Source organism: Magnolia sinica, chromosome 1 (genome assembly GCF_029962835.1).
Source record: "Magnolia sinica isolate HGM2019 chromosome 1, MsV1, whole genome shotgun sequence".
NCBI classification, from domain to species: Eukaryota; Viridiplantae; Streptophyta; class Magnoliopsida; order Magnoliales; family Magnoliaceae; genus Magnolia; species Magnolia sinica.
Genome location: NC_080573.1, coordinates 116,946,700 through 117,018,788, shown reverse-complemented (window position 1 = coordinate 117,018,788; position 72,089 = coordinate 116,946,700). Strand labels below are relative to the sequence as shown.

General features: G+C 38.8%; 1 protein-coding gene and 1 long non-coding RNA gene across 2 annotated transcripts; both read left to right on the top strand.

The window, feature by feature from the left end:
* The first annotated feature begins 31,571 nt into the window (after positions 1 to 31,571).
* On the top strand, positions 31,572 to 32,041 carry LOC131257724 (uncharacterized). Its single transcript, XR_009177615.1, has 3 exons — positions 31,572 to 31,676; positions 31,759 to 31,851; positions 31,934 to 32,041. It is a non-coding gene; the product is annotated as an uncharacterized LOC131257724 (long non-coding RNA).
* Positions 32,042 to 54,449: 22,408 nt separating this feature from the next.
* Positions 54,450 to 58,076, top strand: LOC131255355 (probable indole-3-pyruvate monooxygenase YUCCA4). Its single transcript, XM_058256054.1, has 4 exons — positions 54,450 to 55,454; positions 56,086 to 56,334; positions 56,510 to 56,632; positions 57,697 to 58,076. The coding sequence occupies exons 1-4, from the start codon at positions 54,822 to 54,824 to the stop codon at positions 57,931 to 57,933; spliced, it is 1,242 nt and encodes a 413-aa protein (XP_058112037.1). The 5' UTR covers positions 54,450 to 54,821; the 3' UTR covers positions 57,934 to 58,076.
* The last annotated feature ends 14,013 nt before the right edge of the window (positions 58,077 to 72,089 follow it).

Below are 72,089 nucleotides of genomic sequence, written 5' to 3'. Positions count from 1 at the left end.
ATTTAGGGCCACCCCCTCCCCTCCGTGGGGACGCTCTCCATCCCGACTACACTGTCAGAGGGCCGTTTTAGTCATTTTCCCTACCCCATCCGTACAGTCCCTAGAATATAACACAGCGAGATTCTTTTGGCTGGCGCGTCCTGTCAGTGACACGTGACCCTCCGGCGTGACGAAGGCTGCCGTCACGTGACCTAACCCCTTCGTCCGTTGGGGTTTGCGTGACGTCAACGGGGCTATCAGGCAGAGCCGACCGTACAGCCCCCAGTTCAACGCTTCCATCACTTCAAATCGAGGGGCAGTCTCGTCATTTTCTGATTTGTTCTTTTGCTCGGGTTTTTCGCAAAATCTCGTGATAGATGGTTGTCACATATCGGGGCTCGTTTTACGAGAAGATCTGTTCTTTTGCGTCCAAGATCTCTCTCGCGGCAAATCGGCATTTAATCTGCCAGCTGAAAATCCATCCCCACGATATACGAGAATATAGCGTCCAAGATCTCTCTCCCGGCAAATTGGGTTTTCATCTGGACTAGATTCAATTTTAAAATAAAGGGTGGGCCATTGATCAAGTGGACAACATACATCTGGTTAAGTACTTTTGGTCATCCAATCACGACTGGCAAATAAATAAAAAAAATCATGTGGGCCACAACAACATAGCCTACTATTAGGTGGGCGTACAACATGGAAAAAACACTAGCCATTGATGAATAACAAAATATAAATGTGGTACACTCGGTAAGCTTATATGGATGATTTTTAAGTAATTTGATTTTTATTGTATTTATAACCTACTGGACCGATTTGATTTCTAAAATAAATGAAAGATCAGAAGTTATCCATAGTTCTACCGTAGCTATATTGTCCAGCTGGTTGGACTGGAGACGTTCTCTCATAAAAGAATGGAATCAGAAAGTCTATCCGCTTGTGTTAGATACACCCGTTGCTTCGCGTAACTTGGGACATCTGTGAAAATCTTCTCATGATCTGGACCGTCAGTTCTTTTCTTGTACAAGTACCGATTTCTTGATAGGTGGACCAGCATCGATTTCATCCAGATCATACGGACAGTGATCTCTACGTATTGCATGGCTGGGATTTTAACCTGTCTCCTCTGATTAAGGACCACGTTCTGAGATGGGCAGACGATTTGCACCGTCCATGTTCTGGACTCCGTTCTCTTGTAGGGCATTAAAAAAATTACACGCTGATCGGGTGGCTCTGATCATCGGTATCTGTGGGTGAACTTGAAAGACTGAGAAGAATTTTAAATGGGACAAACTAGACTCCAAAAATCAAAGGTCAGGATCATCGTTGAGGAGTGACCTTTTGGGATGAGCACATGTTATGTTAATTGTGAATAATCTGGGCCGTTCAAATCATGGGGTGATCTCAGCTTGTGGGTCCCAGTGGAAGGGGGCACATGGGAGATCCTTAAGTCGCGATGGAGGCAGAGCGAGAACTTCTTCATGCGCAAGATAACGACGGTTTGTATGTTCTGATGGTAAGTACTCCGCTAACAAAGCGACGTTTTGTAAGCAACACATGGGAATATTGCGGTGGTCCCCACTCAACGTCGGGCGCAGCTGGATCCTCCTTTGTGGGTGCATCTTGTCTGTATGGACCAGCGTGATGTATGTTCCGTAAATCCACGCCGTCCATCCCTTTTGATAGCTCATTTTAGGGTATGATAAAAAAATAAAGAAGCTAAAATTCCCACGTGGACCATACCACAAGAAGCATTGTTGATTGAGCATACGAACTATAGAATGAGCGGTTCTGATCTGATGGTCACGTGTGCAACAATGACACGAAGACATGGGAGCTTCTAATTCTCGAGAGGCACTGCATCCCGGACGCGGATTGCGTCCTACCCCGCCTGTGTCCGGCTGGGAACGGGCAGGAGCTTTGAGTGGCCACTGTGATGTATGGGTCTTATCCACACCGTCCATCCATTTTTTTCGTATCATTTTAGGATATAGAACGAAAAATTAGGTAGATCCAAGGCTCAAGTTGACTAGAAAATGGGGATTAAAATTTTACCGTTGAAAAATTCTTGGGGGCCACAGAAGTTTTGGATGGAATTGATATTTGTGTTTTCTCTTCATTCATGTATAACTAACTTTATGGCAAATAAACATCACAATGGGCCCTAAAAAGGTTTCAACGGTTAGAATCATTATCACCCCTGCTGCCTCTGGTGTGGTCCATTTGAGTCTTGGATCTATCTAATATTAAACAATAAACTAAAATGATACGAAAAAATCGATGGACGGTGTGGATAAGATTCATACATCACGGTGGCCACTCAAAACTCCAGCCCGTTCCCACCTGGAAACGGGTGGGGGTAGGACGCAATCCGCGTCCCTGGATACCCGTCCAATTCTCTTTTGCGAAAGACTATAATGATGATCAACCAGCAGTTTTTATCTTGTGGTGTCTCATATACTGTAAATACGGAATGCATGTACTGGAATCTGTACGGTCGGAATTTCTGACCCAATCTTGGATGGAGTATTGCCTGAAATACAAAAATCTGGTCAAGCTGGTAAATTTTGACCTTAAAACCTTTCAGATCAACCGTCCATTCAATTACCACCAATTGATGGCTGGGATTGTTCAATAAAGTTCGAATTTCATGGTAAGCTCCATCAAAGAAAGGTTCTTAGGCCATCGGGATTGGCGTAAAGGTATGCCACATGGAATTACTAAAATGGATGAGGACCAACAACTCAGAAAATGGTGGTTAACAATCACCCTGGTTGTTCAATGGTGATTTCTCGGGACGCGTATTGCGTACTACCCCCGCCCGTCCCTAGCTCCGAACGGGCAGTTCTGTTGTCTGGCCCACCGTGATTTATCTGTACATCCAAGCCGTCAATCCCTTTTCTCAGAATGTTTTAAGATATTAAAACAAAAATGAAGCAGATCCAACCGTCAAATAAACCACACCACAGATGACTCTTGCATTTAATGCAAATGACATTTAATGCTTTGTGCATTTAATGCAACTAAACTTATTATTTGGTGTGGTCCACTTGAGCGTTGGATCTGCCTCATTTTTGTGTTATGCCTTTAAATGATATGAGAGAAGGGATTGAAGGCTTGGATACATAACGGTGGGCCCGCCCACAGAACTGCCCGTTCGGAGCTAGAGACGGGCGGGGTAGGACGCAATCCGCGTCCGACTTCTCGCGATTCCTTCACTATGTACGCAAAATGACGGATTTACCCATAAAAGCGGCTGCGAGTAACGTTGTGACGCTAATGTCCACGAAACATACCTGTTTGGGAACGTGGCTTTGAAACCCTGGACTTGGAACCCCTCGATTTGGAACACGTGGATTTGATTTGGCACCCTGGATTCGTAATCCTCTTGTAATCTAAAAGTACAAGTAGGTATTCATATTATATTTACATGAGTTTAAATGTAATTATTAAATTAATTTTAATATCTCTAATTAGTCTAATTATGTAACTTTTGACACGATGATTGTAATAAAGCTGTTGAAATATATACTTTTAGGGCCTGTTTGGATTCGCGTATGTATTGTCTTATATTATATTTGGGTACTGATCATGTATATATTGGATGGTTTTTATAATACATCCAAATTAATCAGATACTAATCAATGTTTGGATAGGAGGTATTGTTTGACATAGTATACAATACGTTATATAGATTAATGTTTGGATAGGACGTATTATGTCTACGTATTGTTCAATCTTAATTGGGTCGGGTGGCCTGTTTGACATATAGAACTTTTTGATTTCTAGCCCAAATGATTTTCACATTGAAATGTACCAAATGAACGGTCCTGATCTTACACCGCATAGGTACCAAATATCTTGTAATTGTACAAATTCCAAACTTTCATCCGCTATCGAATACAGTGCAATTTCGTCTGCTATCGAATACAGCGCAATGAATACGAAGTATTGACGGCAACAGAACCCACTGACAATACTTTACCGTCGGTTCGAAAATTTGGTTGGAGTTTGTATTCGCACGCATGGGATTCGACTCCTATTCACTCTAATATTCCAAACATGGTAAACCTCAAATCATAACTTATAATACGATACAATACATCCTAAAATGCATATCCAAACAGGCCCTTATACTTTCCCTGAAAATGATGAAATTTCAAGTCTTGAACGGGCCACCAGCACAAAATCACATCCAAGTCACTGACCAACAATTTTTAACATGGATAATGTTTAGAGGGGGCATTCCATCGTATTAAAGTAATTATAGTGAAATAATTGATAATATGATTGTTTTGAGATATCATCATTGGGTCATGTGCCCAATAAATTAATAGCCTAGTGACACACATGTTGCAAGTGCAATTCTTGGAAGGAGGTTGGATGTAATCAAATCTTTCACCTTAGATTTAAAACCCCTTCTTTGAGGAGATTTGAAACCCCTAGTTATTTTATGGTGCCAAATTTACCAAGGTATTTGAAATTCCCTCAAAGCCTCCTAGTCATTGAGTTGTACATGAGTCAAGTAGCTTGGTGAGTAGGTTGCTTGACTCAACTTGGAAAAGCTCCACTCACCTTGGCTTGAAACTGCATTCAGACCGAGTCGCGCTGGTTTTTGGAGCTCAAAAAAATTTTGAGTCAAGCTCGACTCAGCTCGAACCCTGACTTGAATCGACTCGGATCAAATCAGCTTGGTGACTTAGTCATTTTGATCTTGATGCTTCTCACCGAGTGTTTGATGAAATACCTCAACAGAGTATTATTTCTTAGATTGCCATCGTATCATGGTATTCTCGAAATGGGTATTCGAGGGAAGATTGAATAAATAAATCTTCACAAAAAACTTTATATTATAGGACTACTCTCATATATTAATCTTGATGATGTTGGCTGAGTGTTTGATGAAATGCACTCTTATTGGCTTGCATTCGAATTGTGGGAGATTGAAGATGCAATGTAGGTGTTTGAGAAAATGTCGCACACACTCAAACTCAACTCAAGTTGGCCCGAGTTGCTGACCAAACTGTGCTAAGCTAGCCAGTCAATCTCAATGACTAAGCCGAGCCAAGTTTGAGCTAAGGTTGGCTCCTGGCCGAGTCGATCCGAACTGTGCCAAGCTCAACTCAGTTCGACTTGTGTACATCTCTAATGCTAGAAAACAACCCAGCGTATGTACCAGTGGGTCCCACTATCGATAGGTATGAGATAGGAAGCACCAGTCATGAAATTTGTATACCGTAACCCTAGGACTTATCATCAATTTATCATGGATGAGGTCTCAAGTCCAACCGTTTGGACCATTAATTGCGTTCCAATAACAAATATCTTCCAACGGTTCATGTCCATGAAACATCCAATACCTCCAATAGGTTGTCCGTATCATAAGATCACCTAATGTAACAAGTAAGCCCTATCTACTTATCAAGTGGGGTACACCATAGAAGAACGTTTTCTTGCCATTGATAAATAGAAAAAATAGCATGGTCCACTCGATGAGTGGATGTTGCTGATTTTTTTTTTTTTTTTTTCCCATAAGGCAATCCTCGTAGTGGGCCAATGAATTAGATGTCTCATGCACATGAAAGGTAAGAAAATAACCACTAGGTGGATCATAACATATAGTCCCACAAATTGAACCAAAGACCTCATTTATATAATACAGGGGAATTAATGTTTTAGATTTTTATGCAAGTACACCTAAGGTTTCGTAGAGCACGGAATTAACACCACATTTAGCAAAATGCACACACGCACGCGCGCGCACACACACATATATTTCAATTTTTTATGTACCATATCTTATTTTATCATTATACTATGATAAACTCATCTTTTACTCCTGCACTCATATAATCTTTTATGCATTTCAACTACTCTCTCAATAGAAACTCTCACCTAAGAAAATGAGTTCTTTTTCTTTTTACCTGTTATATTGAACTATGTTATTTGAGCAAAAATTAGATGAAAAAAGTAATAAAATATTTAATTTTTTTTTTTTTTTTTTAAAAGGGATTCTTCTTTTGTTTAAAATTTCTACTTAAAAAGGATCTTTTGCCAAGAAACAAATAAAAAGAAAGAAAAAAATATAATAAAAACTCCACTATTACAAAATAAGTTCTTCTTTTTATAAAACTTGTGATCAGACGGGAATGCTTGAGAGGAAATTGATATAATGAAAAAGTTATGACTGTTTTCTTAATATCACACGATGTTGGAAATAAGAGCAAACACGAGATGGACTTTAAGTCCGCTTTTAAAACGTTAAATAGTCTCCAAATAAAATGATTCCTTAGCCATCTAAAATTTTATCGAATTATCTTTCTAATGAGCATAAGATCATCCCCATCCAATCTATAATGAGATAGTTATAACTATTTTACTAAGACTGCATGATGCATTGTCCAAATCACGATATGGGCATTATCTAAATTGTGGTTGTTATTTTGGCCTTACTTCCAAAAAATGAAACAATATCCAAATGAGATAATTCCAAAGGCATTTGAAAGATCGTCGAATTATCTTTCCAAAGAGTATAAAATCACTCTGACCCAACCTTTAATGATAGAGTTATGACTAGTTCCATGGAACCGTGTAATGGATAGTCCAAATCACGATCTTGGCAATAGCCAAATCACAATATGAATTTTGGACCCACTTTTGAAAAGTCAAATGATCTTTAAATGAAATAATTTAAAAACCATTTAAAAGTTCGTAGAATTATTTTTCCAACAAGTACAAGATCACTCTTCGACCTATAACGAGAGAGTTATGATTGCTTCCACAGGACCCACGTTGCATAGTCCAAACAACGATATGGAAAATGTCCAAATCATGATCTAAACTTTGGCCCCACTTTTGAATGGTCAAACGGTGTTTAAATGAGATGATTCTAGAGCTATTTAAAAGTTTGTCGAATTATCTTTCCAACGAGCATAAGATCACCCTAATTCAACTTGTAACAAGGGTGTTATGATTGTTTTTGTGGGACCGCGCTTGCATTATCCAAACCTCGATTATTAATTATTTTGTCCAAATTACAATATAGAATTTGGGCTCACTTTTAAAAGTTCCAATGATTCCCCAATAAGATGATTCTAAAGCCATTTAAACGTTTATCGAATTATCTTTTTAACAAGCAAAAGATCATCCTAATCTCACATGTAACAAGGGAGTTATGATAATTTTTGTGGGATCGTGCAATGAGTAGTTTAGATCATGATCTGTGCATTTTTTAAATCATAATTTGGATTTTGGGCTCAATTTTGAAACATCAAACCGTCTGCAAATGAAATAATTTTAAAGCCATTTAAAAATTTATCGAATTATCTTTCTTACATACCTAAGATCACCTCGATCTGACCTATAACGAGGGAGTAATGACCATTTCGTGCAACTGCGCAATGAACATATTTGAAAAGTAACCTACAAACGCATTATGCCCAATCATTTCAAATAACATTTGCTTCATAAGGTCTTTTTGTCCATATGCAAGTACTTTACATCTTCACAAACATGATTATTTCACTTAACCTCTCACTGGGATGATGCCCAAATTGTTATGCATTTCATGTAGGTCGAAAAGAAAGAAGATTTTCAATGCCAAATATAAAAACATCTCTCTTATTAGGATGCCTCACCTCTCTCTGACACGATGCCCAAATTGTTATGCATTTCATGCAGGTCGAAAATAAAGAGGATTTTCAATGCCAAATATAAAAACATCCCTCTTATTAGGATGCCTCAACTGCATCCATCATTCACTTCCACTTGACACCTACTGTAATGATAAATGATGGTGATTTAAATGGATACATTCTAGGAGAATGAAATGCTTTCATAATGTAAGCTATGATTGTGAAAAGGGGAAGAAGGCGACTAACAAGAAAAATTCATGCTTCTACTAAAATAGTCCTTATCTATCATATAATTATTCTTATGACCCCCATCACATGTTAAAAACATACTCTTCATTTGGACAACTCTCATATGTCCATAGTTGGTATATAAATACATGGTTAAGTAGAAATACAACAACAATTCACCTTCAATGGAGAAAAGACCAAAACCAATTGGTTGGTTGAGATTTGTTGTGAAGTGGGTGTGTGGATAAAATAAAGATTACCATTTTCTCTTAAAAATGACCCTAAAATCCATAAAGTAAGAGAAATTTCTAAAAAAATAAGAAATAAAAGTGATATTATTAATAAAATTGAATAAAATCTATTACAAATCCCTTTCATATGACTTCTAAAAGTCTATTTATTGATTAAATTGAATAAAAATCTATTATAAATCCCTTTCATATGACTTCTAAAAGTCTTAAACCTTAAATTTGTTACTTTTTTGAATTTGTAAAATCGGTTAATAGTAAATTTAGTAATAATAGCAAATAACTTCTAAACTAATTTAAATTCTCTCACATGACTCCCAAGGACTTTGAAATATCCATGACTCTCCAAGCCTTAAAATACCCTTAAAATATTACCTGTAATTTATTAAAAATAGAAAATTTTAACTAAAAACTCAAATTTAAAATTTAAAATGACCTATTTTTGAAATATGGTTCGAAGGCCAACTATCTTTGGCATTGGCCTGCACATAAAGCTTGTTGATAACTCTCCAAAGATATTATATGATTGAAATAGATAACCATTTGTAAAAATATGGCCATCAAAACCTATAATGTATGTTAGATTCTTAGATTGACTTTTTAGCCTGATTTCCCTTGATCCTAACTATACATGTGATTGTCTTTGACTTTGTCCTACGTCATACCCCTCCACTTAAAAATTAACTATGTTCCCAAGTTTAGAATGTTGTAACTCATCATGATGACATACCTTTATAGGTCTTCTTTATCTTCGGTAAGATTATATGGTGAATGCCTACATGTCAGATTGAAATTTTATACTTATAATGAAATGATAGAAAATAAACTCTTATATTCTGTTTCTTTACATTCCTTCGTATTTGGTGCATTTATTTCATTGCTTTTGTACAAGTGGGTTTCAATCATGGATTTCCTAAATGTCAATTGTTGCATTTCTTTTGCACGAATGGGCTTCAATCATGGATTTCCTAAATGTCAATTGTTGCTTTATTCATTGCTCTTGATTAACATCCATTAACTACAATATTGGTGTCGTCACTACGGACCTTTGATGTTGCACTCCATGATGATCTTAAAAGTATCTATCTACTTAGCCATCAAGTTATCTTTTACGGTTAATCCATCGATTTGTTTCATTAATCTGTCCATCAACTAATGCTTTAGTTTAATTAAAACTTTTCTACATCATGTATCAATTCATTAGTTAATTTGTCAATTGATTCATCAAGTAATTTGATAGTGAATCCATTAATAGGTACTCCTTCATTCGTATAGGTTTACTCTTTTTTATCATATGATTCCTCAAGCAATACTACTTAATTAATCTGCATAATTCCACTTTTTTCTCTTTAATATTTAATTAGTTGAAAAGTATCTAGCCACAAATTGACTGACAACAAGCCCCTTCGATGGTTGTGGATTGTTTGTTGGCAAGAATATCTTTGTGATCCATGGCCTTAATCATTTGACCAATACTTGGTTGCATTTACTGCATTCAATATTGGACTCCTTAATGAAAGGCGCGCCTCAAACTTTACCTCAATCATATAGGTATTATCTGGAACACCATTCATAGGATTCTATTGGATGGCATTACATAAGAAAAGACATTGTTCTAATATCAACTGGCATAGCGGATGCATAGATAAATGAGGAGATTACCGTAGTTTTTCTAAAAAATAAACTTTGAATCTATAAGGAAAGAGAAATCTCTAAAAAACAAGAAATGAAACCAATATTATTGATAAAATTTAAGTATAGTTTATTTACAAAGTCCTTTAGTATAACTTATATAAGTCTTAGACCACAAATTCATAACTTTCTTGAAATAATAAAATTTTCTAAAGTGGTAAGTTTATAAAAAGTAGTAGACAACATCTATTTTAATTTAAACATTCTCACATTAGGTTATGAATAGTAAAAACCAAAGTTTACTATAAAAAAATTGACTATAAACTAAAAATAGTCTGTTAAACAACCTATTTTTGGAAAACATTTGGGGTCAATTGCATTTGGCGTTGACCAGTACGTAGAGCTCGTCAATAACTTTCCTACAACATATTATATATACACATAACAAGAAAATTCGGTTGCAAAGTTATAGCTGTCAAAAGTTTATAGTGCATGCTCAACCCTTGAATCCAACTTTCTAACCTGATTTCTTTCTATCCTAGTAGTCCATGTGATTGTCCTTCAACTTTGTCCCACATCAATCTTCCAATTTTAGAAAATCTTTGATCATGGTCCACCCATGATGGGAGACATCATATCAATGATTTAGTTAAACCAATTATGGGTCCACATGTTTTGATTAGGTACCAAACAAAAAAGTTCATGTTCACAACGAATTGGCAATTTAGCCTTAAAAAATGACACCAAACATTTTAGGAAGAAATTATAAATAAATAAAATCTACTTGGAAATTAGAGGCAATCGTCGATTAATTACATACCATCTTGCCTTCTTCATCATCTGTTAGTGGATGGTGTTTCATTTGAATGCAAAAACTTCCTCCCTGATACCATATCAAACAACCACATTATTTGAAAACTCAAGCCATTAGTGGATGGTATATCAATGTATAGCAATGGACTTTAACAATTAACTGATAAAGAAGAATGACAGTGGGCCGTGGTACTGCGATAGGTGGGTGGTTAGGGTGCATTCATAGCTATCCATCATGTGAGAAGGATGGGAAAGGAAAATAAAAATAGAAAATAAGAAAAAATAGCCTTTCTTGGGTTACTTTCATTGAAGAAGTTGGTTCCTCTACCAAAGTTTGTTCTACAATGTGGTGTGTGTAGCCTATGGTAAAGTGCGCATGACATCTAATCCATCCATCACCTGTGGCCACTCATGTGCTCCGTAGAATCTAAAAATCAAGCCGATCAAAAATTCAGTGGGCCACACCACATAAAATCATGCATAAAACCTATCAAATCAGATGGAGTTGAGTTTCGAAATGGCCTGATTTTTTGGGCACCCATTCATCCTGATGGGATGCATCTTACGAATGGATTTGATTGTATATAAGAAATATGGTAGGGGCCATGCTTAGGTTGGAATGTAGTAATGGTTCTTGTTCCCATCCCAATTGTTCAATGTGTTGTGACCCACCTGCGTTTTGGATCAGGATGATCTTTTGCACATGGGGTGAAGTCGAAGGGATATAGTATATGGACGAATTGGATTTGAGCCTTAAATCACCGTAGTCCCATACACCACAATATAGAATAAGTCTATTCTACAAACATTGAGGGTGAGAGAGGTAGATTGGAGAGCGGCGAGGAACATACATGCATGAGAGGCCTTCTCTCCATCGCAATAGGAAAGCGAAAAGAGGGTTCGTTGGGGACTGGGGACCGAAATCCTCTATAACCCATGTGGTACACAAGGGGTACAACACAAGCCGTGGGCCCACCATGTTGTACGTAAAGTTTCCATTCCATCCATCATGTGAGGCCCCGGATGTAAGACCTAAAAAAATCAGAGGTTAGCGGTTATTGCCATCCAGCCTCCATTCTTCAGTTAGTTGCGCCTCATCAATGTGAGCACAAAAAAGAAATCAGCCTTATTGAAAACTTGAATGGGTCACACTTGAATTTAGAAAATTCATTTTGGATTTGGTATTGTTCCTGCATTGTGGAACACATGAGTTTCTTTTCTGGAGCTTACTTTTATTCTATACGGTGTATATGAGAAGCCCCACATGATAGATGGATTGGATTTTGCACGCAAAAGATGGTGGGTCCTACATGTCTTAGTTGTTTTACCTTTCCTCAAATAGACTGGATTGAACAAATATCATGTCGCTGGAGTACAAAAACCAATTCCTCCCTCCATATTAGAATTTAATAAAGAGTAAAAGAAAACATGGAAATAAGGGATGAGAGTTGCCATGCAAGCAAGCTTGTTGGAAAATTCTATTTCCTTTCTCATCTTAGATAGATTGCGGTAAGATACAGTAGGCTTTGGCCTTTGAAACTGGGTCATCTTCCAATGATCCAAACCATTTATACAATGATCTCACGTTGTCTAGTGGATAGACCAAAAATAAAAGTTTTCAATTAGATTATTTAAAGCTTCGATCATATATTTGACTCTTTGACATAGGGAAGAGCATGAAATGATGAAGAAGATCACCATTATCCTCAAATATTCACGACCTTGAATCCACAAGGTAAAATTTTGAATCCATAATAAATAAGATAAAAAAACTTAAATATTTTATTGAATAATAATTCAAAGATTTATTATTATTATTATTATTACATCACTTATAAAGATGACCTAAACCCTAATTCAAATAAAAGTGACCTGAAATAGCAAAATCTTCCCAAAGGCTAATTTTGCTAGAAATATAAACGTCAATGAGATTCTACTGGAACATTCCCGACATTATTACAAATAACTTCCAAAAAGATAAAAAAATCATAAAACTCCAGAAATAAAATTTTATGACAATAATGGAAATAATAAAAAAGCAATTTTTTTTCTTTCTAAAATCTCATCTTTAACCCTTAAGCCTTACATTTTCTTGCGAAATGGTCGTCCGTGACTAACACAGCCAGTCGGTTGACCCTGAATGCACTACTACATAAAGATCGATAGGTCATGCGTTTCGTGATGATGACCAGATAAAAATTACAGCTCTTTTACTATCAAAACTTCGAACAACAATTTCGCAATATTTGGAATAAATTTCTTTGAATTAGACATGCCTGGGCCAGTTACATCATGCCCTACATAGGATTGGATTCGGACGGACTACTTCCCGCTTTCGTTCGAGCTTCTTTTGATCCAACAACGCTAGGAATGTATTTGTGGCCCACTCTACATCACTCTTTTGATTTGATTACGGTGGTCACCATAACCTTTTTATGATCAAAGAGTTGAATCATTGATATGAGAGTTTTTTGGACATTTCCCATCCAAGGGGAATCTAGCAAATCATGGTAAACCCAACATTGAAATATAGATGAATAAGTTCCACATCATTTTAATTTGTTTATATGCGTGTTAATAACCATTACATGCAAATGAATATTAATAATCGTAGAAAAAGCTTTTGCAACAAATGTTTGTAGAGATCCAGCCTCTCCTTATTAGCCCCATATTATTTTATGGGGGTTGGGTTTTCAGCCTTTGGTAATTTTTTGGAATAAAAAATAAAAAATAGTAATGTACTAATAGAATAAAGAGAGCTGTTCAGCTACAACCTCGACTCATTCTTTTATATTTAAGGAACTTTTCTTTCATTTTTACCCCTAAAAATGCACTATTGGTTTAAGGAAAATTGCTTGTAAGATGGGTTAAGTAAGCCCAATTAACTTAAAGCTCGTTGTAAATAACAACTTTCCTAGACTAAAATTGACAAGAAAATGATCACCAATAACAAATCGTAGGTTTATTTGTGATGCTAAAAGACGGGGCTCCGAGCCCAGATGGATTCTTGGGAGCTTTCTTCTCCAGCTGCTGGGAACTGGTGGGCCAGGATACATAGGAAATGGTTTAGTTCCTGTTTAGAGGTGGGAAGATTCCTTCTACCTTCACATCTTTGCTAATTTGTCTAGTCTCAAAGTTGTCTGCACCATCTAAGTTTTCAGATTACCTACCTATCAGCTTATGCAACTGTATTTATAAAATAATCACGAAAGTTAATGTTGACAAGCTGAATATACTGCTGCCGAGGATTATCTCGTCGAAGGAAGGAGTTTTTATCTAGGAGCGATCCATAGCAGAGAGTATAGCTTTGATGCAGGAGATTTTTCGAGACATAAATAGGAAAGTTCGTGAGGGGAACATTGTCTTGAAGCCGAATTTGAAAAAGGCATATGACAGGGTGAATTGGGGATTCCTTAAAGTAACCCTTGAGTAGGTTTGGATTCTATCAAGATTGGGTGAATCTAGTTGAAAAGTGTTGGGCCAATTGTTGGTTCTCTATTCTCATCAATGGATAAGCATGTGGTTACTTCAGTTCTTTGAGGGGCCTTAGGAGACTTGATTTCCCCGAGTCTATTTATTATTAAAGCTGAGGTATTTAGTCCTGGATTTAAGAAACCAGTATTGGAAGGAGGTTGTCTACCTTTTAAGGTCCGTTGAGGGTGCCCCACAATATCTCACCTGCTGTTCGTAGATGATACCATTTTGTTTGTTAATGGCAATAGTGAATCCTTGCGGTAAGTTTTTCTCTTCCTTAATAGGTTTGAAAGGATATTTGGCCAAAGAGTCAAGAAACAGAAATGTGGGCTTTTCACATCTGATAGATTGTCGACTAGGCGTATTCAATCGATGGAAGGAATTACCGGTGTCTTCAAAATTGTGGTGCCGATGCAATACCTTGGAGTCCCAATATTATTCAAAGGTTGTTATAGAGTTTCCTACTTTCATCCTTATTAGAAAGGCTTCAACATCGAGTGACTGACTAGAATGGGAGGTAGTTAAACCAAGTTGGTAGTCTGATTCTAATCAAACATGTTCTCAGTAGAATTTTTATTCATTTATTGTCTGTCTGAGGTGCCGAAGCAAGTATTGTGTTTGTTATAAAAGTGTTTTTTTAGAAATTTTATAGGCTAGGACAATGGGAGAAAGAAGCTTCACTGGACGAATTGGTAGCGTATCTTGAGGCCAAAAGAGGAAGGAGATTTGGGAGTTAAGAAGCTGAAGGATGTCGTCAAAAGTTTCAGGATGAAGATGGCTTGGGCAGTAAAATTTGGCAGGGTTGACAGTGTGTGGGCAGCCTTCATGCAAGCGAAATAGGAGAACGATTTCACTAATGGCTTAGGGGGCTCACATTCGCAAACTAGATCACTCTTTTGGAGCAACATTCGCTAGACTTTCCCACTTCCAGACTCTAATTTTCATTGGTTGGTGGGGACGGGGGAGTAACGTTTGGGAGATTGATTGGACTAGGCTTGGGCCCCTATTCGAGTAGGTGTCAGCAGCGATCTAAACCTCTTTGCAGGGATTACAGGTTAAAGACGTCCTGGGCCTGGAAGACCTCCTCCCTTCTTCCCCCTTCCTCTCTTCCTTTCCTAACAGTGGGCTGGATTTTATTCGAGTAGAGGGTTGTTGGTCATCTTGCTGAGATGAAAAATGATTTATCCACTTAATTTCCCCCCTTGAGGGCTTTCAACGTGAAGTCAGTGTGGGGTCTTTGTAGAGATGGGGTTGATTGCAAGAGCTAGGCGAAATGGATATGGTACTCTAAACTATCTCCAAGAGTCTCTGTCTTTGTGTAGAAGATCCGACATGGTGTGGTTCCAATGGATAATAGAGTCAAAGCTAGGGGAGTGCTCCTCTTGTAGCACCGACCGTTGCCCCCCCCCCCCCCCAAATATAATCGTTGGATCATCTTTTTGCAGGTCGGGCACTGGCGTCTAAGGTATGATTAATCTTTAGCTCCTTGTTTGATGTTGCATTTATCGAGGGCCAATCTCTTTTGGGCCGGGGAGAGCCAACTAATGGTGGGTGGCGGCCTCTTTAACCGACTATTTTTCGCAGTTGTGTGGTTTACTCCCATGTCTCATTTTCTAGGAAATACAGTTGGAGAGAAACAGTAGTCATTCGAAGGCTAACATGGTGGTTTTTCAAGGCCAGTATTAGCTGAGGCTTATAAGTCCCACTTTTCCTCAATTTAAGACCCCCCCAAATTCTCACATCAACTGGCTCTCTAATCCTTTGGCATTGTCACGAGCCCCTATAAAAATAAAGTTGTTGGTAGTTAGATGGGCAAAACCGATTGAGGGTTGCATCAAGATAAATGCAGATGGATCGATGCGAGGCAACTCAGGCCAATTAAGGGGAGGTGGGGTACGTAGAGGAAGGCGAGGGGAATTCATCCTCGCTTTCTCGAACCGGTATGGGTTTCGCTCAAATGTTAGGGCAGAAGCTTAACCTCTTATTGAGGGCCCCTCCCTCTATGTGGTTAGAGGTTTCTTGAAAATAATAGTCAAGAGCGATTCTAAGGTAGTTGTCGACATTCTCCACAATGTTTGCAAACCCTCATGGAGTATGTGGTATTGGTGGGCCCGGTTCACCTCTCTGAAGCATAAAGCCAAATTGAGAGTTATATATACTCCTAGAGAAGCTAATGGTGTGGCAGACGGACTTGCTAGATTGGGCAGCAGTTCTTAGTTGCAGTATGTTTTCCTCGACACCTTATGCTTGCCTTCAAGTATCCGAGGTACACTTTTCCTTGATAGGGTAGGGCTTGGGTATATGTAGTTGGGTTAAGGGGCTCCTTGATAGTTTCCTTGGGGGTTTTTTTGGCCATGATGGGAGGTAAGGTGGGTCCCGGCCTTTTTTATTTGCCAGGGTCCCACCCAAAGTGTATGTAGTCTTGTTTATATCAATGAATAAAAATAGGATTGCTCTTAAAAATAACCAACCGTAAATAGGTAAATTTTTTTCTACAACCATTTTGCACAACCATTGTATGCTATAAGCTTCTTTATCATTGTAAACACTTACTTCCTTTTTATAACAATTGTAAACAACTTCCCTCTGTTTTGAAATAGTACATACAATTCATATTCCCTAACACCATTGTCTTTAAGAAATCGGTTTTTTTACCCTTATTTCTATGTAACTAGTCCCTAGATGTGTGGGCATGGCTAAAGGACAAGTTGGGTCCACTTTTTTTTTTTTTTCACACACCCATCTATGCGCACACCCCCCACATGGGCACTCAAACCCATGATATATTAATGTAGAAATGCAGTACATCTACTACTGAGCCATACAAGATCCAATTGGGTTGGGTTAGGTTGGGTTAAGGATTAGCCTGAGTCTAACCTAACCTCAAAAAGTATCCAACCTGCAACCCAACCCAACTTGAGTTTCAGCCTGCCCAATCTAAACCCAACCCAAATATTTTATATACCTGAGACAACTTAACCTGACCCTACCCCTACCAGACTCGATCTTCCCGACCTGACCTAACCCAAACCATATTTGCTCAACCCTATCCCAGATTGATTTCAATCTGGTTAGTGTTTTCCAACCGTAACCCGAGAACCTTGACAACCCAAACCAACCTAACCTGGATTCAGGTTGGAACAATCAAGCTCAAGTTGTCTCAAACCCAAGATGCAACCCTAGGCTTGGGGTAGTGCATGCTTATCATCCAACCCATCAATACCTACTATACTCCAAAGAAAGAAAGCTTTTACAATATTCCAAAACAAGGCGTAGGGCATGCATGTCATCCAATCTGAACGATTCTATTGTCATGTGCTCCAACCGCACTAGCATAACTCAGGTCCGACACACATCATATCACATGATTTTGCAGATTTTAAGAATGATTATAAACTGTTACTCTTGGGCAGCGCACTTGAGTCTTGGATCCACAGATAATCAGACAAATACGTGGTGTCTCACATGAAGGAACGGGTGGGTCTCAGCCACATAAAATCTTTCCCCCCATGTTAGTGGTGGGCACGACACCCTTATATCTAATTTGAGCTACATCATATCATACAGATCGTAAGAGTAGATAGGGAACTTTCTCAATGCACGATGTGGAGCCGCTGGTTAGGTGATCTAGGACATAGATCTGAAAGACCCAATCACTAGCCAAGAACTGTTATGATTTTTTTTTATTCTTTTTATTTTATTTTTAATTTTATTATTATTATTATTATTATTATTATTATTATTATTATTTTTGCATAGGTTATGCAATGTGTTTTGGGGCCTTTAAAAAAAAAAAAATAAAAATAAAAATAAAAAATCACTTGGGTAGTGCATGGGTTGCATGCGTTTGTACATGTACATGCCCACCCATGCATATAATAGGAAGCGCCTTTGCTTTGCTCGGCGTACTTATTGAACCTAGCCATTCAATCTTTTGACTTGGTTGGTTCATGTGGATAATTGATATGTTTGTTCTTAACTATGTATTTGCATGCCAGGAAAGGAAATGCCAGATTTTTAAGGCATGGTCCATTCATGCTAGCTCTCATGGTCATTGGTCCCACCCTAAAAAATTCATGTTTAGTGAGGAAGTATTCTCCTCTTCTTCTTCTTCTTTTCTTTTTATTTTTATTTTAATATGAATTCCCCTTATTTGGATGACGACCACTTCATCCCATGAAACTATAGTTCCACGGAATGAGTAACTCTCCCCCAAGCAAAAACTTCTTATGCAAAATTACAAACATTTTTACGTATGCTGGCAGACGTTCTCATTATATATAAGTTGCGGCCGTACACTATACAACGTGTTTACGGCATAGTATGTCTGTTAGACTACATCAGATTATCTTTTAGATTAGAAATCTTCTCTATTTGTTAAGAGATACCATTGCTAACAACTTTACATATATCCAAGTACTATACATCTATTTTACTTTTAATAAAATAAATATGTTTATACTTTTCATCATGTATTTCATAGGATTTAAACATGGTATTAAAGCTATAGTGAAATTCTAACTCCCAAGTTTAAAACATCTCTTGTTGGGAATGTAACCAGCCCTAACATGACTTGTCCAGTGTATAAGCACCCATTCAATGTACTGACCGTACAGATCATTCTTCTTATCAGGGGGAACGCCTGATTAAAATTTCAGCACGATCAGTTATATAGATTGGAAGATCTTTCAGCTTCAGTTTTTCGTATCATAGAATGGAAACTAAAAGTATGATTGTTTGGACACATGGAGCTGGTTTAACCCATAAATTGAATATAAATTTTGATTCAAGGATGGTTTGAGTTTACTTATATTTAATATCCATGCTTTGTACGGTCCATTTGAAGCATGCCGTTTATACCGTTTCAAGTTGTATGTGTAAGAATTTTATTATTTATGATAGATCTTTTCATGTCTAGTATCTTAGATTGCCTAGATTATTCAGAATCATGATGTAATCATGTAAATCTCAACAAATGAAGATAACCTGCGGACGAACATCAACGGATGCATGCGAACTTGGATCTCATTAGGGAGAAGGCGTGGAGCACGTGGGGCCATGCTAACGTACGTCACGTTCTCCACAGGGATATGCGTCCGTACAGATGTAGGGAAGAGCCGAAGAGGAAAAATGGATGGTGGGCGCGGCTTCGGTGGATCCCCGGATCTGACTGTGGGGCCCACCTTGATGTATGTAACTACATCCACACCGTCCATCTGTATTGAAAACTCATTTTAAGCATCATCGAAAAAATGAAGCAGATCCAAATTTAAGATGAACCATAGTACAGGAAATAGTAAGTAATTCACCATAAAAAAAAACTTCTTGTTGGTTGGAAAAAGCTTTGGATCAAGATGATTTTTATGTGGTCTCTTTATATAGGTCTTTTTGACCTTATCAACAGGTTGGATGGGAAATAAATATTCTGGTGGACTCCATGAAGTTTTTAATGGTGGGGATTCAATCATAACTGTTTCCTGTGGTGTCATCCAATTAAGATTTAGGCTTCATTTTTGGGATCACGTCTTAGAATGAGCTTTGAAAATGGTTGGACGGTGTGGATTTAAGGAAAATACATCATTATGAGCCCCATATGAGGAGCCCCACCCAGTTAGGTGGATCCGGGGTCTCACTCTCTCGTTGTTTGCCTCCTGCTCCCTCTCTCATCCGTTGCTTTCTAAATAAGTTAGCTTTCAATTAGGAAAGTCATAAAAATCTATATTTCATTAAAATAACTCTAGATCTGAAAATTTTGAATTTTATGGAAATTTTCAGATTTGAAAATTTCTAAAAATAAATAGCCCTTGTGTCCGATGTGCGATCATGACCGTTCATTGCGTGAGTTGATGTAGTGGCCCACCAGTATGGGGTTAACATTGGACGTCCATGTGTGGTGGGATGTGTGGGACCCACCCATGTTAGCGTGGTCCCCACTTTGTGGGTGTACCCTCACGATTATTAGATATTAATTGTTGAAAGTTGGATTTTCATTGCTCATATGGTTATAGGCTTAGCTAAAGAAATGTGATTAACGGATGGATGATCCAACGCTGGCAACCATGTTGTATGGACCCTTATTTAATGTTTTGAATAAATATTGCACAGTTGGACGGCTGTGATGTGTCAAAAATGATCAGGTCATATCTTACTTGTTAGAGGTCCTATCCATCCCAAATTTCACATCGAGCCATCACTCAGAGTGATAAAAGAGAGAATGGATGGAGAAGATCTGACATTGGAGGTCTGGACATGTCCTACATTAAATTTCGACAGTTAATCTTGTTTTCGATGGATCTCATTTATTTGAGATCAAATTAGGCTGAAACTTGACGTGCAGCATAATGGTATTCAGACCGTGTAGTAGGAGGCCTGATCTAGTCATTTTGATATGTCAACCCCTTACTATGTATACAACTATGCCCGCACAGTCGCCTTAACCTACAATGTTTAATTCCATGAATGTGCTTCAAGTTGTGCTCTACAACCTTATAAATATTGAAAAGTGTCATGGTCACATTCCTTGAAGTGACTCGACGCAGAGGACGGATAAGACAATTCATGTAAGTCGATTAAATGATTAACGTAGCTATTGTGTATTCACCAATGTTATTATACTTAAATATATGGCATGGTGCACTTATTTTCAAATTTAATTTTTATATAACATGTTTACACTATATGAAATTGGTCTTTCACTGAAGAACTTATTTCGGATGGAATCAGTTTTGTCGGTAAATATGATTTTTTCCGACGAAATATGATTTCGTCGGCAAAATATTCCTGCCACGATCAAATATGTTTCCGCTACCATTTACAATAACGGCCTGAAAACTTTTCCCAAGGTCATTATATATCATCAGTGAAAACTATTTTCCCGACGATTATTTCGTCGGTAAATGTAATTTTTCCCCAACGAACTAAATAGTTCGTCGGCAAAAGAGACTATTTTTACTGATGTTATACAATATTATCAGTAAAGGAATTTTTACCTATAAAAAAAATCGTCGGTAAAGGATTTTTACTGACGAAAAAGATACATTGTCGGAAAAAATGAACGGTGGACATATTATTTCACTTTTTGCGGTTGATCATGGATGTTGAGTTGTAATTTTTATTTTTAGTGTAGCTAATAAGTATATTAAAAAATATATGTACAAAGTGGATGGAGCTGATAGAGCACGAGTGGGCCCAAATATTTTTGAATCCTTTTACCCACAAATTGTGAAAAGTATTATCGACGAAAAGTTTCGTCGGTAATAATGATATGTTTTAACTCAAACTGACTCTAGCGCCCATCTCTCTCTCTCTCTCTCCCCGCTCGCTCTCTGTCTCACTCTCCCTCTCCCTCTCACTCTCTCTATCCCTATCTCTCTCTCTCAAAACCCTGGTCCTCTCTCTCTCTCTCTCTCTCTCTCTCTATCTCCTCGGCCCTTTGCTACAGTTCAGCCTTCTGCTGCTCGTGAATCTCGGATTCTCAGGTATGACGTAAGACTTTTCTGCAATTTAGAATACCTCTTGGGTATATGCATTGACAAATCCCTAATTAGGGATTTGCATTGTCGAATCCCTTTTTAGGGATTGCTGCATCAGGATCATAGCTGAAGGGTGATTATGGGACAGTTCCTGTTAATGGTAGTAAGGAGACTATGGACGGCTCAAATAGTTAGACCATGTTAGCATGTGGGCCCTAGTGAGTGGTGACAGACAGTGGATTTTAGCTGCAATGGAGGAAAAATGAACCGTGGGATTTCAGAAGAGTTGAATTGTCTTTTTGTGGTGCGGTTGAGATGGGGTGTTTATATATATATATATATTATTTTTCATAAAAATCGCTCTGCACTGACTATGTTTGTAATGACAAAAATGCCCCTGAGTAGATCAGATATGGCTTTATTTTTATAAATGGGAGCTTGAAATATTCGACTTTGGGAAAAACAGTTTATGCGATGAGGAAAGCTTTGATACTCTGGAAGAGTGTTGTGGATGATACACTAGCACTATAAATTGTACACTTGGCATGCCGGTAATTCAAATTGAAGTGACCAAATTATGGGGCCCAGCTTGGATGCATGAAAAAAAATTATTTATACTTAATTGATCGCTTGATTATTGGATTGCCAAAATTTCTTGGACGGTTGAAATGAAAAATGCATGCTGTCTTATTTCAGCAAACAAAGTGTCCACAAATCAGAGGTTTTAATTGTTCAACCGATCTAATTTTTGGGTTGCAATCATTTTCACATTTTAAGCCATTTAATTTGAGTTACTTGTAGGCCACATTTAGAAATTTCAAGTGCCCGTGCATCAAGCATTGTACGCTGCCCGATTATCATGTAAGTCGCTTGCTTAATACATGGCCTGCATATTTGCATAGCGTTTTTAATAGGACTATCAACGGGCTGGGCCTGGGTAGGTCTCAGCCCAGATTTTGAACTGTTTCGGGCTGAGTTGTTGGACTGACCTTATTTAAAATTTTGATTTATAGGCCCGAGCCCGGCCCATGACATCCTTAGTTTTAATTGACAAGTGGGGCCAGCTGTTGCATAATCTAACCCATTGCTTTCTATAGTGTCAACTTGTATGGGTAATATGCCTACAATTGGAAATAAGAGAAAAGGGAAAGCAGATTGCATCCCCTTTATCACTCGCAGAGACTTGGCCTATATAAGAGCTCTGTGGGGACCACATGTATTGATTTTATCTATGTCATTCATCTATTTTTTCCTACCATTCCGGTGTGAGTTAAAAATGTGTGTTGGACCTACTTGAAAATCTAGACAGATGGACTATTGAAAATCTACAAATGGATGCTTTCTATCCATCCATTTGTTCTATATGCTTTAGCCCACCTGAGTTTTGAAAGAGCATGACCTACCTGATGGAGCATACCCGGATGTGCGTCAGAACTATCCGGATGTTAAGCGGGGGTCCTTGGAAGGTGGGAACTACTGTTATGACCATGATGAAGCTGTCCATTTTCTATGGACAACAATATGGGTGGCATGGCCATTTGGTTAAGCCCGTGTTTATGTATTAGCTCAGAATTGATGGAGCAGACCCGGATGTGCGTCAGAGCTATTCGGATGTTGAGTCGGGGTCCCTAGAAGGTAGGAACCGCTGTTATGACCATGATGAAGTTGTCCATTTCCTATGAACAGCAATATGGTGTGGTTGGCCATTTGGACAGGCCTGTATTATATATTAGCTCGAAATTGATGGAGCAAACCCCATTATAACCCTAAACCTAAACCTATAACCCTAACCTAAACCTAAACTTAAACTTGAAAACCTAAGCCGAAACCCGATCTCGAACCCGAACCCGAATCCGAATCCCTAAACCCTAAACCTAAACCTATTCTCAAATCCCTAAACCTAAACCTACACCTAAACATAAACCTATAACTTTAACCTAAACCTAAACCTAAACTTAATTCACTTAACTTAATCCTACACCTAAACCCAAACCGATAACCCTAACCTAAACCTATATGTATTTGTGCATGGATGAATGGCTAAAGGAAACAATTTCCTCCCTTAATTTGCCTCTCTTTCTGCAATGGCCTACTAAAGTTTTGAATCAAGTTGAAAGTTGGCTCTCAGGGGTTTCATGGGTGCCACATCACATGGACTAGATTTTGGGCCTATGACATATATATATATAGGGAGATGGTACTATATGGTCAAGCGCATGAAACCCTAACATACGGTCGACTCGTGTCCCGTTTTCCATCGTTGGATGATAAATTTGAAATATATACTGCTTGGATAATAGTTTCCAATGAAAAGGAAACCAGCGAAACTAGTAGAGCATTTTACTCGCCCGCGAAGAAAGAGATCAAGCATTGGATTGCGTGGTGCGACCTTAGCGGTGTGTTGCCATTAGACCTACCATGATGAATGTGTTATATCCAGACCGTCCATCCATTTGCCAAGTTTATTTTAAGCACAATCATGAAAATGAGGCAGATTGAAAGCTCAAGCGGACCACATCACAGGAAGCATAGGGGATTGGATGCTTATCATTAAAAACTGCTAGGGCCCATAGAAGTTTCAAATCATGCTGATATTTGCTTTTTTTCTCTTCATCTATGTTTGGGTGACCCTATCAACAGGTAGGATTGCAAATAAACATCATGGTAGGCCTTAAGAAGGTTTTAAAGGTGGTTGTCACGGTGCCCCACTGCTTTCTATGGTGAGATCCACTTGAACTTTGGATCTTCATAATTTTCAGGCTCATGATCTAAATTGACCTCGCTAAATAAATGGACGGTGTGGATATAACACATAAATTATGGTGGAGCCACAAAATTGGTGACCTCGTCGCAGCAACTAAGTCGGTGGTGCGTGGCACACCGCGCAAGCCGCTTACAAAAAGTAGGGGAGCGGATTAGGTGTTGTCGGGTAACACCTTTGTTACACTTACTGTGTGAGGTCTACTTTGATGACTTTTTTATGTATATCTATTCCCTCCATCATTTTTATTATATATTTTTAGGACGTAATCCCAAAAAAATTAAGCAGATTCAAATGTTAGGTGGACGACACCACTAGAAACAGTGGTGAATGACTATTAAAAGCTTTTTACGGGCAACAAAAGTTTTGGATTAATCTGATCTTTACACTTTCCCTTCATCCATGTCTGGTTGACCTTATCAACGAGTTTGATGGAAACAAAACATTACAATGGACATTACTATGGGCCTTAGGAAGTTTTAATGGTAGGCGTTCAATCACCAATGTTTCTAATAATATGGTCTATCTGAGATTTCAATCTTCTTCATTTTTCGACTCATGCCATAAAATGATGAAAAACAAATGGACATCATGGATATAAAATAAATGGATTAAGTTGGCCCAATAGCTAGGGTCGCACTGTCAATGGTGAGGCCGAGGTTGCATATAATCTGTTCCCACCGTGTTGAAGCAGAATGCCTCGTGTGACAGGGCGTGAATTTCCCGCGAAGCCTTTCGCAGGAAGTTCTTGTGAACTTAGGTGGGGCCATCGTGATGCTTGTGAGAAATTCACCCGGTCATCCATTTTACAAGCTCATTCTAAAACATAAAAACAAAATTGATCCTGATCCAACACTCAAGTGGACCACATAATAGGGAAAACCTGGGGAAAAATACATGCCGTTGAAACCTTCCCGGGTTCGAACTTGATGTTTACATGACATCCAAACCATTTATGAGGTCATTTCCATTGGCATGAACTGAAAACAAAAGGAATTGAGCCTGATACAATTTTTTTGTGGACATATGAATGTTTCAACTGTGACTGTTCAATCCCCGTTGTTTCCTATTGCATGGCCCACTGGAGACTTGGATCCATTTGTTGCATAAACTAAACCAAAGTCGCAAAAAGGATGGACAAGGTGGATTTATCACAAACATCACGGTGGTCCCACCTAGTTCCCAACACAGGAACTTACGGCCAAAGGCTTTTCAGGAAATCTATGCCCGTCCGCGATGTGCAATGACCTCGGTGTTGTTGTGTTGCCGTCGTGGCCCAACCATGAAGTGTTATATTCATACCATCCATCCATTTAGTGAGATTATTTTATGGCATTAGCCCAAACATAAGGCAGATTCAAAGCTCAAGTGGACCACAACACAGAAAACAATGGAGATTGGGTGTCTGCCATTGAAAATATTGAAAACTTCTTAGGGGCCACAAAAGTTTTGGATCAAGCTGGTATTTGTTCTATCCTTTCATCCAGGTCTGTGTAACAGTATGAACAGGTTGGATAACAAATATACATCATGATGCGTCCTAGGAAGTTTTCAACGATGGTCATCATTTTCCCCACTACCCTTTGTGGTGTGATTCATTTGAAAGTTGGATCTGCCTAATTTTTGAGTTCATGGTTTAAAATGATAACTCTAAAATGACAAATGATGTGGATATCACACTGAATCGAGAACTTATCTAATAAGTAGTAAATGGGTAATGCCGGTTCACCAGTTTTACCTTTGTTTATGTAGCTGTCATGCAAACAGTATATTTTTCAAATTTATTATCCAACGATGGAAAATGGGACACGACTGACCGTATGTTAGGGTTTCATACGCTCAACCATATAGTACCATTACTCATATATATATATAATGCTCACACACAACTAGTTGGACATTATATTTTTGTCCAACTAGTTGTGCATTTAATGAAAACTTTCTTCCTAATTAATGTAAATGCTCCCATTGCATGCTAATTGATGTAAACCTGAACCTATTCTCAAATCCCTAAACCTAAACCTACACCTAATCCTAAACATATAACCCTAACCTAATCTTAAACCTATTTTCGTAAACAGACTCTAATCTTTTCATTATGGAGATGAATAAGAGTTGGATGCGAGCTAAGAATAGGTTTGGCCCAGAGTATAAATAAGGGGTTTAAGAGTTCATGGATTTTGCGCGATATCAGGTAGATTCATGCAATAGGATTAGGTGTCCATGTCGAAAATGCAAGAACATAGTTCATAAGACTTGAGACATATTAGAAGACGATATGTTCATAGTTGGAATTGGCTAGGGTTACACTTGATGGATCCATCATGGTGAAGAGTTCCACCAAAGAGTTGAAGCCATTGAAGTCCTTGCTGACCCAATTATGTTAGATGACGAGGATGAAGATGTTGACAGAATGCAAGATATCATAGGAGATGTGTTCATGGGAACAATTGCGGTTACTGATTTTGCAGCGACAAATAGTAGTCAAGATATTCCTCATATGGGTGATGTCGAATCAGAAAAGTTTAGTAGGTTGTTGAGGGATGCGTAACGTCCACTTTATCCGGAGTGTGAGAACTTCTCTAAGTTGAATTTTCTTACAAGGTTACTTCATTTAAAGACAATAAATCGTTAGAGTAACAAATCGTTCGACATATTGCTTGACTTATTGAAAGAAGCATTACCGGACGGTGAGACATTGCCTAAGTCTCATTATGGGGTAAAATTCTTGATGCGAGACTTGGGCCTTGGTTGCATCCCCATACATGCATGTATAAATGATTGTGTATTGTATTGAAAAGAGTATGAAAATATTGAAGAGTGTCCAGAATGTGGAGAATCTAGGTGGAAGTATGACGAAGCCAAGCGTAAGAAAATTCCGCAAAAGGTGTTAAAGTATTTCCCATTGAAACTCAGATTGTAAGAATTGTTTACGTCTCGCAAGATGACTGAAGATATGATATGGGATAAGGAGAAACGCATTCATGATGATAGTACACTGAGACACCCTACAGACTCTAAAACCTGACAAAATTTTGACAAGCAATATAACTGATTTGCAGAGGATTCTCACAATGTTCGACTGGGTCATGCAAGTGATGGTTTTAATCCATTTTGTAATATGAGTAGCTCGTACAGTATGTGGTTAGTGGTACTTATGTCCTATAATTTACCTCCTTGGTTGTATATGAATGAGTCATTTTTCATGATGTCATTGCTTATTCCTGGACCCAGGTCACCCGGGAATGATATTGATTTGTATTTGCGACTATTAGTAGATGAGTTAAATGAGTTGTGGAGTTAAGGTGTACAGACGTATGACACATTTATAGGACATACATTTTGATTGCAAGCAGCGGTCTTGTGGACAATAAATGACTTCCCCATGTATGGGAATTTGTCTGGGTGGAACATGAAGGGAAAGTTGACTTGTCCTACATGTAGTATTGAGACTTGTTCATTTTCATTGAAGCATGGTAAAAAAAATGTGTTATATGGGTCATCGTCGCTTCCTTCCGAGCGATCATAGTTGGCGCAGGAAGACGATGATCTTTGATGGCAAAAAAGATCATAAGCTACCACCGAAGGAGCTACCTAGATAAGATGTGATACAACAACTGAGTAACATTGGAGAAGTTAGATTTGGTAAGGCATCACACTTCAAAAAGAGGAAACGTACAGTATTGGAGTATAACTGGAGGAAGAAGAGCATTTTTTTAGTTGCCCTATTGGAGTGATCTGAAATTGCAACACAACTTGGATGTCATGCATATTGAGAAGAATATATGTGACAATGTCTTCAGAACATTGATGAACATAGAGAAGAAAATAAAAGACAGTTTTAAGGCTCGATTGGATCTACAAGTAATGGGTTTAAGGAAAGAGTTGCACTTACAACCACATGAAAATTCATATAATATACCAGCAGCCTACTACACATTGATAAAACTAGAGAAAAAGTGTTTATGTGAATGGTTGAGATCGGTGAAATTTTTCGATGGGTATACGTCAAATATATCTCGACACGTAAACATTACATACTGTAAGGTAACAAGAATGAAAAGTCATGATTGTCACATCCTTCTGTAACGTCTACTACCGGTTTGCGATTCGTGGATTTCTAAGCAAGGATATCAGTATGGCGCTGATTGAGTTGGGGATATTCTTTAAGAATTTGTGTTTGAAATCGTTGAATGTAGAGGTTATTAAATGACTGGAGAGGGACATTGTCGTAATCTTTTGCAAACTTGAAAGAATATTTTCACCTGCATTTTTCAATATCATGATACAACTAGCGATTCACTTATCGCACGAGGCGAAGCTTGTAGGCCCAATACAATATCGTTGGATGTATCCGATCGAAAGGTGGTAAAACCTATTAAAATTTTTATTCATTCCATAAACTACATATATTCATATTTTCATACATATAACATAGTGATTTTGTGTACAGATACCTTCACATACTAAAACAATTTGTAAGGAATAAGGCACGTTCAGAGGGATCTATTGCTGAGGCGTAAATTGATAATGAGTGTCTGACATTTCGCTTTATGTAACTTCGTGGCATAGAGACTAGATTCAACTGAGAAGATCGAAATGCCGATGAAGGGCAAGAGCATAAACAAGGACTTATATCTGTATTTGCACATAACGTCCGTCCTTTAGGATCCTCGACGTTTCAGGATATGAACCTTGGGGATCAAGCAAAGGTGCGGTGGTATATGTTGCATAATTATGAAAAAATAGAGTTATACTTAGAGTAAGTCTTTCCTTCATAATTATATCTCTACATACGATGATCTTAATGTTTCTTTCTAATGATGTACTAATTATGGTAGCGAACACATCGAGGAGATGAAGTCCCAATACCCGATAAATTATGATCGAATGCATCAGGATCAATTTTCAGAATGGTTCATAAAACGTGTAAGATTTCACCTTATATCTCACCACATTTAGAATTTTGTTGTATTGTATAATATTTAAACCTAAGAAAATTCCTAAACAATTATATTCTGTACGTGATAATAGATGAAAACGTTGCACGCTAGCAACTCTGCGAATGCGTCTGATGCACTTTACTCACTGGCAGTAGCCCTGATAGACATGTATCTAGATATACAGGTTATATTGTAAACGGGATTTAGTTCACACTGAAAAGCATGAGAGGTATAGGACCACACAAAATAGTGTGGTGGTTGTGAAGGGAACGCATGAGGAGGTAGAAATTGACTTTTATAGCATTTCGATGGATATTATTGAGCTGAGTTATTGTATGAGAAAATAGGTGTACTTATTTAAATGTGATTGGTGGGACATTGAAAATAAGAAGTTGAGAATATAGACTGACCACTACTTTACGAGCATAAATTTATCTCGGAAGTGGTTTAAGGACAACCCATTTGTCATCGTCAACCAAGCCGAACAAGTATTTTACCTCACTGACACCAAATTAGGTAGCTCTTGGCACGTGGTGCAAAAAATAAAGCTCAGGAACGTATTCGACGTTCCCGAACTAGACCTTGAAGATAGCGAGGACTGAGGAAATAAAATGTTTATGGTTGAACAAGTATATTAAGAAGACATGCCATCTGGGGATAGAGGGACTGATCCAAATGTTGATATTGATGTTATACAATTGGACAGAGATGATGTGCCACCTGATCATGTTGATGCCTCAATAATACATGACATTATTAGAGATGATAACGGTTTCATTGATGATGACGTTGCAGACGATGAAGAGGAAATACTGATCAGTGATAGTGATGGTGAAGAAGAAATAGTCCTAAGTGATAGTGATACAGACAACAATTATTAAATGTACACATGATTTACATATCATTTTTCAATTCGAATAATTTGATTATTACATGTATACATGTTTTACAAGTCATGATTTATTTCTTTAATTGACTTGTTTATAAGCCACATTTGCAGTTGAGTCAATTTCTGATCATGTCCTACTTAAACCGGAGCGTAGTGGAAGATGTAGCATACTTCATCAGTTGTTGCGGATGGACTTTCCGGCCCTATCTTCTTCTAGTAGGGTCAAAGAGATACCTGGTCTGGTCGTTGAGTATAGGGAGGAATATATTGACGATGACTCAGATGAAAGATTATACAATCTCAAAGAAATTTCGGACCTGATGGAGGAATATAACCGCGAGAAACTTCGTATGGAAGATACAGTTTTGTCACTTGCACATTTGAATGGAGTCCCGAGAGACCAGATTTCTCCTATTGTGACTGACATGTTGGTTGTAACAATGTCGAGTGCTTCACATAGCTTGAGACATACTTCTGTAGCGTACGATAACTTATGCAGGGAGTACTTTGGATAGTTGATCCGAAGTTGTTTCGTATTACAATGAAATAAATGTATTTAATATAGAATGAAAATGTGTAATGAAATTTTCAAACTTTACTAAAATGTTTATGGTTTTATTATATTCTGCTTACATTATAGTATAATGGTCTAATCATATTTTAATCATCTCTCTAAGCATAAGCACAAATTCATTCTACCATCAACACTACTTGTATAATGTTTTAGTATATTCTATATGTACTGTAAAGTTTAATATGTTTATTATATTGATGTTCATACACTTGTACTGACATTCTTTAAATTAATAAGTTCGTAGTTCGCACATATTCAGTCATGGCACCAGGTGGAAGATCAGGTCGTTCGCGCACTAGATCTACCCCTTCCACCCGTGATGCGACGGAGACAGCATCAACGTCACATGCTGCATTACAGGCGTATGATCCCTCAGTTACGCATACACCGGGCACTGCATGTAAGTCTAGACATATATTTCTTTTAGGGACTTCTATTTATGTTTAGACTTATATATTTCTTTTGAGACAGCATTGTCTACCAGCCGATGAGGACGTGGACCCACACGTAGGTTAATTTTAGAGCGACTTACGCGTGAGGGGAGGGTAAAGGTAGAGTTCTCACAGGACTGCCTTAGACCTGTTGGGGACAATGTCGGTTGTTTACGTCAGAGGTCGATGTCCTATGCCGATCTTTGATCCCCACCACCACCCCCCGTTGGGCAGACATGACAGATGATGTGTGGCAGCTCATCCGTCAGCGCCTTACGGTAAATTTTAGTAAATTAAATTTTCTTTTGTGAAAGTTCATTTACGGTTAAGTTATTTTCTTAATAAGTTTATTGCCTTAATTTATTATTTACAAAACTGCAGGATAAATTTGTCTTAGATTTAAGTGTTTCGTACATTTCTCATGCCGTCGATGACATGGTCAAGGAATGGTTCAAGGAGTACCGTAGAAAGTTACACTAGCGGTATAAGCGGTGCAGGACCCACGATGAGGCCGTACTTTCTGCACCACCGCACGTGACTATAGACGACTGGCGGATACTCTGCAAGAGATTTTTGTCTGAGGCTTTTCAGGTAATATTTACATATTTATGATATCTTAAGGTAATAATAAAATTCGCAATTAATAACAATGTATTATGAATAATATGTTCAGAAGATGAGCAAAATTAATTCTGCGAACAGGAAAAAGTTACAAGTGAACCACATAGCTGGTTCAAAGTCATTTGTATGACATCATTATGATATGGTAAGAAATTACTGGTGATTATTAAGTTGATATATTTTTTTCATGCATTTATATTAACTCTATTGTCCTTTCGATTGCGCAGCGAGATTCCGTCACCGGCCAGGAGCTTAGATTAGTAGACCTCTACAGAGGGACTCACTGTCGGCAGGCGATAGGATCTTGGGTTCATCCTAAAGCCAGCGAGAATCGGATAAAAATCCTTACATTGTAAAATTTAATTGCATTGATTTATAATAATGTCATTCATTATGAAAATTCATATATTTTCACTATAGGCGGCGATGGACACCATACGCAATCAGCCCACTCCTAATGGTAGTCAGTGGAGTGAGTCAGATATCCTAAGCGAGGTGCTTAGCACCCGTTCTGGATATATGCGTGGACTTGGCCATGGTGCCAAGCTCATGGCACCCGTTAGAGCTGCCTCCAGCCGATCTTCGCTGGGGAGAGTGCCCTACGCTGAGCTGATATAACAGAGAGAGAGTGAGGTTCAGCAGCTACGAGTCGTCGTCGATGAGATCAAAGAGCAGCTAGAGAGGCCGAGGGAGGAGGAACAAAGGCATAGGGAGGAGGATGAGAGGCGACGGGAGGATTAGGAGAGGAGGATTGAGGATATACGGGTAGAGCATAAGCGACGGATGAAGGAGATGTTTTAAGCTCTCACTGCATGTTTTGCCACTGATGCCCCACCACCTTCGCCTTCATCTTCGTGATTTTTTATATTTTATTTATGATTTATTTTATATACGAATGTTAAACTTATATGTATTTGTGCGTGAATGAATATTGTGGGTTGTATGTGGATGTGGATAGGATTTTTTTAATTTTATTTATGATTTATTTTTTATATACGAATGTTAAACTGACATGTATTTGTGCGTGGATGAATGTGGGTTGTATGTGGATGTGGATAGGATTGTTTGTGTATGGATGGATGTGGTTTGTGTTTGAATAGATGTAATTTGTGTTTAGATGGATGTAGATGTGAATATGATGAAAATGTATTGTAACAGGTGTATTTACAAGTTTATATTAGGAATTTTTTCCTGAATTTTGAAAATAAATGAAATTGGGAAGAAATAGACTATTACCGACGAAATATTTCGTTGGTAATAGTAGGACCAAAACTTATACCGATGAAATCTTTCGTAGGTAAAAATTAACACAAAAATTTATACCAACGATTTGTATGAGATATACTGACGAATTATTTTGTCGGTAATAGCGGGTTTATGCCGACGAACATACTCGTTGATATTATTGTTTTACTGACGAACGTCCTCGTCGGTAATGTCATTAATCCACAGTTTCACCAACGAAGATATTCATCCGTATAAGATGTGTTTACCAACGAAATATATTATTTTTTCCTACCAAAAGTAACATGTTTTGCTAACAATTTTAGTCGTCAGTATTTGTTTTATCATCGTCGACGAAGTCGTATTTCGTTGGAAAAAGCCTTTAGCCATGGTCTTATTGCGACGATCTTTCCAGCGACAGATTTCGTCGGTAATAATCATTATCGATGAAAAAAGATAAAATAATGACGAATTATGTTGTCGGTAAAAGAGCAATTTCTTGTAGTGTTATGTGGGTGAGTTATACCTTCTAATGTTCTTGAATACTCAAAATTAGACACAACGGCTTGCTAACGAAGGAAAAGTTGTGATCTATGGATCACATGCTCTGACCATGACTATATAGGTTTTATAGCATACTTGTAATATGATAGAATGGTCATCTCATGTGAGGGGACTACATTGGTGTCAGGATGGACAGTTTTCACCCAACAGGCTGACTTGGTGTTGATTTGCCTCCTTCCCTACCCCATGTGGGTATGCCAGTGTATCATGGATGGTTCCTTAGATACTTTAGTCAATTGTATCGACAATGACCGCTTATAAGTATTAAGGTTGGGAGACCCATCATTCCTAGACTTGAATATGCTTGCATATGTATTGTCTTCGTCAAAATCCCCAGGACCTAAGGATATGTGGATAGAGAAGTTCTAATTAATCATATGTTACCACTCCTTGTAAGGCTTTTGCATAGTTTTTGGAAGTGGGTGGATTTAGGTTTCTTCATTAAGGTCTTCGAAGTATGCACGATTATTCATGGGATCCACTTTGTTTTTTCTAGACATGAATTGATCTTAAGGTTTGGATAGTCCATCAAGTGTTTAAAAAGGTCGGCCAACACCTCTAGATTTCTAATGGGTTAACCATGATTTTTAAACCATTAACTTTTTATTTTTAAGCATTAATTTATTTTAAATTATGCTTAATGGACATCCAATGATTAAAATTTATTTCTATCAGACCCTAGGTGCCATGAGAATTTCCCAAGGATAACAACTACAAATATTAGAGGGATTTGAACGGTCACAATGTGTAGATAGATAGGTAAACATCTCATAGCTCAAGCCCCACATCTCATGGGTTAGGACCTCGGCCAAACCCCCCTCATGGGCCCCAAATCATATGAGTACCGCCTCACACAAGCTGCCCACCCCGAGTGTGTCCTCGCATCCCACAGGCTACCCGACTCGAGCTCGATATGAAATGCGCACTAATCACCCCCGGTGAGGAATCTCAAACATGAGACCTCCTCTGTGGGCCCCGCCCACCTCGAGTGTGCCCATGCATCCCACAGGCGACCCCACTCGAGCCAAGTGTGAAATGCACATTAATCACCCCCGGTGAGGAGTCTCGAACATGAGACCTCCTCCGTGGGCCGCACCCACCCCAAGTGTGCCCTTGCATCCCACAAGCGACCCCACTCGAGCTTGGTGTGAAAATGCCCCTGCATTAGTATGAAATCCTTCTATTGGCGATTCAGAGCCTAATGGAAACTGATCATCATTATCTTCAAGTTGAGTTTAGGTCGGTGTGAATACTGGAAATCGTGAGGATCGTGCTCAAAGGGGCCTTTTTAAGTTTTTTTTTTTTTTTTTAATGTGATTGGAATATTAAATATTTGACTTATACTTGCCACTTGCTAGTTAACTTAGATTTCCACGGTGGGCTAGATCATGCAGAATCCTTAAATTAGGGAATCTAGGGATTCTCTATTCCAAATGACTCATGTATGCAATGTGGGATTCTAAGTAAGGAATCACGGTAATAGGTAACAGAGAAGGAAGGTGTTAGGTACCTTCTTTGCTTGCACAAATGTAATGTCTCTACCTCACGTAACTCGGTGAATTATAAGGGGTTAAATTGGTCTAGCTTTTAAATACTACAATAGAATATTGGATGTGATAATGCAATCTTCAACTTAGGAATGTGAGTGAGGGATTGGCAAAGGCGATCCAACGGGACCAATTTACATCAAGAAAGACAGTAAAGAAAGTAAAAGGTCTCCGATTGATCTGAATTTTTGGTGTAACAAGATCCAATGAATCAGCGAGTTACCATTTGTAAACTTGAACCAACTAGAGTACCAGGAGGTTAAGAAGTGATATACTAATGCGGATGCTTAGAATGCGGGGATGATGCGAATGTGGAGTACAATGTCTAATTCAGGAGTAGGAGTGAGGAATTGGCTAGGGCAATTCAACAGGACCCAGTTACCTAACAAGGGACAATAAGAAATAGAAAAAATTTCAATCATTTCGAGATTTTGATGGGCAAGATCTGGAAAACCGACGATCTGCAAAGCATACACTTAGATAAACTGGGAAAGTAGGGGGTTGAGAAGGGAGATGATACGGCCTAATGCTGATATGAAGATGAATGCAATTGATTTGTAGCTGGGTAAAAGAGGTGGACATGTTGTCACAAGGATTGATCAAAGTGTGAGTTGGATCAACTTCTAGATGGCTCAGTTGGCTGGAATTTGTGCTTGCCTAGGCTGACCTATGGTTGGAAGGGCCCTCTCCTTGTACTCTCATTCTATCCATGGTAGATGGATGGGTGATAACATGTTTAGGGGTTTTTTGGTGGTTAAGGATTATGTGTGAGTGAAGGAAAATGACTATTTATTGGTATGATGGGTGGCATTTTTGTGACTTTTAGAAAGTTGAGAAGCTTAAGGGGTGTGGATTGGATACTGACAAGGTCAGTAGCCATTTGGCTACTAAAGTGATGTCACCAAGCTCTGTGGACCCCACCATGATGCATGTGTTGTATCCATACCATCCAACCATTTTTAGAGATCGTTTTATGACAATACAAAGAGAATGAGATAGATCTAAAGTTTAAGCGGATCCCACCATAGAAAACAGTGGGGACAGTGACATCCACCGTTCAAAACTTCTTAGGGGCATCTATCTCTATGTTAACTTATGAATAGGTTGGATCTCAAAAATACACCATGGTGGGCCTTATAAATGTTTCAACGGTGGGTGTGACTGGTCCCATGGTTTTCTGTGGTGGGTCCACTTGAATTTTAGATCTATCTCATTCTCTTTGTAATGCCATGAAACGATCTCTAAAAATAGTTGGACGGTATAGATACAATACATGCATCATGGTGGAGTCCACAGAGCTTGATGGCGTCACTTCAGTAGCAATTTGGCCACTGACTTCGTCAGTATCCAATCCACGCCCAAGCTAAAGGAGGCTAGGAGGGTAGTGATTGGCTGTGGGGATAGGTGTGCCACATGCATCTTGCTATGGGTGGTAAATGTTGTAATTTTATTGAAAATTAGTATTCAAGTGGACGCGGATTGCGTACTATCCCCACCTGTCCCTAGCTCCGAATGGGCAGGTCTGTGAGCGGGCCCACCGTGATGTATTTGTACATCCAAACAGTCTATCCATTTTCTCAGATTATTTTAAGGCTTAAAAACAAAAATGAGGCAGATCCAACGATCAAATGGACCACACCACATATGACTCCACATATGACTCTTGCATTTAATGCAACTGACATTTAGGGCCCGTTTGGCCACCTGCATTAGGTGGGATTAAGCTGGATGGAATTGAAAAAGTAGCATTAAATGCATGTGTAAGGTATTGTCTTTGGATTGGGTATATCCCATGCTTTTTAATGGCATGTTTGGAAGATATGGAACTAACTTCTATCTCGCGGGATTGGATCCATATCCTATTTGGGAAAGAGAGGATTGCAAAAATCCGGCCGGTCAACCTATCGCGGTAACAAAGCCAAAGTGGGAGAGAGAGGGAATAGAAATACTCTGAGAGATTATGAATATCTGTATGCATGCACACCGTGATGAATCACCTTCTGTCATAGCTATTCCTTCAATCCAAAATGTCCGAACCTTGTCTACGGCAAGGATGATGGCTCCGACGGAATTTTGAGAATTTGGATTTTGAATTTGGATTGTTGAACTTTTCATTTTTAACCGTTCGTTTGATGGGTGCGATTGGATAGTATTGGAGACTTGTTCTCTGTCATTTTTTGAATTATGCCCCCATTCGACTCGACAGCATGGCCCACCCAATTGGACGGTTTAGGTTAGGGTTAATGCATAGTAGTTCCAAGAGTATAATGGCTTGTGCATGGTTACGGGAGCCATGGTGGGCCAGGTTATACAAATCAGTCCTTTGAGAATAAATAAATACAAGCATCGATCCAATGCATTACATCTCGGGTGCGTATATTGAGACACTTGGAGGGTTAGATCATCAACGTGGGCCGTCCATCCACTCCATTCCGTACTGGCCTCCATTCCAAAATCACACTACTGTGATGGTCATGATCTTCACTATCTCATCAATGGATCGCAAAATAGACGGTCAGAATCAGTTAGAACTTAGATGTCCTGCCTTGTCAAATAGCAGAACCTCCATGCTCCCGATAATATCACAAAGACATTGATTAAGTGAAAACATAAATATCAGATTGATACAAAACTTCTATGGTCCCCAAGAAATTATCAATGGTAGATGTTCAATTCACACTGTTTCTGATGGTGTGGTCGATTTGAGCTTCGGAAAATTTTCAATTTTATGGGTAATGATCTAAACTTATCTTCTAAAATGTATGGACGAAGTAGATGTAATCACATACAGAACTATGGGCCCATGTTCATGCGTCGTACCCAAATGGACGTCACTCTTTATACACGGTAGCGTAAGCGGTCTAGCCTATGGTGAATACGAAGCGTCACCCACGGGATTGCAAAACCTTTCCTGTTGACACGAGGTATTGCCAGGAGACCCGATGTTCAATATCCTAGGATGAAATATAGTTTCCAAACAGGAACGTACAATGGATATGGCAGGCGGTGGAGTGCAATCCCACTGAATCCCACCTAATGCAGGTGGCCAAACGGGCCCTTAATGCTTTGTACATTTTAATGCAACTAAGCTTATTATTTGGTGTTATCCACTTGGTTGGATCTGCTTCATTTTTGTGTTCATGCCTTAAAATAATATGAGAAATGGGATTGACGGTTTGGATTTACATATACATCACGGTAGACCCGCCCACGGACCTGCCCGTTCGGAGCTAGGGATGGGCGGGGGTAGTACGCAATCCGCGTCCTATTCAAAGCGTGGCTCTCGAGGCAGGTGGTGGAATTCTCTCTCCTTCACTTACCATGTTGCTAAATTTTGCAATATTCCACGAGGGCTAGCCATGTGGAAGGGGTGGCCTTGTTGTTACTAGGAGTTCCGGTGAGGCTTGGGTATTCCTTTGGGCTTTTTACTCTTTAAGGTCCTAAGGCTAAATAGGCATAGGTTTGAGCTTCGAATTGAACTTTGGCTTTGGATTGAGTTTCAAGGTTTGATGGCATATAGGTCAGTTATACCATTTTGAGTGGGGTGTCCATATTCCGGTCTTGCAAAATAAAGGCATCTACATAATTAGACTCACCCCAATGGATAAATCAATTTTCACACTTTTGTCATGTTGATACATGCATGGTGTGTTAATATCACTATAAAAACTATCAAAGTATCCAAGCATCCATCCATCCTGTCCGTTAAATGCACCCTTCAAGGTTAGGCCATGGGGTTAAAAATAAACCGAAATGGAAACTCAGGTGGGCCATGCCATAAGGAATAATTAGGATGGATGGTAAGTTAGTTGGTCCAGTGTGTTGTATATATGCCATTTTATCCATTCATCATACATGTTCTGCTGGTTTAAAAAGGGACACAAAAAAAACCAGGCAATTCCAAAATTCAAATTGACCACACCACATGAATTTAAATGCCATTGGCATGACTTTATATTGTTCCTTGTGTTGTGCTCGCCTAAGTTTTGAATTGTCTTACCTTTTGTTTCTAAGGTGAAAATGATGAAAATGAGAGAACATAATGGACGGGGTGGATTGGATGCACAATTGACATGGACCCCACAACAGCCCTCTGCCAAATCACCATACTTACACCATATTTAAATGTTGAATCATATTGTTTGCCCCCTTTTTTTTTTTTTTTTTTTTTTTAAATTGTAAGATAGCATACCAATTATAAAGAAGTTGATTCTAAATCCTCTTGTTCCATACTTGACTCATTAGCTAGGTGCCACTTAAAAACAAGTTCATCTCGTTTCAGTTAATCCAAATTATCTATTAGAGATCATGATTGTTAGTTATATGATGTCAAATAGAAAATTACAAAAAAATAAATAATAATAAAAACTATAATGAGATAAACTCTTTTTTAAGGGGGGCACCCAAACATATTATAAATAAATGAGGTGGTTTATCATAACTCAGACCCACATGGATATTAACAAATTAAGTCCAGGACACTTAATCTTCTTAAGATAATAAAATCAAATTTTACAGGGCTGTCATTGCCATGGGCTTGGGCCAAGTAAAATCAATATTTTGATGATGTGAAGCCGGGAAAGCCAACAAGGCAAGTTCAAAATCTAGGCTCCATCCAATCCATGTCCCAGTTGTTTCTAAGCCTAATTTTAACCTATGTTTTTTTTTTTTTAAATCCCATTTCAACAATGAATAGCTACTTAAATGAACTAACCTATTCCAATGCTAACTTTCCAAAAAAAAAAAACTAATCTTCATCAAAATCATAATTGGCTCGCACGCTGTTGTGGGGCCCAGGAAATGTTTATCTAAGATCCATTCCAATCATCATATTCTTTCCTTCATGTTCACAACGTAACCAAAATTCAGTTTGATCCAAAACTTAGGTAGGCCACAATGCAGGAAACAGTGTAAAATAATGCGTAAAACCACTCCTCTCCCAGTTGCTCCCTGCAGTGTGGCCCACCTGGCTTTCCATTTTCGATCTCATTGCCTAACATAGATGAACACATCTAGCCGACCGAATGGATCTGATGCACACATCACGTGGACCCTACAACAGCCTGGTATCACCACAAGGTACCATTGCAAAGAACCACCTGTAGATATTAGATTCCGGTACCTTTTTAAAAAAAGTTTGCAACAAGCTACTCAATTAATTTAAGGGCCATTTGGTATCTTTTATCTAGTCCAATAAAAGCCACTCTAATAAAAACTTGAGAATTAAGACTTTTCGTTTTAGCTCTGGCTTTGTAATAGCCCATTTAGTAAAATTACTCTTCAAAAAAAAAAAAACTTTTATCTGAAATAAGCACATTTAAGGGTTGTTGTTGTCATTGTTAACATTGCGACAGCTCCATATCAAACAAGTACGCTCCTTCCAGCTTCTCACCATGAATGTAGGCTAGACATTGGATGTGCATCGTCAATTGTGTGGGCCCCACCTTCGAAGTGGGTTGCCCATCATGTGGGACCCACCTTGGATATGGACCATTCATCATCAGGGGTTGATCTTTAATGTGGATTGTCCATCATGTGGTACCCACCTTGATCCAGGTCACTTAGCTACTAGGGGAGCCCACTTGATGTGGGCCGTCCATCATGTGGGACCACACTTTGACTGGTCTATCCATCATGTGGGGCCCACATTTGAATGTAGGTCATCAATCATGTGGGGCCCACCTTGATCCGTGTCATCCATCAAGGGGAATCCACTCAATGTGGGTTGTCCATCATGTGGGGCCACACTTTGATTGGTCCATCCATCATGCGGGGCCACATTTGATGTCCACTGTCAAATATGTGGGGCACACCTTCTATGTGGATCATCTATCATGTTAGGCCGCTTTGGACATGGATTGTCCATCACCCGAGACCTTGGATGTGAACATCCATTGGGTGGGACCCACTTGATGTGAACCATCCATCTTATGGGCCACACTTTGATGTGCGCCATCCATCATGTGAGGCCCATCCATCCATCATGTGAGCCCACCTTCATGTGGATCATTCATCATGTGGGGCCCCACCTTCAATATGGGTTGTTCATGCGGGCCCACCTTTGATAACAACTATCCATCATGTGGGTCCCAACTTTAATGTGGACCATCTATCAAGTGAGGCCCACTTAATTAGATCGACCATCATGTAGGGCCACACTTTGATCTGTGTTATCTATCACGTGAGGTCCACCTTTGATGTGAACCGTGCATTATATGGGGCCACCTTGATATTAACCATTCATCATGTAAGATGCCCTCCTTCAATATAGGTCAATCATCATGTGACTTACCTTTGAGAGAGTTTGTAAAGGCAAGAAGGTGAGATAGAAATTACCTATAAATTTATGGACAAAAAATGCCTAACCACACTCAAAAGTAAGCTCTTTACCACCTGGAGCTTGTTTGTTAAATATGAAGTCCAAAGTATAAAAACTCGCTTAGCAGGGTACGAGAGAGGCATTGAGGTCTGAAAATTAAGTACCAATTTGAAATACTCTACTTGTTAACAAAACATCAAAAATGTATAAAATATGTTAATTTGACACATTTTCCCATGTCTTTTGTTTTTTGATGCTTTAAATTATTAAAAATTAATTTTTTATTAAATCAAAATAAAATCATTAAGTTAACATTTATTTAATTTAAATAAACTAAAGTACTGAATAAAAAATAAATGGTATATATTTGTCTATAAAAACATAACAATGTGTTATATCCACATTCATTTTTATGATATCATTTTACGGCAGGACTTTAAAAATAAAGAAATTCCAAAACTTACATGGACCACACCACAAAAAGTAACGAGACAATGGCACCCACCATTGGAAGCTTCGTAGGGCTCGCTAGGATTTTTATTTGTTATCCAACATATTTATAAGGTCACATGTACCTAGATGCTGGCAAAATACAAATAACAGCATCATCCAGTACTTCTGTGGACCGCAAGAAGTTTTCAATGGCAGTCGTTTAATCTCCACAGCTTCTTTGGTGTGGTCCATTTCCTCTTTAGATCTAATTCATTTTCTGTGTCATTCCCTAAAATGAGACATCATGGTGGAGCCCACAGAACTATGCTAGTTAAACGCACCTCCGCTCGTCTCTTCCAATTCCAGGGGAAGCGGAGTGGGGTTGTGCCACACACCACCGGCCTATTTTGGTGTGTCGACGTCAACAAGTTTCATGGGCTGTACCATAATATATGTGTTATATTCAAACCGTTCATCCATTTGGCGAGATCATGTTAAGTCATGGGCCCAAAATTGAGGTAGATCCAAAGCTCAGGTAGATCACACTATAGAAAGAAGTGGGGACAATGATTTCTACCATTGAAAACTTCTCGACAGCCATAGAAGTTCTGGATCAAGCTGGTATTTTGTTTTCCCTTCATCCAAATCTGTGTAACCTTTCAAACAAGTTGGATGGCAAATAAACATCATTTTAGCCCTTGGGAAGGTTTCAACAGTAGGAATCATTGTCCCACTGCTTTCTATGGTGTGGTCTACATCAGCTTTCGATCTACCTCAATTTGAGGGTCATATATTAAAATAGATGAACAGTGTGATATAACACATGCATTATGGTGAGGCCCACAAAACTTGGTGACGTAAACACACCAAAATACGTAGGTGGCGGTGGTATTATTTGACTCCTGTTAACATCTAATCAATAGAAAAGTGTAAGTACGTGAGTTTTACATGGCATTACTCAAAGGATCCAAAATAGCCTTTGAAAATTTTTAGGGCCCACTGTACCGTGTATTCGCCATCTAACCAGTTGATAAGGTCACGCATGCTAGGATGAAGGTAAAACACAAATATTAGCTTTGGTACGTGATCAACTTGAATTTTGGTATACTTTAAAATTAAAATTAATAGTTATAAATTTAAATTTTAGAAAAGCAAAAACAAATCACTTAAATAGTTGGTAAAGATGCCGTAACACACTGTACTTTTAGTATTTGGGTGCTAACGAGTAACCCTACTTATTTTAAGTACAAACCTAGCTTAAGTGAACGTTCACATGTATTCTAGTCAAAATCTGACCATTGAAAGTGGTTCCCATCCATATATCAGGCTATCCATCTGTTATTCTTCAAGATGGACCGTCACATCATTAGAAAGACATATTCTTAGGATTTTAATTTTATTGATACACAAATCCAATCGACCATTAGGGGTTACCATTGTAAAGCCCATCATTCAAGAATGTAATTGGATTATCCTGGTCCATATTCAATCCCCATATTACACCTAAACACCCATTAAGATCCTAAGACCATTGATAGTCAAATATTAGTCGATCCAACCTTCGGATCATTTGAGTAAATGATCGAAAATTGTTAAGGCGACATTCGTGTGGGATGGCCCACATAACAGTCAACCAATGAGTGTCCTAATCATCTAAACAAACCCCTAGTATCCTTTTTAGCCGTTGATATTTGAACCAGGATCAATCTAACCATTGGATTTATACGGGTCAACATTTTGAAATTCAAAGACTTGTAATTAACTACAAAGGATTATAATTAAATCACTTGTGGCCCACCTATTCATGTGACCCACCTTAAAATGGGACCTTAGGTTTAAAACTCTTAATTATTAAACTACCGAAAGAAATCTGGCCGTCAAATTAACTTGAATAAACAAAATAGCTCGAATTGATTGTGCATGGCCCACCTAAGTACGAATCTACCTAATAGTCAGATTAGTGGCCCATCTTAAGCTATTTGGGTTTATGGACATGCTAAATTTCACATAAACATCTCGGTGGACCACTAACAAGTTGTGGAGGCAATCCACCCTTTCGACTAACACTTGAAGTCTAATCTGTAAGGTTGTCATGGAGGTTCATGGACTAAGTGTCTTTACAACCGTTGACATCGAAGTAGGGGGCCATTTGACTGTTAGATCAATGAAAACCCACAATTTAGTGATGAAATCTGCATGTATGGCCCGCCCAAGCCTTAAATCTGCCTGATCTTCAATCTAGGGCCCTGATTAGGAACCCCGAGATCGAATGGACGAAGTGGATTTCCGACCAACATCACTATGGACCCCACCTTAGATGTGTGTGCACACTAAAGGAGGTGCACCGGTGGTGCACCATAATAGAGTCGGCTCAAACTAGGTTTGAACCGACGAATTCCCAAAGAAGGAAATCCCACCAGCGTTCGTTTCAAATAGATGAATGTTGTGTTGATCCGTGGCCCACCATCACGGCCTAGGGCCATGATCTAGTTCGTCCATCTGGTAGAGGGGCCACAGGAGACCCAAACCTTATAATAATGCAATCTGGTGGGCTCATGCGAACACACGACATCGATCTCAAGAAGACCGGTGTACAGGAGAGTATGTTTCCAGCCACCTCAAAACTGACCGTTCGAGATCTATGTGGACCATCTTAAGCCAATCCAAACCGTTCAGGTTGTAGCCCTCTCAAATCCATCCAGGATGGTGGGACTCTCCTAGATGCATGCACACGTGCGTGTATGGAAACTTAGCTCAAAGTCTCATGAGCATTCCATTTTCAAAAATGGAAACTGCTCCCCACCACTTTCTCTCGCCAGCTGTTGTGATCCATGTGAGGATCTCTCCTCCAATCACAGCTCTCTGTGTGAGACGAACCCAAACCATCCATTCGCTTTTCACATAAAGCAGGGTTTTCCATAGGAAAACCATTGCTAAAACCATGTTCCATTAGCGGTTTTTAGAAATCGGACTCCAGGGTGAGATCTTAGCCATTCGTTGAGCATCCAACGGATCTGGGGAGTTAGGGTGCGCATAAAAAGCACAAGGAGATCGAGCAACAGGAGCTCAGTCTCCTATCCTTGCGGCCGCACTCGAAAAACGGCAGCCATCCCCTACCTTCGAACCCACCACCCTAATCCCCTCCAAGCTTTGAGAAAGCTTGTCTGGAAGCTTCCTAAGGCCCATATGGACCATCTAGAAGAAAGAAAACATAGGAAGAGGCGCTGGAAGGAAAAATGTCATTAATGGCCGTCTCCTTCTTCTCTATTCAAACCACACCAAGTCGTCTCGGGTCGGGGTGAGATCTGGAAGAGTGGGAGTTGTTCTTGATGGCCATAGACGACAGGAGAAATAGAGAAAGTAAGGAAGAAGAAAAGAGAGAGAAGAGAGTGGGGGGAGGTGGTTGTTGCACTAACCCGACTCAACTATCGTGCACGAGTCACTGGACCAGCTAGGGCCATTGTCAAGTCAACTAGACTAGACTCACTGAGTCTGAGTCAGGTTGAGCTTGGGTCCAGTGAACCCTGCTGAACTAAGAGGGACTAGCGAGAGAGAGAGTTGGGTTGGGTTAGTGTCGTGTTGCACCAACTCACCGCACCAGCTACTCAACTCATGGGTTGCGAGTTGGGTCTGGGCTGGGCATTCATGGAGTTCCAACAGAAAAGGAAGAAAGGGAAGGGAAGTAGGAAAAGAGTGAGAGAAAAGAGAGAAGAAGGGAAACTGGAGAGAAAGGAGGCCATTGGGCTGACTCGGCTGAAACCGAGTTTGACTCGGTCAGGTCGGGTTTGGGCCTGATCCAGGTGTTGCTGGATTTCCAGCATGTGGGAAACAAATAGAAGAAAAAGGAGAGAGAGAGAGAGAGAGAGAGAGAGAGAGAGAGAGAGGAAGAAGAAGAAGAGAGTGTGATGTCGAGTCGACTCGGCTGCCATTTCCACCGAGTTGACTCGGTCGAGTTGCGTGGAGTTGGGTTGAGTCGCGGAGCAGGTCATCGGTTCGAATTGAGGCCGAGGTTAAACTACTTAATCGACTAAGGTAAGTCCACATTTTTTCTCCATATTTAAATTCTTTCAATTACAATTATCATTGTTGTCATTTCTATCATTATTAGGATTATGAATATTAGAAATGAATAGCAGTTAGTAAATTATCTATATTGATATTAGTTATTACATTTAAAATAGAATTATCGTTATTAACTACTATTATTTTATTTTGTCATTATTAAATATTATCATTGATGTTAGAGCATACCATGTATTCTTGTCACAATGATTATTAGTGTCACATTGGCTAATATTAAGTATATTCTTAATATTGATGGTTGTTTTGAAATCATTAGTATTACTAGCATTACGATTGACTGTAAATCAATTAGTATTCAAATCCTAAAATCTAAGCCTATAACTAAACCCTAGGATGAAAACCCTAATTCTACATTAAAACCCTAAGATAAAGAATTCGAACCCTAGGCTATGATCTTAAACCCTAGGTAGTATGTACAACTTGAATCTAATTATACAAGATTCATGATTTGTGGTAGGGTTCGACCCTAAGGGCGCACTCACCTCCTAACGATGATGTTGGCAATTCAAAACATAAGGTGATGACTTTTCCCCTTAAGTTTTTCATTTCCAAATTAGTTTAAGTAATAGTCTTTAATTGAATCACAGATGCTATCTTATGGCATGTGATCTTTTATCAATTCTTAATGCATGGCTTATACTTAAATTATATTAATAGTTATGAACCATGATTTCATATAATAACTACTTACATGATGGTTTTCGTTTGAACTTCAATTGATAGTTCCTATCATGGTTTATTGCGATTATTATGAATCAACTTATGACTGACATGGCATAACTATATATTTTCTCATGAATTGTTGTGAGTCGTTTATGTATCTCTATTTACTACACTTATTAGTAGGTAATCCCTCTTGTGTATGTGAACCTATGCTTAGGATGTAACAATATAGAGTGTGGTAAGAAATGGACCATCGATTTGGAGGTTACATGGGACATGGAACATTAATGTGGGATTTACCATCCATAAGTCATATGGCTTGAGTAACTTAGAAATGATTGTTTAACCGATCTGATTTAACCTTACCTAACCCCTTTCCCATCTCGATTTAATGTTCCGAGCATCCTTTTACCACTGCGATTTAATATTTGTCTTATGTTTTGATGGTTATTTTGCGTGGCTTTAATGGCCTACAACCATGCGATGGTAATCCTTAATTATCGAATTTGATTGGCTACTGGTCGATGGGCATCCATTAAGTATCCTAAGATGGAGAAATCTCATGAGCCGGGGATGGTAGTCATGGGACACTATGCCCGAGCTGTTCGCCTACGCTGGGTGACGAGCCCCCCATAGTGACCATTGAGTTAATTAAATTGACTGATTGTAATTGAAATAATAATGGTTTAACTAATCATGCATTCATAACATATTGGCATTAATGGGTGGCTAATTCTAGATGTTGTAGCACGTGCCCTTAGGTTCATTGGGGTATCGTTTCACTAGCTCCCATACTACCGACTATCGACCTATTTTGATGACTTGACACCATGCTGTACGAAATATGCTATACTGGTAACCAGTTTTATGCATGGGTGACGAGCACAAGTCCGACTAGATGAGTATCCTTAGGTCGATGTGCATTCACGCATCTATGCATTTCAAAAGACTACATTATGTATTGTTTTGATTGTCTTGTTGTTTTTAACTATGCTTATCTAAGGCGGCGGTGTGCAATCTTGAGGAGAATTTACACTGAGTTGACCACTCATCCATCAAATATATAACCGTACAGGTAGCACAGGTGGCTTAAGTGATATTCAGGTTCAGACTAATTAGAAGTCGGGTGTAATTGTTAATGATGCATGGTCCTACCTGCCAAGAGAAGCTGCGTGATTTTGCGACTTACGTTTAAATGCATTTTAATATTTCTCATGTATTAAATTATGTATATCTTATATTCGTTAATATCGAGACATTGGTTTGTATAAGTCATTATGGGCAGCCTCTTGTATATTCTAAATGTAAATGCAAATTTTCCTTTATGTTGATTTGTCCATTCTGTACTAAACTGTTAACTATGAAAGATAAAGAAATATATATATATATGGAATTTGGCTCTCTATAGGTTAACACTCAAGTTTTTGGAAAACGAGTCATATACTCGGGTCCTAAAAACACAGGGCATTACAGACGCTCTTAGTTGAGAGAGAGATTGAGGGGATTGACTCATGCCATCACGACTCTTGGTTGCAGGTGAGGTCGAAGGATCGATTTCTGTAACTGCAATAATAACTTTTGTTTGATCTGGTAAGTATCAGCTTCTATTTTCTCTTTATTTTATGCATTTTAACTTTATTTTTCTAGATCTTCATTATGGGCGATGTGGGTCGTACAATCTATACATTGGCTCATAGGGAGATCACAAAGAAAGAAGATCTAAGATTTAAATCTGTTCATAAATTTCTATCGATGTAAAAATTTATTGTGTCGATTAAATGGTTTTAAATACAATCAAGGCAAATCATTTGACCATAAGGGCCAAAATATTTCAGGATCCTAAATTCCTAGATTGATCAAATCATATGGATGGCCACATCAATCAGATCTAACCATAGTTATTGGTTTCCACATAGATTCTAAGATGATAATCAGATGGATAAGATCTAATCTCTACCATTCATGCATAATATGAGATATATCTAACTTAATATCTAGAGAGTGGGGGTGGATCTGACTATTTTGCGAATCATAAAGATGTAGGGAAGGAATTGTACATAACATGCTTAATCTAAAAGTTGAGATCATGAATGGTTTGAACCTAAGCGATTTATTGACCCATCCCCAATGGGGATTGTGGGAGTCAACAGATGGTTCAGATTTGTCCATCATGATCATAAAATCATTCAAAATAAGAAAATTAGGAAACCTAAAAGTTATAACATTTAGATCGTCCAGACTTGGTACAACAATGCCATATCAATCGATCGACCGATCAGTTCAATTGATCGAACGCAGAAAAATGGTCTGGAGACTTAATTAAGAAAATTTTGATTTTGTTCGATCAATCAAGAGGATTGTTCGATCGATCGAAATCAACAGAAAATGTCCAACAACCAAAGTTTGAAATTCGAAATGAGATTGACTGATCGACAAGGTAGTTCAATCAATCGAAGTTACAGTTCAATTGATTGAACAAGAAGTTTCAACTGATCGAATGTGATAAAAAGTGTCCAAAGAGCTATGTTGAAATTTGAATTAATATTGATCCATCAAAGGGAATTTTGATCAAACCTCGATCGAACGATGACAGTGTCTATCAACTTCGATCAGTCGACAATCTGCTGGAATATTCTATTCAATTAGGACTTCAATGCTTTAATTATGTGATGTAAATTAGTAATAACCATTTTTTTAAACACACGCACACACACCCCCACACACTCACGCCGTTGTGGAATTTCACCACCTATGGATACTTGAACCCTTGATCGGGTGTTGAAACTCCTAAGAGTCTACCACCTGAGCAAGAGTAAGGATCCGTTATTAGTAATAACCATTGATTCTCTTGGAATGCTTGAATGGTCAGGACAACTTGATTAATTGAGTAGGACCCACAATGAAAAGAAATCATTTCCAAATTTTGACAAAACTAAGATCAATTACTTAATTTTAAATTTGGGGAAATTGATTAACCGTAGGTGGGTTGATTGCAAAGACATACACCAACATAACTATATTTGAATTATGATTATTTTAGTGATTGCAAATTAATTAAACTTGAGGTAGCATCTCAGAATCCACATTACCATATATTTAAGTGAGTGATCCCAACATGATTAATCTATGTTGTAATTTAAATGATTGTATGATTGCTCTGTTTGTTGTATTCTATTGTATGGACTACTTTCTGAATTTATTTACATTAAATTAATATTGTTGAATCATGATAATACATGTGATTAATTTTAATATGATGCATCGTTCATTTTCATCTCATTCATCCACGTCATGCATAGCGTTCCTACGCCGATTCACAAGGGCACGCCTTGGAAGACTTGTAGGTACTTAGAATACCGGGTCCTAGGAGACCATCCCTGGGATGCCCCGAATGTGTGGAAGCCTACCAAAATTGTGAAAGCCTACCCCGGAAGGGGAGATGTGGGTTGATGGAATCCAACTCAAACAAGTGGATGGATCAACCCACCTGATGCATTCACACATCCATGTATCTCATAACCTTCATATATTCTTATTTGAATTATAACATGCATAAACCATAATGGGTTCACTCACTAGGCATGGTCAGCTGACATTCTATTGATTGAAAAACCATATAGATTTTTTGAAAGATGAAATAAATGCTCAATTCCCATGATAAGATATTGGACCAATGAATGATCCACAAAGGCAGTGACCCTATCTAGAAGAAAACGAACTAAATATGCTGAATCACTAGCATATTGGGCTAGAATTAATAATATTATTTTTAATAATGTTTTAGAGTTGAATATAGTTGAGTGACTGAAAATTTTGAACATTTTAAAATATTTGTTTGGTCAGTGGTTCAATAAAGCCCCAATTGGGGGGGTTTTTATTATAGTGAGTAGTACTATATGAAGATATGAATTATACTGACTGAATGATTTTGAAATCTTTTGATTAGTTAATATATGCGAATGGTTAGGATGATTGAATGTGCAATGTCTTGATGAGTGGCTATGCATGTGAACTTAGAGTAAAGTAATTATGAGCCTCTGGGAAAATAATATGAATAATTAGTTTAAGTATATATCGTGTATGGGTTATAGTCTGTAACTTGGGTCTAAGGGTGCACATTTTGTATTCGAATTGTGAGGCGTGACAAGACCAGAGCCTTCTGTAGCCCCAAGAAGTTTTCAACAGTAGGTGCCTCAATTCTTATTCTTTCTTATGGTGTGATCAACTTCATCTTTGGATTTGCCTTATTTCTGAACTAATATCTTAGAATGATATGAAACAAATAGATGGACGGTGTGGATCTAAGAAATACATCATCGTGGGGCCCATGTAAACTTCACACGTCAGGAAGAAAATCGAAAGGGTTGACGAATGGAACTTTCATGGGCCCCATCATGATGTATGTATCATATCCACATCGTCCATCCATTTTTCCATACCACTTTAGGGCATAATACCAAAATTGAGGCAAATTTAAGGCTTAAGTGGGCCACAGTACAACAAACAGTGGGAATTGGATTCCTATCGTTGAAAATTGCTTAGGGCTATAGAAGACTCTGATCAAGATGATATTTGTGTTTTCCCTTTGTCTAGGTCAGTGGGACTTAATAATCTTCACAGTGGACCCTAAGAAGATTTCAACGACGGTCGTTCAATTCCCCCTACTTTCTATGGCATGGTTCACTTGAGCTTTGGATGTGCCTCATCTTTTAAGCCCATGCTCTAGAATGATATGGAAAAGTTGATGGACGGTGTGGATCTAACACATAAATCATGGTGGAGCTTAGAGAAGTTTCACACATTAAAAGTTGAGTTCTACGTTATGCAATTTATTTGGAAGAGAAAACTTCATGACAATCGTATGTGGGGGTTATTTTGGAAGCATTTTTTTTTTTTTTTGAAGAAGAAGAATTCGCAAAGGACATTCCATATTCACCATTAAGGCAAGCCTCCATCGGCCTCCATTGTTGAAAAAAATTAAGAAAATCATGGAGTGCTCTCTAGGTTCAACATTAACTAACATCCCTCAACGCGGAGCACTTTCTAAGTTATGCATTCAGTGATTATTTTTTTTTGAAATGTTAACAAACAGCCCTTGGTCTCATAGAATTGAGAGGAAAACCTCTTGTATCTAAAATAAGTATATGTAAAATACATTATTACCAAATAATTTATTTTTGAAAAAAAAAAACTTACCCTTTTAACAAATAAATCAAAACAAGCTCTCCAGTAGAGATAACAAATGCTCGTTACTAATTACCATTGTAGTAGCTTTCAGAAAGTTAGGGTCGATTGCATGAGCAAAGGGGTAGTCCCTACCGTGATATTTATGTGAAATTCACCCATACCATGAGGAATGCCACCCGATGTTAGGCTTAGGGACATAAAACAACCCCATGGGTGATCTGGATAGACCACACTATTGGAAATAATGTAAACGGTGACACTCACTGCTCTCCAAAATGTTTCCCTTGATGTGACCCACTTGAATTTTGAATGGGCCTAATTTTACAATGGGCCCCATAAAAATCAAGGGTGGGCATGTCTCTCCCAACTTTTTCCTTTGATGTGGCTCATCTAAATCATAAGTTAGTCAGTTCTCACGTATCATAAAAGTCCCTTTCAAGAAGTCAAGGAACAATTCGAAGAGAGAGGCCTCCCTTAATTTTTAAGGGACCTGCAAGGAACAATTCGAAGAGAGAGGCCTCCCTTAATTTTTAAGGGACCTGCATTAATGCATGAGTGAAATCTACTCCCAAAACTAGATTAGTAATCAAACATTATGGACAAAAGTTTGGAAGTGATTAGGTGTTACCTTTACTATGGGCATCACCTTGACAATGTGTTGTATATCCACACCATACATCTGTTTTCTGCGTTCCAAAAATTAAGCAGTTCCGTATCTCAGGACCACAGGAAACCGTGGTGACTGAATGCCCACCATTAACAACTTCTCAAAGACCCCTGTAAGCATATCTGTAACGTTTATTTGCCATCTAACCCGTTGATAATGTCAACCAGACATGGATGAAGAGAGATACAAAGATCAAATTTATTCAAAACTTTTAATAGTCATTCACTACTCTTTTCGGTGATTTGGTCCGCCTGAAATTTGGATATGCTTAAACTTTGGTATAAGGTCTTATAATGATATGAAAAAAAAAAAAAAAAAACTGATGGGTGATATGGATATATCACACATTTATTAAGGTGGGCCCCACATGGTAGCATCTGATCCACTCCCCCATTTAATTTATGCTTGACGTGCGATGAGGTGGCCATACCAAAGCAAATAACTCGAGAGATTCACTTTTATAAGGCTCACCTTAATGATCATACCAAATCTATAAATAATCATATGAAATCCACTCCAACCTTTAAATTGCAAAACAAATTTTATACTTGGGGCCTAAAAATAGGCTCGTCCATGATTTAAGTGGACTACAACCAGAGAAATAATTTGGAGGATAAGCTCTGTTATAAGCAATGTTTTCCAATTGTGTTGTCCACTTAGTAACGAATGAAGTTTATTTTTGGGCCATAACCTTAACATAGGGTGAAGCACCTGATGGCTAGAGTGGATTTCACATGAACATTACAGCCTAGGTGCACTCAAGCCACCACTCCTTTGCTAGTACCATCTACCCTTGATTAGGAAGGTTATTTTGAAAGAAGAAAAGCACCAGAATGTAAACTCCATATCAAGTGGGTTGTCTTTTCGTAAAATCTCTTTATGGTCCATGTGGAAGTCGTACCACAATCCATGTCCAGAGAGACTTGAGAGCTGGGTCATGTTGGACCCGACTTTAACATGCGTGCGGCCAAATAATCAAGTGATCCACTCAACACATGGGCCACGTATGCATGTCCAACATCAACCTTCAACCATTTCTTTCTAACCATCAATCATTCTCACACACCACAAGGGCCCACCTAGTGAATGGCACGTTCACATCAGCCATTATCTAATGAGTAGCCTAGATCTGTTAAACGTGTGCCCCACTCCCACGTTCTTTGGCACGTGTGCTAGAAATCTTCTCATTAGAGAGAGAGAGAGAGAGTGTGGGCCGGTGAGCGAGTGATACGAGATGCATGATTTGTTTGAGGCTGTGATGATGGAAAGCGATCCGCGGGGAGGAGGAATATTCACACGCCAGCTATTGGAATGATGAGGTGGAACTGGTAGAAACGGAGTTGTATAACCGTCTCTACGTAGGAGCACACGTGGCAGATTGACTTATAAATATAGACTGTTTATCTATTGGAAATCATCATGGATGTTCAGATTTCAAAAAATAAAACCTTTAAAGAAAAATCCTGCTCGTTAATTTTCTTCATTTTATAACAGTGAATTTCAACCGTTAATAATGTTTAAATCTGAATGTTGCACTGAAGGCTACTGATGAGATAGATAGGGTTGCCTCATTAGTATATATTTTGAGGTATTTGTCATCTACAAGAAGTGAAAGTAGAATGAGGGCTGGGAAAAGAAGATACAGTGAAACGTGTAGGGTGGAGAGATGGAGATAGCATGTATACGGATGTACCGGATGGAAAGGTCCTGGTAGCTGCAATCTTCCTAAGATCTCCAATGTTGGTGGCAAAACCAAAATGATGGATGGGATCTTGGTCCGGTCCGTTCGATGGCACGGAGCTATGGGTTGTCTCCGACCAGGCAACCACTTGAGGTGGGCCCCACTTTTCTGACGTGGATGATGTTCTGGGCCCATCTCTATTTTCTCTATCGCCTCACCGCCATGCTACGACAAACGGACACGAGAAATTCTCAAGGGTATCTATGTCATTTCAACATTCAGTTCCCTCCGTAAATGTATTTATTTCATCTCTCGCTCAGGACTATAACCCGCTCACTCTCTCTCTCTCTCTCTCTCTCTCTGTCTTTGTCTCTCTCTTCCCCTCTCTCTGCGGCTGCTGGAGAAGAAAGAGCCTTGAGAAAGAGAACCGAATCCTTTCCTAAACATTCACGCCTAAACTCTCTCTCTCTCTCTCTCTCTCTCTCTTAAATTTTTTTTTTAAAAAAAAAACTGCAATTCCATACAACAAACCCAGTAACGCCAAGTTTCATCAACCGATTGATTCATTTTTCAATGTCTCCAGATGCCTTCTCTCCCCTTCAATGCTCTTAAATCACCACACCCTTCAACACCCTCAGTACAGCTCTGAGAGAAAAAACCCATTGGAACAAGGAAAAGCAGAGTTTTCTACAGAGAGAAAGATTAAAAAAAAAACAGAGCAAGTGAAGAAAAACAGAGCTTTTTCTTCATGGGTTCTCTCAGTGAAGGTGAGAACTTGCTAAAACCCACTTGGGTGCACGGTCCTGTCATCGTAGGAGCAGGCCCTTCTGGCCTTGCAGTCGCTGCTTGTCTGGAAAAGAGCGGCATCCCGTCGATCGTGCTTGAGAAAACCAACTGCATATCTTCTCTCTGGCAACAACGGACCTACGACCGCTTGAATCTCCACCTACCCAAGCAGTTCTGCGAGCTACCGTTAATGGGTTTTCCCAAGGACTTCCCAAAGTACCCCTCAAAGCGCCAATTCATCAAGTACATGGAGTCCTACGCTACGGAATTCTCCATCAAGCCAAAGTTCGAGCAGTCGGTCCGGAGCGCCGAGTTCGATTCGGCTTGTGGGTTGTGGAGGATTCGAACCCAAGACGTCGAGTACATGTCTCGGTGGCTCATTGTCGCAACGGGAGAGAATGCCCAGCCTGTAATTCCTGAAATTACAGGGATTGAGAAGTTCCATGGCCCTGTTCTTCACACCAGAGTGTATAAGTCAGGTGCTGATTTCAGCCAGCAGAAGGTTTTGGTGGTGGGGTGTGGGAATTCTGGTATGGAAGTTAGCTTGGATCTTTGTGGTCACAATGCCAACCCTCATATGGTGGCTAGAAACACTGTAAGTTTCTACACGTCTTTCTACCATATCCTTCTCCATCTCTATCTTTCATATTTTGATTTTATGTATTTTTCTGATTTTTAAATATTAGAAGCTTTTAAGCTTCTGGGCTTCTTACTTGTATTACTTGTATCTGTTGCTTCTGTCCTACTAATTTCTTCCATGTATGTATACATACATGCATGCATGTAAAGTGGTTATTTATTTATTTATTTATTTTTATTTTGTGGGTGTTTCTGATTTTTTAAGATTTGAAAAATTCAAGTTTGTGGGTTTCTCAACTTGCATCTGTTGCTTCTTTGTCCTAGCCATGTCTTGTATGTATGTATGTATGTATGTATGCATGCATGCATGTATGAAGGGTTTTTTTTTTTTTTTTTATTGCTATTCTGATTTCAAGATAAGAAGCATGTAATTGTAAGGGCTCTTACTTCGCATTCATATTTGTAGGAAAACCAATTTCTTCTGTGTTGTTATGTATGCATGTTTGCATGCATGTATGTACCTATATGACAATGTTTTTGGTGTATTGAATTTAATAAATGGCTTTAAATTTTTTATTTTTATTTTTAATTTGGTATTTAATGGTGATTTTGTTCTTTTTTTTTTAATTTTTGTATTTGCTTTTTAGGTGCATATTCTACCAAGAGAGATGTTTGGCATATCCACATTCAGAATAGCAATGGCTCTTCTCAAATGGTTCCCTTTAAGACTTGTGGACCGGTTCCTCTTGCTAGTGGCTCATTTCACCCTTGGAAATACAGACCGGTTCGGTCTCCGAAGGCCCAAAACCGGCCCAATCGAGCTCAAGAACACGACGGGCAAGACCCCGGTTTTGGACGTTGGCGCTTTAGCCAAAATAAAATCCGGAAAAATCAAGGTACCTTTAACCTTTAAATCTCTAAAGCATACACCTAAACACTGTGTATAGTCCATTCCATCCTACCTTTATTAATATCCTGAAATCTTATTCGTTACACAGGAGCTTCGTTGTATTCATGTGTCACGTTTTATAGCTGATATTGTAGCATTTTTGGTGTGGTGTGGTTATTCAGGTGATGGAAGGGGTGAAAGAGATAACAAGGAGAGGAGCGAAATTCGTTGATGGTCAGGAAAAGGAGTTCGATTCTATAATACTAGCAACGGGTTACAAGAGCAACGTTCCATCATGGCTCAAGGTAAGCGTCAGACCGACATTTTTTTCTTTTTCTTTTTTTAATTTGTGTGGACGACTGTACATGTGTACAAAGCTACAAAAGGATTCCTTTTTACAAAAGAAGAACAGTTAATTGGGGTTTTTTAAATGCGTGAAATAGATTGAGGTTTGATGGGTTTTGGGTGCTTTTTCTATTATGGTAAGGTTGGGTTTCCTGTTATGGGATTTTCCTATGAAAAGTTAGTAAATATCATGAAAAGCAACACGAAAGGTGTGAACACTGGCAATATTTCACAGCTAAGGTTCTGAAATGTAGCACTTTGCTTTTGCTGTCGAAAAAGCTGGTTTCATGCGTGCCAATATCACACGTGTGTGGCATTGAAGCTTTTTGGATCTCTTGGGCCAGCTTTTTCTAGAGAGGAAAAAAAAAAAAAAAACTTGTCTTGAGCTGTTTTTTTCTAGTGAAAGCTCTGTGGTTCTACGGTTTAGATACAATCTGCGTGGCCCATCTGATGGAAAGCTCAGTTTTGACGCATGTGTGAATGGGGTGGTCTATTTCTTAGCACTTGCAGGGCTCTTTTATAGTGGAAATCGATAGAAAAGGAAAATGTTTCCTTTCTTTAGTTCTCAAGAGTGAAAAAGTATATGGCCTTATAGAGGAAATCTAAGGAAAAACAATCGATTTTCTCCATTACAAACAAGCTAAACCAAAAGAGTCACATCTAAGGAAATGGATTTCATTTTCGCATGAGCTTTTTTGTTTCCACCGATCCAAAAGGAGAAACCAAAAAAATCAATTGTCTAATACTGCTTGGCGTGCTTTTTCTCTATTTCTTGTTTGAATGTGTCAAGGTCCTTTACTATAATTAAAAGGGGCTGCTCCTTCCAAGAAAAAGAAAACATGGGTTTCATGCATTAAGCACTGGGCCACCTGATTGACGGCTTGGATCTTATAAATGTTGCTTTAAGATTAACAAACCCCAAACAGTCTAGTACAAAAAAAAATAATAAAAAATCCGCCGTGTATTATTGAATTTTTGTTGGATTTCATTTTACTCATTCTAGTTATGGAATGGTACATTGCAGGGCACGGATTTCTTTACACCGCAAGGCATGCCGAAAACCCCATTCCCCGACGGTTGGAAAGGTGAGAATGGGTTATATAGCGTGGGGTTTACGATGCGAGGGCTCTTGGGTGCGTCCTTAGACGCAATGAAAATTGCCGAAGACATAGGCCTGCAATGGAAGAAAACAAGCAAGGACACTCACAATCTCAACAGTACCCATCTTGTCCTATGTACAAATTCTCACCGTAGATCATGAAAGATTGGTCCTTCTCTTTTGTCCTTTTTCCAGGGGGTTTTGGTGAAAAACTCTTCTTGGGTCTTCATCATTTCCTTGTGGCTGGGAGCAGATGTGGAGGGCTTGTGCTCTGTATATTACCCAATTTTGCATGGGTTCTTCTTCACCTGCCCTTTTTCTTTTTCTTTTTTTTTTCATGGGATGGCATGTTTTTTCACAGTTTGTATAATTTCATCAACAAAATATATAGAAAAAGTTTCATCTAATACTGCTTCTCCATTGTTTCAATTAAATCCATTGTTTTGGGAAGCATTAGTTCATAATGCTATTAACATCGAAGTGGTACTAATGAGTATAAACAGTCCCCTGTTAGGCTCCCCTTCTTCTCGTGTTACTTGCCGCATTAGAGCCTACCAGCCTGATCGTGGTAACAATGAAATTCACTGTCCATCATCATTTTCACTGTGTAGCCCAAAAATTTGGCTGGTTCAAATCTCAAGTAGGCCCCAACATTGGAAACAGATGGTATGCATTGGGAGCTCACCATCATCAATCTTGAAAACAGATTTAGTTGCCTTTCCATATTTAGATGGGGAACGTGTGAAATAAATTTCAGTGTAGATTTGGGTACTGTTTGGATAGTTGGTAAACTTGAAAAGGGTAAAGAAATTTTTTTGCCAAAACAGAAATATGACTAGCCTAGTGTGGATGCTCACAGGTGGATCCTGCCGCCTACATGACTCCGGGTGCTGTGTATTTGATTTGATTTGGAGTTGCACTAACTGGTTATTCATATTTTCACGGTAGGCTAAATTCTATAGAATTAGAGGATTTTTTACTTAATAATGTTTTATCAGCCATCTAAGGGTTTAAGTGAGGGACCACGATGATAAAAAGGGAAGGTATTAGGCAATTTCTTTGCTTGTATTGCCCATACAAGTGTGTGATGTATACTGTACATGACTCGATGAAATATAATAGGGATTAAATTAGTTTGTGTATGGATGGATGATGCAATGTAGTGTGGGGAATGCCTTCACATGACTCGATGAAATATAATAGGGATTAAATTAGTTTTTTGTCTGGATGATGATGCGTGGAATGCAGTGTGACAATGCGATGCTTCAAGCGAAATCACCTATTTGGAGAAACGGTCGAAATCTAGTCGATCCGAGTTTTTGATGGGCTTAATCTGGTATCTCAGTAAGCCATAGAGCATATATTCGATTTAATTGAATGAACATGAGGGTTAATGAGTGGAGATGATGCCCAATATTGATGCAAATGATGATTGTGCATGGTGCAATGTTTAACTCAATAGTGGAAGTGAGAGATTGAAATACATGCGAATCTATCGACACCCGTTTGCCTAAGATGTTTACCTGAGAGAGACGAGAAAGAAAAGAAAAAGATCTAGCCTATTCGAGTTTCTGATGTGGCAAGATCCAAGTAAACAGATAAATCTTAAGAGCATATGCTCGAATGAATTAGAGGAGCAGGGTGGTTGGAGAGAGACGAACTATTGCGACTAATTATAAATGAAGCAAAAGAAAATAGTAGATATACCATGTGAGACAACCAACAAAACAAAGATGTGAGAGAGAAGAAGAGACCCGACATTCTTTGTAGAAGGGATGGTTGGATATCTCTAATCCCGATCCTAGTCCACAAGATCTAAACTGTTGAGATGAGTTGTATTGGTTGGATGATGGCTTTGAACGAATAGAATTTGTTTGGATATGACATATACTTTAGATGAGTGGCTTGAATTAGCAAGATTGGATTTGAGGGTTTGGATGGGATAAATGGGCTATATTGGATAGGTTGGATGGGCTAAATGGGCTAGATTGATGGGTTTAAATGAGTGTCTTTGATGGTTGTGGTGGTTTGGTTTGAACAGTTTTGGATGGGTGTTTTGGTTGGGGGTCTTGGATTGGTGGTTTTGGTTGGAGGTTTTGGAAGATGATTTTGGATTGGTGGTTTTGGATGTGTAATTTTGGTTTGAGTGATTTGTGTAAGATGGCTAGAGAGGATTGGATAGTTGGAAGGATTAGAGGGGCTAGATTGAGATAGGTTGGGCTAGATTAGATGGCTAGGTTGGGATATGTTTGACTAGGTTTTGTGAATAGGTTAAGATAGATCGGGCTAGGTTGGGTGGTAAGGCTAAAGGCTTAAAGGAGAGTAAGAGTGGGTAAGGTCCTTTCTCCCTCTCTTTGGTGTGTTGGTATCTGTTGAAATGAATGGGTGATTGTATATTTACAAGTGAAGGTAGTAGCATAGTGGTGATTTTGGTGAAGTTTGGGAGCAAATGGAGGCATACTGGGCTGTGATTAGTTGAGGGAATAGGATTAGATAGTTAGAATGGCTAGAGGGGTTAGGTTGAGATATGTTGGACTAGATTAGGTGGCTAGGTTGGGATATATTGGACTAGGTTTTGTGGCTAGGTTGAGATAGATCAGGCTAGGTTGGGTCGCTAGGCTAAGGGCTTAAGGAGAAGAAGACGGTTGGTGAGCTCCATACTTTCTCCCTCTCTTGGGTATGTTGGTGTCTTTTGAAATGAAAGGGTGAATAGGTATTTATAAGTGGAGGTAGTGGCATAATGATTATTTTGGTGAAGTTTGGGAGCAAATGGAGGCTTGGGGGGCTATGATTGGTTGAGGGAGTGTGATTAGATGGTTGGAAGAGTTAGAGGGACTAGGTTGAGATAGGTTGAAGGAGATTAGGTGGCTAGGTTGGGATAGGTTGGACTAGGTTTTGTGGCTAGGTTGAGATAGTCCGAGCAAGGTTGGGTGACCAAGTTGGGCAAGGTTGGGTGGCTAGGCTACGGGCTTAAGGAGAAGAAGGGTGTGAGTGAGCTCCATCCTTTGTCCCTCTTGTTGGTGTGTTTGTGTCCGTTGAAATGAAAGGGTGATTGGGTATTTATAAGTGAAGGTAGTGGCATAGCAGTAATCTTGGTGAAGTTTGGGGGCAAATGGAGGTTTAGTGGGTTGTGATTAAAGTTGTACACGATTCGAGTTAGCTTTCTCGATTGGACTTGGAAAAGCTTGACTCGCCTCAGCTCGAAATTGGATTTGGATCGAATTGAGATGGTTTTTTTAGCTCATAAAATTTTCAATCCGAATTCGAGCTTGCCAGAGCTCGACTTGACTCGGATTCAACCTCAACTCAAATCGACTTGGCTTGGTGACTCAGTTATTTTGATATTGACGTTGCTCGCCGAGTGTTTGATGAAATGACTCAACAAATTATTGTTTTCGGTGCATACATTCTCTGCGGGATTGACTGGTGGCGTGAAAGGAATGGATACGAAACAAATCACTACGAAAAAAAAAAAAAACTTTATATTATAAAACTACCCTCATACCTTGATTTTGATGCTGCCCGCTGAGTGATTGATGAAATACATGCAAACTACTATTACTGTTTTGCATTTTGTGAGTATTTGAAGACGCACTGTGTTTGAGAAAATGTTGTACATGCTCAAACTCGGCTCGAACTAACCCTAGCTACTGACTGAACCGAGCCAAGCCGAGCTAAGTTCGAGCTAGAGTTAGCTACTGACTGAGTCAAGCCGAGCTATGCCAAATTTGACTCGGTTAGACTCGTGTACAACTCTAGTTGTGATTGTTGAGGGAATGGAGTGTTATGTGTCACTTTGTGCTTAGTTGATGTGAACGCTAGATTGTGGGCAAATCGTGCTCAGGGGTGCCTCTAATTGGCTTTCAAATTTTGTTTGAGGAGTAGGGTATTATATTTGATTGGAGTCACTAGTAGCTAATTATGCATATTTCCACAGTTGGCTAGACCCTGTAAAAACCCTAGGAGAATGAATCATTGGATTTCCTGTCTTAAAATGACTCATTGATTTGCGATCGAAAATCCTGGATAAGGGACTACGATTACGAAGAGGGAAAATATTAGGCACCCTCTTCACCTGTACAAGTGTACAGTCTCTACTTCATAAGATTAAGTAAACTGTCAGGGATTAGGATAAGCTCTTATGCATTAGTGACGTAGTTGTATGTGTAATGCAGTGTGGCGATGCGATGTCGTAACCAATGATGGCAGTCAAATAAATCTACCCTGACTCATCCACTTGAAGAAGCGATTGAAGCTTAATCACTACAAGTTTTTAATGGGCAAGATCCGACATACCGTCAAACCGCAAAGCATACACTTAAACTAGCTAGACCAACCAAGGGATTGGAGTGGAGAGAACAATGGACGATGCTTATGCAAAATATGAATAAAGCTTGATTATAGTAGAGTAAGTGGGTGGATGGGCTTATTGCAAGGATTGACTGAGGCTACTTGGATTAGTCTTTCGAGGGGCTTAAGTGGCTACAGTTTTAGCTGGGCGAGGTTGACCTAAGGCTAGAAAGGCTCTCTCCCTTGCACTCGGTCTTTCTTTGGTGGATGGGTGGGCTAGCTCCAGGTACTCTTCTTTAAGCTCACTTATAAGTGTTGGAAGGTTAAGAGATGATTTGGAAAATTGGTATTTATCGGGTCCTGGGCTGGTTTTTTGGTAAATCTTGAGAATTCCTAATATAAATGAGGCTTCAAAGGCTGAAATTGCTTGTTGTCACATGGCACAATCTAGCCAGTTGGATCAATGGCAAATGACATAATTTTGGCTAAGGATGACAGTAGCGATGTCTTTTCCCTTGCTAGTGCATTCACTAAGAAGTCTAGCTAACATTGCCACTCCACTTAACTCCCATGTGAAAGTTGGAGAATTGTCATGCGCGGGTGGCACACAGTGCACTGCCCACCACATGGAACTCCATTTTCAGAAGCGAGCTACTAGGATGGTGTACTACCCCTGTTTCCCTTGGTTTTTCCTCATTGTGGTCCAAAATGTTAGTGAGCCTAAGTATGGGCTTAAATCGGGCTTAGTTTTAGGTTGACTGGGTTGATTGGATTTACTAGGTTTGACTGGGTTGGACTGAGTTTTCTAGAATGGACTAGGTTGACTGGGTTAGACTGAGTTCTCTAGATTAGACCGAGTACTCTGATCAGTTGGCCAACTCCTGGGTGGGGTGTCTATAGTTGGGTGGGTGGTAAGGGATGCAATTTGGTGGAAAATTAGGGGCAGAAGGGTCATTTTAGCCTAATCGACTCGAGGTGGGGTTTATTTTTTTCTTTCCTCCATCTTCTCCCGCGCTAAATTTTAAGGTGATCCATGTGTCAAGCAACAAATCATGCGTCGGTGGTACGTGGATGGGACCTGAACTTTATCAGGAGCTCCAGTTAGTCCCAATTATCTCTCGAGCTACTCATTTTTTAATTTATTAGGGTCTTAAAGCTAAATGGGCTTAAACTAGGCTTTTAAGGGTTGACTAGTGTGAACTTTTGAAAGTCATTAATGACTTGAATCTTGTTGCAATTGGTCATCTCACGAAGCGTGGGATGTCTACACATAGCAAGTTGGCTAACACTGGAAGCACCATTATATAAAGATTGATAAGTCATGCATTTCATAACGATGCCTAAATCAAAATTTATAGTTATTTTACGGTCAACACTTCAAGCGACAATTTTTGCATATCAAGAATTAGAGCTAGACAGAATTCGACCTGATCTGGCGGATCCAACCTGATCAGACGGATCCTATCCGATCCGAATCGAACCGAATGCCTAGTCGGTGCAAATCGAGTAAGACCACTCAGATCCAATCATACATCGGATCGAGTTTGGATCAGTGGTCAATCCGGACCGATCCGATTCGACCCGATCCGCACAATGTTCATTCAACACTATTTACTATAATGTTGTTCACTTGAGATTGAGATATACCTCATTTTTGGTTTAATACCATAAAATGATCTAGAAAAATAGATGAACGGCATAGATGAAATAAAGACATCATGGTAGGGTCCACGGAGCACCAACTATCAACCATTAGCTGGTGGCAGGAGGACTAGCCAATCCCTTCTCTGTGCTTAAGGCTCGAGGTGCATCGAGCACCAAGCTCTGACACAGTCACATAGAGATAGGGAAAAGGTTTTATGCCGTCGAGCTCATGGGAACTTCCCATGAGGTCGAGCTGTGTGGGGCCCAGCGTGATGTGTGTCGAACATCAACACCGTGCATTTGATGGGTTCCCTTTAAATTATGGGATACCCCAAAATTTAGATATACATGGAACTCAGGTGGGCCATACCATCTAAAATCATGTGAAGACATTCCTAAAACATATAAAAGCACTTAGTGGGGCCCACCTAAAATTTGGATGCATCTGAAACTTGGTCTGAACCCTCATCCAAGTGGGACACACATAATGGATAGTCTGGATTTGTGAACCACACCTCGGTGGCCCAAAAAATGATCATGAATGTTTTAATGGGAAGGTAACCCATAACCTCTCAACGTTTGTACACAAGCAGACTGGCAGGTGTACCACGCACCATTCCAGCTGGTGTATTGACGTCAACAAGTTCTATGTGTCCCATCATGAGGTATGTGTTATATTCAAACCGTCCATCCATTTGGCAGGCTCGTCTTAAGGCTTGAGCTGAAAAATAAGATAGATCTAAAGATCAAGTGGACCACACTGCAAGAAGGTTGAACTTCTACCATTGAAACAAAGGATTCGATCCGAAACATAACCAACCCAATTCGACTTGGTTTCCCTCAACGAGTCAAAGTCGGTTCGGGTCAGGCCAGCAATGCAACGGATCGAATCGAGTCAGAGGACCCGGACTCAGATCGAGTTAGGGTCAAGCCATTGAAAGTTTCGGACCGAGTTGAGTTGGGCCCAATCCGGTCTAACTCAACGTGATGCCCACCTCTATCCAAAATGAATCTCTTCGAACGGGACACGCCTGGGGCTAGTTATGATATGCCCTACGTAAGACTTCGTTAGAGCTTCTTTTAATCCAGTTGTGTTAATAATGCATCGGCAGCCCATGTACATTAAAAATAAAATTGCTTACATATGCTGGCTAGGTAGAAGGGAAATATCTTATATTATTATTTTCTTAGTTATACTATGAAGAGATGCTTTATTTACTTTTTGAAGTATTTGGGTTGCAATTTATAAAGGAAAAAAAAAAAAAAAAATCTTCAATTTTATCATTTACACATAATTATTTAGTCACAATCCTGATTGATTTCTTGTCTAATGAAGGGCTCACTCATTGTCAAAACAAAAAATAAACAAAATACAAGCGCTGTGTGGACAAGTTTAAAATGACTTATGAATGTCATTTTCAATTTTTGAACCCCCAACATGAAAAATCATGCATTGTACTTGAGCACATGGACAAGGTTGTCATGTTGCTGTTTTGCATTCAAATGATAAATCTTGGACATCATTTTCTTTAAAACCGTACCGTGAGGATGTACTGATGTGTCACCATTATAGTACTTGTGTGTAGTTTTGAGTTTTATATGGAGTATGGTTGCAATCAAGGAAGTAGAGTGGAAATTTGCAAAATAAATGTGGAGCCCACCGTGATGTATGTGGCTTATCCACACCGTCTATTCATTAATCAGCAAAAATATGAGGCAGATCCAAAGCTCAAGTGAACCACACCGTAGGAAACAGTGGGAATCAAATGCCTACCTTTAAAATTTTTCTTGGGCCCCCTTGAAGTTTTGGATCAAGCAGATATTTGTGTTTTTCCCTGATCCATGTCTGTGTGACCCAATGAATGGATTAGATGATGAATAAACTTCTGATGTACAGTGGGTCGCGGACAGTTTCATGGCCAAGATGGATCAAAAGAGGCCCGATAGGAGGCAAAAGTGATCCAGACCGTCGGGGCCTTAAAACGGCTGTATCTCACAAACTGGAATGAGTTATCCGACGTAATATATATGATCTTGGGGTAGGATGAGCTACTTTAGCCACCCAACCCTATTATGCTGGGTTGTGCACATCAAATTTACAAAATACGATCAAATCGACGATCAAAATACTGTTTTATTTCCATTTTTACTATTTATAGTAAGTTTTAGTTAGGTTATAACTCTTCCTCCGTTGGGCTTTAGGAGTTGTGCCCAACATGAAAAGTGCTTAGAATAATTAGGAGAAGTGTGTGGTAAAGCCAAATATGACACTTACTATTTTTGGCCAAAAAACATGCATAGTAGTAATCACCACCGTCTATAAATAGTAAGTGTACTAGTAAGTTGCGATTTATGGGAGTTTTAGTTATAATTTAATTCCAAAACTTCTTCCATGGCTTAGTATCCCTATTTAAAGGGGTGTAAACTTGTTTATTCATTCATCAACCATTTATAAATTTTCTAGAATATTATTTCTATTTTCTTGCTTTTTCTCGTGGATTCGAGAAATTTGTGTGAGGAGTCTAGAGAAGCTTCATGGATTCAAAGCAGTTATCCTTGAGGAAGACGGTGATCAACCTCATCATGTTCATCCCCGCGTCAACTTGCGTCAACTTCAATGTGGCCCTAGTAGTGAAGGAAACAATTTTCAATAGTGGACGAATTAAGGCCGCTATTTCCTTTTGCGTGGGTCATTTGAGTGTTGGATTTGTCTCATTTTTCGGCTCATGCCCTAAAATGTTTCGATAAAATAGATAGACATGACAGATATATCATATACATTATGGTGGGGCCCACATATTTAAGTCAACACTTTTGGATTGGTTTTCGAGTTGTAATTACTCACCCATTTTCAAACCACGTGAAAAAGTAATAATTATTTATTTATTGGGGATTTACATGTATCATGGAAAATCAAACAGGCAGGTTGGATTAGCAAGAGTCGGACAACTCATGAGAGGCTGTTTTTACATTGGACTTGTTATTTTCTGTAATTCATTTTTTAAGATGAAATTCGTGAGGTCTTGTTTCCACGTGCACATAATCTGCTTTTGCATTTTGATGATATCTAGAGAATATTTCATTTATGAAAATCATTTCCTATTAAAACAACTTTCATATTAATTATGTTATACAAGATCCATACGGGGTCCCACCTTCAATTGATTCCACCTCTCAAGAATCACATGATTAAACAATCACAACTATCGAATCTAATCAACATCCTGAAAAATAGATGATTGGTATTAATCAAACACCAAATGGTCGCATCAAAAATTTGGATGGTCCATCATGTGATACCACCTTTGAATGTCCATGGCACTGAATGATCAGTGATTAAATGCTTTTAACCATTTGATCAATGTCTAAAAAATATCATCTCTTTGATAATAGTGGAAAATGTACTAACATTGATTCAGACAGGTAATCAAATCAGTCGCACCCTTTGTTGCGCATTCCTCTAAGTTGATATGATAATCTAGGAAGTTGGATGATCCAGATATATAAAATTAGAAAGTCTCACTCATTGTATAGATCATCCACTACAGATACTCCACATTGTTACCATGCCTTCAAGAATTACATTAATCCCAAAGCCCAACCATCTAATCACATATTAATTATATTTTAAAAGGCCTTTGTTGGCATTGAAAAAAACATACATACAATGATTGTTGACAGGTAAAATATCACTAACCCATGATCTGGACTATTTAAAATATCCAAATCATTATAAATTACATGAAGGTACCTCCACAACATCAAATCAAGCTTCAAAGGTCACAATTCACAGCTAGAGACTTTGCAATATGCTCAGATGGTCAATTCAAGAATTGAAAATCACACCATTTTAAGCATCGACGCTGGAGAACAAGTGTTAACAATGGATGTATGAAGAGGAAACTAAATAAGAGTTAAGGTTAAAAGAGAAACAGTTGTTCTCTCTGTTTCCATGTAAAATAAATAAATAAATAAATAATCAGAGTGCTCTGTTTTTTCAACCTAAAATGTTCTCATCAGAAATCATTTGGATTTTTTTCCCAACTTGGGGCCACCATCGATTGCATATATCTCTCTCGATTGTCACTTTAATCAGAAGATTTTGTTCAATGGGCCCGAACCATCTTGTAAATGGCACAGAAATTGTGCCTTCCATTGGAGAAGGTCATATCATATATCTCCATTGGGCATTAATAAGGCCACCTATCATTGTTTCTTCTCTTAAGGATCACTTTAGGATTGTTTTAGTCATACGGAAACAGAGTAGGGATAATTTAGAAAGTTTGTGGATTATTGCCCTACTTCGACTAAATTTCTGTCTTGACATGGCAAGATTTGATTGGGTGGAAAGTTGTTGTCAAAGTTGGATCCTACGATAAAGCATGTTTGAAAGTTTGGTTGTGTGCTGGGTTTCATCTCGGTGACCTACTGCCCAACCTGACGTAGGGATGGACATGATGAGGTTAATCACTGTCTTCCTCAAGGGGATAATTACTTTGAATTCAAGGAGTTTCTCTAAACTCCTTACAAAGATTCCTTGAGTCCACGAGGGATAATAGAAAAATAGAATAAATTTTAAGAAATTTGAAAATTAATTGATCAATGATAAAAATAAATTTACAACCCTTTAATATAGTGATATCAAACTTAGGAAGAAGATTCATAATCAAACTTTCTAAAATTCGTAACTTACTATAAATAGCAAACTTACTATTTATATACAGCCATGATTCCACTAGACTTCATGGTTTTCGGCCAAAAATAGTAAGTATCTAATTTCGCCTAACCATGTTATTCTCCTAAATTTTCGAAGCCCTTTTCATGTTGGGAACGACTCCTAGAGCTGTAAGGATCAAGAGTTATGATTGGATTAAAACTTACTATAAATAGTAAAAATGAAATTAAAGTGGATTTTCAACCGTCAATCTAATGAAATCTCGCAAATTTGGCATGGGCAACCTGTCCAGCTGGTTGGGTAGCTAAAGTAGCTTCTCCTCCCCCACAATCATATATTATATGTCGAATAACTCATCGTAGTTTGTGAGACATGCCTGTTTTAAGGTTTTGACAGTCCTGATCACTTTCATCTTCGATCGGCCTTTTCTTGTCCATCTCGAACATGAAAGTATCCTCGACCCGCTCTATATCACAATCAAATCTCGCCATATTAAAGGTGGAGAGAGTTCAATTTAAGCCAGGGTAGTACCCAATCTGCCCATTTAGAAAGAGAATTGATCACCTATCAGCACCAATGGTTCAGGGCTTTTTTAGCCATCCAATGCATTAATTAAAGAGATAAAAGTGGCTAGTTAATGTATTCAAATGCTATAAAGGCCACGTATTACTATTAGTAGTAGATGCACCTACACACAAATCTAGTTTAAGAGTTGTTCAATCGATTGTCAGGCCTCAGCCTGTCATCCAATCAAATTCCATCACGTCAGAGATGAAGATAGCTCAATCAAGGCCAGACAATATCCAATCTGCATCCTTTTAGAAAGATAACAGATCACAAGTGAGCACCAGTGGTGCATGACATTTTTAGCTTTTGAATGCATTTAATTGAGGATTAAAAAAATAAGTACTTTTAATTTATTCAAATGCTAGAAAAGTCATCTACCACTATTACTAGTACAGGCACCTATTTTAAAACACTGACTGGTGTTCATCCGTGCCATGAAAGTAATCTAAAAATGGAGGCTAATGTCATTTTTTAAAAGTCTGTACCCTCATTGAGTCAGCCATAACATTGAACTTGGACTAGTGGACTTTTATTTATTTATTTTTATTTTTTGCATACTCATTTTTCCACTCAAGTTTGACCTGCTCATCAGGGGACCACCCAACGTTATCTTTGGTCCAAAACATGTTTCCTAAGAACCCTACCTGATGAATGGCCCAGATCAATCCTGTGACTATTGATCCAATCGTAAGGTGTGAGGGCCCTTCCTTGAATCATGAGCCTTTTTTCAACAAGAGGGTTTATGAAATGAGCTGGGAAGGGATATTGCATGATACCCATGCACTTGGATGCAAGTTGCACATTAGTTGTTAAATTCAAATTATCCAGGTTGGTGGGACCACTCTAGATTGCTTTTGGCTCAAAATTCGAGAGTGGATTGTGTAGTGAGTAGTTAACTCTGTGGGGCCCACCCTTATAAATGTATAATTATCCACATGGTCCATCTGTTTTTTCACCTCATTTTAGGCCATGAGCCTAAAATTGAAGCATTTCCAGTGGTCAAGTGGACAACCGTACAGAAAACAGTGGAAATAATGATCTTCACCGTTGAGACCTTCCCAGGGCCCACAGTGATATTTATTTGCTATCCAATCTGTTCATAACGTCACACATACCTGGATGAAGCCAAAACAGAAATATCAGCTTGATACAAAACTTCTGTGGGCCCAAGAAGTTTTCAACGGTAGGCGTTCAATTCCTACTATTTTATTTCATGTAGTGGAGTGTAATTGAGCTTTGGATATGTTTCTGTTTTGGCTGATGCCTTAAAATGAGCTGAAAAACAAATGGACGGTGTAGATTAAAAAAACATACATCGTGGTGGGCCCCACAGGGTTTACTACACAATCTGCGTTCTCAAAATTCAAATCGTATCGTGGTCTCCTAATCATCTAATCACTGGCCCTCAAAGCGTCGGTGCTATTAATATATTCAAATAGTTTACTGGGAGACTGAATTAAAGTGGGGTATAGGTTCATCTGATAGATGTGATTTTTGAAAAGCCATCCAAGACAGGGCCCAGCAGATGGATTGATCGGACGGGGATTGCGTCGTGACCCGGCCGCCATGGACCTCCCTGATGTCACGACTCTGTGGAGCCCACCATAGTGTCTGTATTTTATCCGCACTGTCCATTCATTTTGGCATCTCATTTTAGGCCACGATTCCAAAATTGAAGCATATACAAAGCTCAAGTGGACCACGTCATAGGAAATAGTGGTGATTGAATGCTTACCATTGAAAGTTCTTGGGATCACCGAAGTTTTGGATCAAGCTGATATTTGTTTTTTCCCTTCATCCAGATCTGTGTGACCTTATAAACAGGTTGGATCACAAATAAACATCACTGTGGGCCCTAGGTGGTTTTCGACGGTTGTCATTATTCCCACTGTTTCATGTGGTGTGATCCAATTGAGGTTTGGATATGCTTCAATTTTGGGCTCATGCCCTAAAAAGAGCTGGAAAACTGGATGGATGGCATGGATAAAACATATACATCACAGTGGGCCCCACAAAGTCCTCCCACTGCACACAGGACCCTATGTGATGTATCAATTGCTTGGTGACAGATGGTTCTAGCATTACACGTCACATGAATTTTATGATGTATTCACGATTCCTGATGGATACATCATAAATTTTATAAGAATTTTTTATTACAATTTTATCATATATATATATATATATATATATAAAATTCTTATTGATGTAACCTACCTTAGTTTTCTAGTAGGATGATATTTTGTATGTATCACATGATAGATAGATAGAGTTAATTTTCCCTATACCACATGATGCGCTCAACAGAGCTGCATGCTTGGTAAAATAGGTGTTGCAGAAAATTCCAATCCTTGCGGCATTCCCATGGAACCCATGACAATGGGATTGGCCCCTAATCTCTGAGCATAATGGCCTTTTGAAAACCAGGTCTATGCACAATTTAAATGGGTTATAATTATTTTATTTATTTATTTATTTATTTTGTGCATATTAGTAACCGAGGAGAACCGGTAAGCCCACGCATGTAGGTAGCTCATGCACATGGTAGGATGGCTAACTATTGTTAAGAGAATAATAAGCAGAATTTAAACTTACCTAGAACGAAAGCAGCCTCAAGTCTCATTACAGAGTCGCTTTCCTTAATACAATGTTTTCTCACTATGGATTGAATTTGAATTTCTTATTTTAAATTACCGCCAATTTATCCCATGAATATAATAAAACCCAGTTTTTTAATTAATCTAAATGAGTAATGTTGGTGATTTATTTTGAACACCCTTAAAAAAAAATTAATAGAAAGAGTCAACTATATTTTGTTTATACAATAATAAAAAAACAATACCGAGAACAATGGAAATTTACGGCGTAGAACACAAACACGAAAAATGGATTTTAGAAATTTTAAAGCTCCGGCCACACACAATGGGTGCAAAAGTGCCCAAGCAGCCATAAAGCCAACTCCAGCTTCACATGGTTATTGGGAGGTTTTGGACATTGGTCTTGGTTGGGGAAATCAATTCAACAAATCAACTTATGATTAAAAAAAAAAAAACCTAAAATAATCTTTTCTCAAATTTGAAAAACACATCATCCTTTTTTTATAGGAGTTGCAATTGTCCATCGATGAGGTTTGACCTTGCAA

Coding starts and splice junctions, on each gene's coding strand:
- LOC131255355 (XM_058256054.1), top strand. CDS start 54,822: ATGGGTTCTCTCAGTGAAGGTGAGAACTTGCTAAAACCCACTTGGGTG. Junction 55,455..56,085: donor ATATGGTGGCTAGAAACACT/GTAAGTTTCTAC, acceptor TTTGCTTTTTAG/GTGCATATTCTACCAAGAGA. Junction 56,633..57,696: donor ACGTTCCATCATGGCTCAAG/GTAAGCGTCAGA, acceptor GGTACATTGCAG/GGCACGGATTTCTTTACACC.